A 72,089-nucleotide genomic window follows, 5' to 3' on the forward strand; every position below is an offset into this window, starting at 1 on the left:
AGACCCACCCCAGTATCCGATATAAGAAGTGTTTTTGGTCTAGCAGGCTATTACAGGCATTTTGTAGAGGGATTTTCCTCTATCTCGTCCCCTTTGACTAGACTGACTCAAAAGAAGGTCAACTTTCAGTGGTCAGATGCTTGCGAGAAAAGTTTTGAGGAGTTGAAGAAGAGGTTGACTTTAGCTCCAGTCTTGACTCTACCGGAAGGAACATAAGGGTTCATTGTTTTTTGTGATGCTTCAGGGTTTGGTCTTGGACGTGTGTTAATGCAATACGGTAAAGTCATGGCCTACGCATCAAGACAGCTCAGGGCTCACGAGAAGAATTATCCGACTCATGATCTTGAGTTAGGTGCGGTGGTATTTATGCTAAAGATCTGGCGCCATTATTTGTATGTAGTGCATGTTGATATTTTCATAGATCATAAAAATTGGCAGTACATCATCAAGCAAAGAGAATTGAGTCTTCGTCAAAGAACGTGGATCGAATTGCTCAAGGATTATGAAGTTGATATCCTCTATCATCCGAGGAAAGCAAATATTGTAGCTGATGCTCTCAGTCGGTGTTCTATAGGAAGGTTAGCTCATGTTGAAGCAGACAAGAGAACTATGACGAAGGAAGTTCACTGCTTAGCAAGTCTAGGAGTTCGTCTTTTGGACTCTGAAGATGGTGGCGTTGTTCTTCAGAACATGGCTGAATCCTCCTTAGTAGCCGAAGTGAAGGAAAAACAATTCAGTGATCCCTACTTATTGCAGCTGAAGGGGGGTATTCACAAATACAAGACTATGGCTTTTGAACAAGGGGGAGATTATGGTACTTTGAGGTACAGAGGCAGACTATGCGTTCCCCATGCAGATGGGCTCAGAGAGCGGATTATGTCAGAAGCCCACAATTCCAGCTATTCTATTTACCCAGGTTCCACAAAGATGTATCATGATCATAAGGAGATCTATTGGTGGAACGACATGAAAAAGAACATAGCAGATTTTGTGGCTAAGTGTTCAAATTTTTAGCAGGTGAAAGTCGAACACCAGAGGCCTGGTGGTTTGGCTCAAAGTATAGAAATTCCCGTTTAGAATTTGGAGATGATAAACATGGACTTCATAACATGTTTACCTTGCTCATTTCGGAAGCATAATTCTATTTGGGTGATTGTAGACCAACTTACCAAGTCAGCTCACTTCTTGCCAGTAAAGACTACAGATTCAGTAGAGGATTATGCCAAGTTGTATATCTAGGAAATTGTCCGATTGCATGGGACTCCTTTTTCCATCATCTCAGATCGTAGAGCTCAGTTCACAACGAACTTTTGGAAATCATTTTAGAAAGGATTGGGAACAAGGGTGAACCTCAGCACAACCTTTCATCCTCAGACAGATAGTCAGGCAGAGCGCACCATTCAGACTTCGAGGATATGTTGAGTGCGTCTGTTATCAATTTTAAAGGTAATAATGATCATATACCCCTGATTGAGATTGTTTATAATAATAGCTACCACTCTAGTATCAAGATGGAATCGTACGAAGCTCTGTATGGGTGAAGGTATAGATTACCAATTGATTGGTTTGAAGTTGGTGAAGCAGAGTTATTAGGACCCGATTTGGTCTATCAGGCTATGGAGAAAGTCAAGTTGATTCAAGAGCATTTGAAGACGTCTCAAAGTCACCAAAAGTCCTATTCGGACATGTGGCATAGAGACTTAGAGTTCCAAGTTGATGATTGGGTGTTTTTGAAAGTTTCGCCTATGAAAGGTGTTATGAAATTTGGGAAGAAGGGTAAGCTTAGTCCCCGCTATATTAGGCCATATAGAATCCTGCGAAGGATTGGGCACGTGGCTTATGAGTTACAATTTCTACAAGAATTAGTTGTTGTACACCACTGTTTCATGTGTCTATGTTGAAGAAATTCATTGGAGACCCTTCTCTTATGGTTCTTACAGAGATTATAGGGGTTAAAGATAGCTTGACTTACAAAGAAATTCCAGTGGCTATTCTTGATCGTCAAATCCACAAGCTCAGAACTAAGGAAATTGTTTCAATGAAAGTGCTTTAGAGGAATCAAAAGGTTGAAGAGGCTACGTGGGAAGCCAAAGAGGACATGAAGTCCAGATATCCACATCTCTTTAAAGAGCAAGTGGAAAATGTAGAAGGTAACTAACCTTCTCATTTATACCCCAATATTATAATCTTCGTGTCTTTCAGTATTCAGTCAGTTCAGTAGCCATTCAGTTTGAGTTTAGTATCTCAGCAGTTCAGTAATCGTGCATTCATTCAGTTTAATATACATGTGTTCATGACATTTCAGTGTTCACATATTTCTATCAGTCCTGTTTAAGGTCCACAGTTAGTCGTAGCTATAATCAGGACAATCATTCGAGGACGAATGATCCCAAGGGGGAGATAATGTAACACTTTGTAAATCCGGATTAGTTGTGGATGCTTTAAATGAGTATTAATGTGACCTTTTAGACATATGAAGTCCTATCGGGATGAGTATGAGTGGAAACAGTTATTTTGGAATCAAGACTGAGAGTGAGGTATAAAAAATTCAATAAAATCTACTAAGTTTATGGGAGGTCTGTCTTACACCCTTAGACGGTGCAAGGCCATGAAAATTCACAGCCTTAGATAGTGCGAGGCCAAGAAAACTCACAGCCATAGACAGTGCAAGGCACTGTCCAGGGAATTAACCTTAGTACCCCTAACAATGCAAGGCATTGTCCAAGGCATTAACCGAACCCGTGACAATGCAAGTCCATGTAGTTTTGGCGCCTGTGATGGCGCCTTGCACTGTTATTTTGGCGCCTCTGATGATGCCCCGCATCAACGATATTTATCCGAGCTACTTTTATTTTCTCCTCAATTTTGGGACGTGTACACTTACTTAAAAGCCCTACCTCGTCCCCCACACCCCCAAACACGAAAATTTACTCCAGAAATGGAAGCTCTCAAGAACCTAACTTCCCCGAGGTCCCTCCATCATCCAAGGTAAGTTCTAACAATGATTCTAAGTTAATTTCAATTCTTCAAACCCTTATTAACATGGTTAAATCCTTCAAATCATTAGATATTCGATCGAGACACCATTGTTGAGAAAAGAAACCCTAGAACTCGAATTCAAGAGGATTGAACTTCAAAAAGGTAATGCTTCTACTCCTTAATCATTTATAACTATGAATTAACGAGTTTTTGGGAGAATAGTATATGGGTTTGATAAAGGGAATCAAATAAACTATGCTAGGGTTTTGCATTGTTGACTTAAGATTGTTATAATCATTTGCGTGATGAGAAATAGTGTTAGTTACATCTATTTGGGATTGTAAAATCACTTAGAAGTAGTAGAATGAGAATTGAGTGAAGAAAATACCATTAATGAGGGCTATGAGACTTTAGGCCAAAAAAAGATGTTTGATAAAATTCCTAAGTTACCAAAACATGAGCCTTAGCGCTAATATTGGTTCCTCTTGATATACATTGCCATAGATTATCGTGAAAGAGATGACGAACATTGTGATACTCTTAAAAAGGGCCAGAGTTAAGGTATGTGAGGCTAACTCTCTACGTTAGGGAATGTTTCTGATTCTCTCTACGTCTCATTCTTTATGATAATTATGAATTTCCTCAGAAAGTAATTACGCCTCAGTTCCATGAATAGTTTTAGAATTTCTATTCTCTAGATGGCCTAGTTCTTAATTCATTCAATATCCTATAAGCCTCAGTTATGACAAATCAATTTATGATGAATACATATCCTAGTCTAGTTCTATTCTGCATTCCAGTATCATGTAACTTAATATGATTCAGTATTTTAGCATCATGTATTGTAGTATAATTCTCAGTTCTTGATTTTAAATCCATGAATATTGAACACCTGTATTTGGGTCTGAGACCGTAGTTTATGCTTTATGGATCTTTGGGCCTGAGGCCGCAATTTATGTTTTATGTATTTTTGGGCCTGAGGCCGCAATTATGTATACGTATACTTGTGCCCGAGATTACAATTTGTACATATATATATTGGGCCTGAGGCCGCAGTTTATTTATTCAGATAAACAGATGGTTCATCATTCAGAAGATGGAGTATTCATATCCTTACTTCCTTGTTCAGTTATCAGTTTATCAGTTATCAATTCTCAATTATCAGTTATCAGTTCAGTTTCAATTTCAGTATTTACAGTTCTTTCTTTCAGTTGTTTTACATACCAATGCAATTCAAATATACTAACGTCCCTTTTTGCCCAGGGCCTGCATCTCGCGATGCAGGTAACGATTTACAGGTTGACGATTCTGCTTGCTAGAACATCTCGTATCCGCTATTGGTGAGCCCTAGTCTTTTAGGGCATTATCCCTATTTTTTTTAGTCTTTATAGTATTTCAGTTAGTAAGGTATGTCGGGTACCTTGTCCCGGTAAGCAATTAGCATTTCAGTATTCTCAGAGGCTTCGCAGACTATAGTCCAGTCAGTCAGATATTAGCAGGCTTTTATGTGTTAGCCTTGTCGGCTACTCATTTACACTTGCAGACTTTTTAGTACTTTCCGCATTTATGATATTTCAGTCAAACTCTTTAGTAGATCAACATCTTACATGTTTATATTCAGCTTACAATTATACTACATGTTGATCCAGCCATCTAGTTGGTTCGCTCGATCACATGCAGTCAGGCACTGAATGTCGTGTTACTAAGGCCATGGTTCAGGGTGTGATAGAGAGGCATGGGAAGAGGGTGTGGCAGGCCCAAACAATCTCCTATTACTACTATAGGTATTTCTATAAGTTCGCGAATTCAAGCAAAGGTCAATAACATCGATCAAATTATACATACACTAGATGCAGATCTGGAATCTGATACCAGGGCTCAATGGAGGGACATGGGAGGTGCTTCTAACTCTAGAGTCTCAAAAAGCTAGATCTAACAACACATTCATCAATTGTAAACTGTCCCTAATCAGAGACTGCACCAAAGGAGCAGCCAAAGAATCGAACAGTAATGAATGGAATAGTAAAAACTGTTGAGGAACCTAGACTCCTAGAGAGATGAGGAATCCTGCACCTGCTCCGACAGATGCACCTCCTAAACCATGGTCTAACCTCTTCCAGAAGAATCGCTCTACATCAAATGGTATGCCTTTATTTTATATTCCTCCATAGATCATAAATGGCCAGAGTGCAATTGGACAAAAATGAGGTTGAATCTGAGACAAAGAAATGGAAGTGTACCCTAATTGTGTACATACTGGATGAGATATCAGGGTATAATAATATGAAGTGATATATCAATGTCAATTGGGCAAATGTTGCAGAACCAGATGTGTTTCTGCATGAGGAAGGGTACTACACTGTCAAACTCCAAACAGCTCCTGACATGCAAGAGATCTATTATTCTGGGCCTTATTCCATCAATAATAGGCCTATGATCTTGAATCCATGGACCTCAAATTTGATTTTAATGAGGAAGTTATCACTGAAATTCCCCTTTGGGTCAAATTTCTAAAGTTGCATATGAACTGTTGGGGTCTGATTTACTCAGTAGAATAGCCAATGCTATTGGTACACCTATATTTGTTGATGAATGTACGACTAAGAAAACTAGGGTATCTTTTGTTAGAATGTTAATTGAGATTACTGTGACTAAGTTATTACCTAATGAGATCTGTGTCATGGATCCAAATGGGAGACAGTTAATGCAATGAGTGTGTTATGATTAAAGACCCGATTTCTGTGACTAATGCCAAAAAGTTTATCACAAGTGTGCTCCTCATAAGGGACCAGATACACAAGAGGCTAAACAACGGACTAAGCAACATGTGAAGATAAGGGAGCCCAACAAAGTGACTATATAATGGAGAACTAAAGGGCCTGTACTGAAAGTTGATAGCCATCCTATGCAGTAGCAAAACCAACTTGCACCAATGACAACAACTGAGCAGCAGGTTTTGCATATTGCCTCCCCAAGTAGTATGCCAGAAACTAGCCAAAGGCAAAACAACAGATAATCTCCAAATGATGCTCATATGTCCAAAGAGTGTCATCGAGGGAAGCAAGTGGAAAGTAGCCCTAAGTTTAACTAGGCAAACTTTCCTATGCTTTATGCTGTTAAACTGAAGAATCCTTTTGAGGTATTACCCCATGGGACTGAAGATATACACATATTGCCCTTTGACAGGGGTCGAGGCCATCTTACATGTTGATCAACTGGCTATTTTGGAATGATCGGGGAGTCAATAAGATGTATAAACAAAAAGAGCTACATCACTACATATAAAATAAGAATATCAAATTAGTTGGCTTGATAGAGACAAGAGTAAAAGAACATAACTCACACAGAGTGAGCAAAGCTATTGTACCTGACTGGATATTTTTACTAAATATCAATAAACTCAGAATGGTAGAATTTGGATCCTTTGGGATTCAAGATGGTATACTGTAAATTTACTAAAAGCTGGTGAACAATTCATACATTGCCATCTAAGAGATAATTCTGGGAAATTGGATTTCTTAATGACTGTTGTTTATGGATACAATACTGTTGAGCAAAGGAAAGCATTATGGGATGACATTCAGGCTTTGGCTACAAACATAACATTAATTTGGATAGTATGTGGAGATTTCAATGTTGTGCTCTACCCTCAAGATAGATTGCTGAGTAATCCCCATAACGTGTGCATAAACTCAGAACTTCTCTGACTGTATTCAAGCATTGTAGCTCAGTGAATTACCATGTATGGAAGACTACTATACTTGGTCAAATAAGCAACATGGACCAGACAGAGTTAGTAGTAGAATTGACAGTCTTTGGAAATTTTGAATGGATGATGCAATGGGGGCCTGTGCAAACTGAATATGATCTGCCCCTAATGTCTGATCATTCACTTATGTTACTCTCAATCTGCATAGTTACTAGGTCTGAAAAAATTCCTTTCAGATTTCTAAATGTTTGGGCAGACCATGCTAACTTTCTACAGCTAGTGCAGGATGTATGGGCTTGGAATTTAGCAAAATGGAGAATGAAGAATATTTGGCTGAAACTTAAAGATTTAAAGCCTAGAATCAAGGCATTGAAAAATGAAGAATTCAAAATTATTACTGCTAAGATTGACCAGGCTAGAGGTGAACTTCAAGGTATTTAGAAGCCGATTGTATCGCAATGTACCGATTACCTACTAGACCAGGAGAATATACTTCATCAACTAGAAAATTGGTCCCTCATAGAGGAAAGTGTGCTGAAGCAAAAATCTAGAGCTAAGTGGATTAAACTTGGAGATTCAAATACCAAGTATTTTTCTGCTTTAATTAAGGAAAGGACTCAGAAGAAGCAGATCAAAGAAATTACATCTCTGGATGGACAGACACTAAATGATCCTGAGGGGATAAAATATGAAATTATTGAGTTCTACAAATCCTTGATAGGGACTGCTGCCCAAGCTCTTCCTTCTATCAACAGAGAGATCATGAAACAAAGACCTACCCTATCACAACAACAAAGACTTTAGCTATGTGCAGAAGTCACTGATCAAGAAATCTTTGAAGGTTTACAGGCTATTGGTGATGACAAGGCATAAGAGGTGGATGGTTACAAAGCTTATTTCTTCAAGAGAACCTGGCCAATTATTAAGGAGGAAGTTTTTGAAGCTGTAAAAGATTTTTTTACCGCCGGTAGAATGTACAAGGCCATAAATTATACCACCATAATATTAGTACCTATACTATATTGATAAATAGGAAAACTACTGTTTTATTTGATACTGCAAAAGAACTTAGACAAGGGGATCTTATCTCCCCTTTCCTATTTGCTATTGTCATGAAGTACCTCAGTAGAAGCCTAAATGGACTGAAAGGAAACAAAGACTTCAAATATCATCCAAAGTATGCTAAATCGGGCATCACACATTTAAGCTTTGTTGATGACTTACTGTTATTTGCAAGAGGAGACTTACCATTAGTTACTGCTATGCATAGATGTTTCAGCCATTTCTTACAATCATCAGGACTCCAAGCCAACTTGGGAAAAAGTTCTGTGTACTTTGTAGGGGTGTCTCCACCTGAGAGAAATAGAATTCTACAACATCTGGGATATGGACATAGAGAACTACCTTTCAAATACTTATGCATACCACTATCAACTAAGAAGATCTCAATGATCTAATGGCAACCTCTTATTCAAAAGATAGTGGAAAGAATATCCTTATGGACAACTAAGAAACTATACTATGCATGGAGGGTACAACTAGTGCAAAGTGTGATATTTGGCATCCAAGCCTACTGGGTTCAACTGCTGCCACTTCCTGTCAAGGTGCTAAAGCTTATTGATACTTATTGAAGGAGCTGCATCTGGTCTGCGGCCAATAATATTACTAAGAAGGCCCTGGTCTCATGGGAGAAGATCTGCTCTCCTAAGCCTAGTGGAGGCCTGAATCTAGTGAATATTCAATTGTGGAATAAAGCTCCTATTGCCAAAGTGTGTTGGGATGTGGAAGCTAAAAAAGACACATTGTGGATTAAATAGATCCACTCCTACTACATCAAATGATAGTGATTCCTACAAGTACCAGTGCATAAGCAAGCTTGATGGATGATCAGGCAGATTTTTAATGCTCGAGAAACTATGAACCAGTGCAAAGGAACTCTGGGGCTAGCTTGATCAGGCACATATACTTACAGTTGATGGGGGGAAGACCTAGTGCGAATTGGAAGTGTTTAGTGTTTCATAACACTGCAAGACCTAAAGCACATTTTACCATGTGGATGCTACTACATGGCAGGCTCCTCACTATAGATAGGTTGCGGCAATGGGGAATGGTTGTAGAGACACAATGTGTGCTATGTCATGATCATGATGAAAGCAGGGAGCATCTATTTGTCAACAATATGTTTATCAAGAGCTTATGGAGCAAGACCATGCAATGGATGCAGCATGAATACAGGATAACAAATATCTGGGAGCAACACCTTCAGTGGATACTAAAGGAAAATCCCAAAGAGCCAAACTATTTCGGATGGTATATGCAGAACTATCGCGTGCCATTTGGATTGAGAGGAATCTGAGGATTTTTGAAAGAAGGGCTAGAGATTGGAATGTCATTGCACGTGAAATAGCGTACACTTGCAACATTAGAGCTGCTACTGAAATGCATAGATTAGTTCGTAGTTTTATGCTTGTTTGATTTTGTAGGCTAGTGTTTACATTGGATGTTGGATTTGTAATGAGATAGCTAGTTGTGTAAGCGATACTATGGCTTTGTACAGTTATACCGGTGATTGATACAAAGTGATTAATTACCAAAAAAAAGTAAAAATACATATCATATAACCATGTTAAATGAATAATGTCTATATGAAAGACAACTAGACAAGTGTCACAACTCAAGCAGTTACTGATTTGATGTAAATACTTAATGCAAATTAAATAAGTTTTACCGTACAAATATCATTACCAAATACCATGTAACGAAACACATGTGCAGGTCACGAGATTGAATTAAGAAAAGCATTCCATAAGAAAAAGCTAAATATAATACTAGTCCAGCATTAAGTTGAAGATGTTTGTTCAACCGCACATTAGATTATTTAAATACTAACTGATGTGGACGAGCTGCGGTTGTGTTAAAATATGTTAGAGATTAGAAGAAGTAAAGCTGTTAGCATAATGCAATCCAACATCATCCTCCGTTTAGGCTTAAACATGGAGTTTAAATTCTCTGAACGCACTAAGACATAAAATCATAATTTGACATTTATTTAATTAATGCGATGTGTAAAATTCAAACACGACAATTTTCTTTATAATTTGTTCTTTTTTTTAATTTTTCTTTTACGTTTATTACATGCATTAGTTTGACAAAACTGTAACTTAACATAATTCTGGGTGACTGAGTCTAATTCTCTTTTTCTTTTTTGTTTCCTTAAATTACTTTAGATGAATTACATATTATGGATAAGTCAAAATAATTAATAATCTAAATATTTAAAAGACACATGAAAAAATTACAATAAAAAATTTATTTGAATCTCGAAATTCGAATATCGTCATATAAATTAAAACAGAGAAATGGTATATAGTAGTCATAATAATCCGCACATATTTATTTAGAATCATTAATATGCTTGAAAATACATCTGGAATAGCTTTTGTGTTTTTGCAAATTAAAGCCGATTTTTTTTAATTAATGACGTTTGCCGGAAAAAAAATCGAAAAATTACTTCAATTTTCAAAAACTAAAAGGAAGTTTGATATTTCTTGACCTGTTTCTGAAACAATCTAGTAGGTATTTGGAAACAAAATTTAAGAACTAAAATTTAAAGTTAAAGTTGAAAAAAGTTATTCAAAAGTAGAACATCAAATCTTATATGCTGGCAGTGGTTCTTTTTTTTTTAATTATCTTAAAAAATCCCAAGTCACATGTACTCCCTTTATCTCAATTTATGTGATTGATTTCGTAAGTTAAACAAATTTTTAATTGTAATTTTTATAGGGTTTTAAATATTTAAATTATTAATTAATATGGCTTATATAACTTTTACGTAATTTTCAAATTATGTAAATTTATTTCAAAAGACTTAAGAATTCTATGTCAAAACTCAAGATCAAAATTTAAAAAATTTAACTTTCGAAATTTGAGTTATGACACATAATTTGGACATTTGGACAGAGTGAGTATCTTTTAAAGAAATACTCCAGAGTTCTGATATGCTCTTATCAATGACTCAAATGATTATACAAGTAGGTATGAGGAGAAACATGTTATGTGCAGTGTCTTATAAGATTTTGTTATAGAATAAGTCCATATGATGAAATATAATTTCCCAATCTAACAAAACTGCTTTATATCTGGACCGAAAAAGGGGAAAAAGGGAAAAAGAGAAAGTCACTAGCTAGGTGTTATCCTATAATTTCAGTCTCGTGTCTTTTCTCTTTTAATATATAAACCAACAATGGAATTCCTGACCAAACTTTCGTACTATTTTACTACTTTGAATTAAATACGACGAAGCTGAAATTAATCTGATGTGGGGTATTAAGAAATTAGAAAGTTAATTTCGTTTTATTATTTATATAAAAAACAATGAAGACGCAAACTTCTCTTCTCAACAAATTTTCTGTCTCATTTTGCTTTATGAGTCTATTACATGCGTTAGTGATGTTGTTTTTGTAGATTCATGCTCACCTTTTCTTATCCTAATTAAAAAACATATAGTGGATAGACTTTATGATTTGAAAAAGTACTAGTGGGACGTACCCCTAGTCAAAATAAACCCGCCTAAAAAAAAATATAAAAATATACATCTCCACCTCCACGTGGCTCGAAGAGATTGATTTAAGATTCGAGTCACATTTAAAGTAAAACGAAAATGTTATTATTACTACTTGAGTTGAGTAAATTATTTTGCAAAAGGAGTCAATTATAATATGATTCATGGAGGAATATGCATAATTATTAATAAAGCTAAAGCAAATTTTCCCTTAACTCGCTATGTGACGTTTGTCATAAATATAATCAATGACATGTAACGTGCAATTTGTTTAAGAACAAATAGCTTTTCTTTTCTTTTGTTGTTGCTTCTTAGTATCACTTTGCTCCTTCTCAATCTAGGTGCTATAATATGTGTTTTAGAAAATATACATAGTTAGTTACCAAGTATTTGTTTCATGGCCAAGTTAACAATCAAAATATTACAATAAGTTCGATCTTTTTTTCCTGGATTGTTTTGTGAGCAAGCTATGCTCAAAATCATAATTCGATTCTAAAGTTCCGGTCAATCCCAAAATTAAAGTAATGGAAAATTTAGTAGTCTTCTTAATTCTTAATTATAGAGTGGTTGATAAGTATACGTATCAAGCTGTACACGTACCATAGTATTTGTTGTGCATATCAAGAATGGATTTATTAGATGTTGACTTTAGGTATAAACAATATTTGCCGCAAATTAAAACAGGCTAAAATTTGAATAAAGGGGAAAGAAATATATCTTGAAAATGACTTCGTTGAAGTAACAAGTGTAATGCCATCCTAGAATGAACTGGTCACAATCCATTTCTTGAAAAATAACCTGGAACATGGTTGTCATGACATAGCCTAGTTTTATTTATTAGGTTTTTGGTCATCGGACATTCCTACAACTAGTATAACTTAGCCAAGAACCATGTTATTTGACCAATTCTTTGTTCATTACACAATTTATCAAACGTTTGGTTTGCGATTCAGACAGCCGCAACGCATGTGATTGTGTTTGTTGTACCCCACGAAGATAATCTATATAAAAGAATTGAAAAGGATATAATTCCATGAGTCAAAGTTCAGCTTCTAAATCATTTGCAGCAAAATTGTGACTATCACTGCGAGGTTAAAGTGGTTAAGGGCGGATGGTTTTTAAGTGAAGATAAAATTAATGTTGACTAGAAAAGTGGTGATCAGATAACAGATGTGTATGAGATCGTCTGAACGTAGAGTAGTTTTTGTATGAAATTTTTATGTATTCTTTTTTTAATTTCGTGGGAGCGGGAAGTGGTGATAGACTAGTAGTGGTCTTCAAATGGTGTTTTTGAGATTCGAGAGATGAGGAATGGTAACTGAGAAAAATATTGATCAAATCTGAATTATTTCGCTAAGTTTAGGAGCAAATATGAACCATAAATACAATGTAAGATTAATCGTGTTCACTCATAAAGAGGGTCACGTGTTGAAAAACTTATCATTTTAGTCCCTAGGGACAAATTTAGCTTACTTTTATAGCGACAAAGATAAATCTAACCCAGCTATTAACTAAAGGTAAAGTTAGATCATTTTGCAAAAATTAAGAGGCAAATTAGACATTTTTCGTGTCTAACAAACATGAAACATAAAATATGATAGAGAGAGTATTTAATTTACTTTTCTGCGGGAACAACTGTACGCTTATTACATCACATTCAGTACAACTGTATGGTATACACGTAACGCCAACGATTTTTTATTTTACTAGTTTGGATTATTTAAAAACGTATATAGATAGAGAAATTAATAATTGCGGCAGAGTTTGAGTTTCATATAAATACCTCTTCCCTCCTCCTCCCCTTTTCTCCAAAAAGTTCACCCTCTGAATAAAATCTCTGTCTAAATCTCAGGCTCGTCTATCTATAGCCATAGATTAGACAATTTTCTCGTGAAATCAATATTTTCAATTCTTCAGGATATTTCTCTTTACTCCAAAGAACTTTCTAGATGTTCAATACAAGGACGATGATCGATATCAGTCAACGCATTTGATACATTACTAGGAAAATCGATTCCAGTTGCTGCAAAAACAGAGAAATATTTACTTTAAAGAACAGTGCGTGAGATCTGTGAATTTTGTAGTGCGGTTGAAGATGTCGATGATGAGGAGAGAAGTAGAGGAAGAGAGGAATATTAGTAGAAGAGATTCAGGCGCAGAGTATAAAATGGAGGATTTGACGAAATCGTCGAGAAGTAGTAGAAGATATGCGTTAATGGAGAAGGAGCTTGGACTGGACTCCAGTACTCACTCGAGGTTTAGCAGAGAAAACGTCATCAATGGCATCAAAGGCCTCTCTCAAGGTTCCGTTATTTATCCCGATGACCGGTACGCTCTCTCTCTCTCTTTAGTTTTTGAAAGAGACTGTAAATTTCTCTCTCTCTCTCTCTCTCTCTCTCTCTCTCTTTACTTGGTTGAAAAGAGGCTGTTAATTGGAAGAGAAACGTAAAAATTACTGTCTCAGTAGCTTTGCAGAAAAACAATGGCGACTTGTTATTTTTGAGTGTCAGAGAAGAATCATTTACGTGTGAGAAAAGCGTTATTCCCGGCGAGGATTTTGCGTATTAGGTGTGCGAGGGGACCTATGGACATTCGAGAAGATTCATTGGGTTTAGGGAGAACATTCACCATTAGTTTGACTCTATAAGACTATTGGTGCTACTCATATTAATTACTTCATCTTCAAATTTCCAGTTACATAAATACTGCTGTATATATTAGTAGTGCTTAGCATTCTTCTACAAGTAAAAATTTAATACAAGCATAGAAGTAACATTCTTTCTATATGTAACACACTTTCAAAAAATGTGTTACATAAATAATTAGTTTATTTCAAAAAAATTATATATTTTGCGGATCGAAGAAGAGACAGATCAAAATATGGTGCGAAAAATCCCAAATCGATATGAATGGAATATGTCTCTGGAACTCATTTTTTTGAAATTTGAAAATAAAATTTTTTTATTTACTCAATTTAATGAGAAGATTTTATAGTCACTCAAATAAAAGTACCCGCAAAAGCTTTTAAACTCTATGTGAGTTTCAAAGTCTTTTTTTCCTCAAATTTTGTGCCGAATCAAACTATGTCATATATAATTGAAATGGAGGGAGTGCTCGGTTTTGCGTAAAATTTACTCCCTCCATCCCCTTTGATAGTTCGGCTTTAACTTGATACTCCCCGTAAGAAATCATTTACTCCCTTTGTGACTTGATTCGGAATATGAGGGTCAAAGTTCTTAATTTTAACCATAAAATTAGACATAGATTTTTTTATTTTTTTTTGAAATAAAATTTACATATTTGAAAATTACATAGAAAGAATCATAACAACTTATATTTTAAAATACTTTTAAAATATTTAAGAAACTCATGGTCAAAAATAAATATTGTAGACTCCCCAAATAGTAACGTAGACACATAAAATGAAATAGAGGGAGTACCATATATACTCGTGTTGCGTGTTCAATGAAATTAAATTTCTACAAAATATTTAATGCACATAAATAAATTGCCAGAAAAATGTGTTTGAATAAATAAAAATAATAATTCCTCATTTTAATCTCAAAAGTTTGTTGTTGCATTACTTGTCATAATTATCAGATTATTTTTACTGCAGTAATATCATTATCAAGAAGGATATATTGATTTAATAGTGATGATTAAGGATTAGTCTAATAATGTTATGAGAATTAAAAAGTCTGTTAAGAATTTTACGATTTCTTTAATTTTTATTGAAAAAAATACATATATATGACCTAACTAAAGGAAGTTCGTCAGCTTAGCTTATAAAACGAAATGTGTCACTGTAAGAAACTACAAACAGAAGCCGAATAAATCTTCTGGCCATGAATTTGGTTCCCCCTCTATCAAGTTTTGCAGTTTGGACCTTTGGTCCTTTAAATGGTTACTCATATACCTTCGTTTTGGATTGCCTAATCCATTTCACCATCACAATACAGACTAATCTTTGCATATCATGTGATAATACATGATGCATTTAAGTAGGGTGTACAAATAGAATCGGAAAAATCGCATCAAATCGAAAAGTCAAACCAAACCGATTAAATAACCCGACTAGGTTTGGTTTGATTTGGTTTGATATTAAGTAAAAAAACTCGAATCAAACCGACATATAAATATATACTAATTTTATATATACTTTTAAGCTTTTATATAGAATTTTCTTTAAAAAATGTCTAGAAATATTTAGAATTTTCTTACGGGATATAATATTTTATAAAAATATGAAGTGCTCCATATTTATTAACCTTAAATAATGGGTTGTATGATTACTTTCTTATTAAGTGTTACTGAAATACGTCAATCTTTTTGTTCTTTCATATTCATATGTCAAGATCTATTAAATTTTTATATTATTTAGGTATCTCTTTATTCGAATTTGAAGTGGTTATTATTATTTAAGCATCATATTAATTTTTATGTTTAATCATTAAATTCGGTTAACGTTGAAAGTGTACATCAACGAAAAATTATTGTCAGACGACTAAAAACTATCATATGTTACTAAGTAAATTATCGCATAATAATATTTAATAGATAATATGTTTGTCAATTTTTTAAATTTTTACTAAATATATATTTACTTATCAAAAATTTAACAAAGTAAGATTGAAATAATATTTAAGTAACAAAAAACCCAAAAAATCGGTCAAAACCGAACCAATCCAAATCGATATAGTTGATTTGGTTTGGTTTTGAGAAAAACCGAACCAACCCGGTCTATATATACCCCTACATTTAAGGGCTTAATTGTTGTTAACACAATTTGTTTTTATAAAAAAAGCAAGGAGAAAAAGACCCGAAAAATCGGTCAAAACCGAACCAATCCAAACCGATATAGTTGGTTTGATTTGGTTTTGAGAAAAACCGAACCAACCCGATCTATATACACCCCTAGCTTAATTGTTGTTAACACAATTCTTTTTTGAAAAAAAGCAAGGAGAAAAAAGAAAAAGAAAAAGACTTTTATTGCAGATAAGCTACCTGCCTGCCTCTCCTCCTATCATGTTACAACTGCACCTGAAAGGCTGAAAGCAACATTTGAGAATTGTCATTTATCAGCCGTTCTTTTTTTGTTTCCTTTTTTCTTTTATATATATGTTTAATTGAATTTATTTTTCAATATTAATATTTATATTAATTCATTTGTTAGTGTCCACGTGTAATTTAACCTACCACTGATTTAAGATTAAATCACAAACAACCATTTCAAATTTAATTAAGGGGTCCACTCCAGTGGTCACCTTTCTTAGACTTCTCAAGTAGTAGCTTTTGTGAGTTTGGTTCGATTGGATCTAGACTAACGAAACTTGAAGACAAAAAAATAATCGGCGAGAGGCTCCACCTGCACTCTTATGTATACGTTGCTACATGTGAAAATGCTGGAGTTAGGTGGGATTGTACAAGTATGATGATTATTCAACAAATTGTTAATACAGATTGATTTTCATACATAACCATGCAAAGATTATTTGCACTAGTCAAGTTCAAGAGGTCAATTTTATAATAACTTCTATAGTACGTCTTGATTGGTAATTTGAAGGAAAAAAAATGGCAAGTTAGTTGCTAAAACAGATTATAGAATGCTAAGAGAATAAATTGTCCCTTTTGGTGATATGAGCGTATTGTTGTTTGTATTATTTCATCCATTCATATTTAACTTGTTTATAGTATTTCATAAATAAATAGTTGAAAAATATGTACGGTAATAATGTGGTATAATTCGATAAAGAATTGATTTTATTTGGACTAGTGGATCCGGAGTTTAAGTAGAGAGATTTGAGGAGGAGGAGGAGGGAGAAGAAAAAGGAGAAAAGTAGCAACAAGATAAATAAGAGAAATCAGAAAAAAGAAGCAGAAGATCACGAGATTTATGGGCTAGAAGAAAAGAAGAGCTGCTAGTGGGTTGACAGTGTGGAATACCGTGGATTGCATTGCTGCTTAGAGCTGAGACTCTAAATGTAACACCTCAAACGTTATACCTTAGTAACGCGTTTTAAACCCGTGAAGGCCCAGGTCCAGAGCGGATAATATCACTAGCGAGTTGTGTTTATATTGTCCGCTCTGGGCCTGAGCCCACTAGTGATATTGTCCGCTCTGAGCCCGTTAGTGATATTGTCCGCTCTGGGCCTGGGCCCTCACGAGTTTAAAACGCGTCACCAAGGTCTAACGCATGGTAACTTATATACTCAACATTCCTCTTGTGTTTTGCCAATGTGGGACTCTGTTTAAAGTTTGGGGTGTTACAGTAAAGTGTGACATGAAAGCATTGTGCGCAATCAATGGCGTTAAGTTTAATTATTAGTGACGTTACAAAAATTAAATTTACAAAGAAACATCATAGTAATAAAAGCTGAATTTAACTTATTTACCCTTAGAGGCGAGGTTCATAGGTCCCCGATAATTTCAAAAAAATACTATATGTATATATGTGTACATATCTTAAACGGAAAAGGGTCAGAAATGCCCTTAACGTATTAGAAATGACTCAAAAATGCCCTTCTTCCACCTATGAGTTCAAATTTGCCCTTAATGTTATTTTTAGGCTTAAAAATACCCCTCTCTTAACGGAAAGATGACATGGCATTGATGGACATTTTAACATTAAGGGCAAATTTGAACCCATAGGTGGAAGGAGGATATTTTTGAGCCAATTCTAATACGTTAAGGGTATTTCTGACCCTTTTCTGTTTTAATTAAATCTGTAGCATTTATTTAGTCTGGAAAAAAGTGATTTTTTTTTACTAAAAACTGAAAAAATAAAAATATTTTTTTTTCTAGTTTTTACAAAAAAAAACTACTTTAAAACAAGCTAAAAAATATTTTCTAAAATAATATTTTTGTAAAAACTGAAAAATAATTTTCTAAAGTAATATTTTTGTAAAAGCTGAAAAAAAATATTTCCTCTTCTTCTTCCTTATTTGTTTGTCCACATGCTTTCTGAGTTCATTTTTTATATATTTTAGTTCTTCTAATGAGTTAGTACATCAAAACTGAAATATTTTCGTTTTTTTTTCCAGTTTTTAGTAAAAACAAATTCACTTTTTTCCAGACTAAATAAATGATATATGTTTAATTAAAATATCATTTTTTCAGAACTCAAAAAGCCAAACTATTCCTAAATAAATGCTACATGTTTAACTAAATAAATGCTACATTTTTCGAGACTAATGAATTTTATTTTACTAAAAACTGAAAAAAAACGAAAATATTTCAGTTTTGATATACTGACTCATTAGAAGAACTAAAATATATAAAAATGAACTAAGAAAGCATATGGACAAATAAAGAGGGAAGAAGAAGAGGAAATATTTTTTTTCAGCTTTTACAAAAACATTACTTTAGAAAATTACTTTTCAGTTTTTTTTTTTTTTCAGTTTTTACAAAAATATTATTTTAGAAAATATTTTTCAGCTTTTTTTAAAGCAGGTTTTTTGTAAAAACTGAAAAAAAAATATTTTCATTTTTTTCAGTTTTTAGTAAAAAAAATTCACTTTTTTCAGACTAAATAAATGCTACATATTTAATTAAAATGCCTATCAATGCCATGTCATCTTTCCGTTAAGAGAGGGGTATTTTTAAGCCTAAAAATAACATTAAGGGTAAATTTGAACTCATAGGTGGAAGGAGGGCATTTTTGAGTCATTTCTAATACGTTAAGGGCATTTCTGACCCTTTTCCGTATCTTAAATAACATGTATATATATTTTGATTGGCACCATAACACTTAACTTTTAAACAATTGCATTGGTTGTTGGGAGTCACAACTTGACTTTAGTGCTTTTGCCGGAGTTTGATTCTTGCTCCGGCATTTTATTCGATAGTAGTGCTACCGCCACTTTCAAATCTTAGGTCCGCCGCAATATATACTCACACTGTAAATAAAAATTTGTGCTATTAGTACAGATTAACTTGTGGTGGTGGAGAACAAGTTTTATAATTCAGACACTAATTTTATTTTTTTAATGATTACATATTATTATCTTTTAGGTAGAAATGTATTAACTCATAAAATGAAATGTGTTAACTTGATAATTTTTTTTACAAATAACTCTCATTTTACTCTTTGTAATACATCATTCAATAATGGAAAGAAAATTATGAAAGTTTTTTATTTTCGTCAGTTGCTTTCTCTATTCTAGTAAATTATTTTCGCGCCAAAAGTGGTTTCATATCTCTTACCTCCTTTAAGCCTCAGGGAAAATTTCTTTGACATTTCAAACTGATAATCTAGAAAACTTGATGCAGGTGGTACAAGATATGGGAGAAGTTTATCCTGATTTGGGCGATTTATTCATCTTTTTTTACTCCAATGGAGTTTGCATTCTTCACGGGATTGCCCAGGAAACTTTTTCTCTTAGACATTTGTGGCCAAATAGCTTTTCTTGTCGACATAGTCGTGCAATTCTTTGTAGCTTACAGAGATAGTCAGACCTACAAGATGGTGCATAAACGAACCCCTATTGCTCTTCGGTCAGTCCCCTTTTTCCTCATACTTTACTATTTTGCACAAAGATAGTGACGAATTCTACCATCGTTTCGCAGGTTGGGCAGAACCTAGTGTTTCATGGCCGAATCTAGTATATACGTGTTAAAAACAAATATAGATAAAGTTATATAAACATTTCAGAATCCATCCTATAGTTTCAAAACTCTCTGCGTCTAAATTCTGAATCCACCACCTAGAGGGATGCAACAGAAGGTATGCCTTTTAAGTACTTTAGCTGATCTTCTCTCATTGCAGGTACTTGAAAACTCATTTTATCTTGGATTTTCTCAGTTGCATGCCGTGGGATAACATTTATAAGGTACACTTTTTAATTCCCTAGCACCATTTAATCAGTCAATCTTTTACTTAATTTTGGACATCCGCCAGATGTTCTAGAAAATGCAAAGCAAACCAGTATTTGGAAGTTATTAGAGAATATGATAATGATGAACAATAGGGAGGATTAAACTGCTGTTTGGTGACATTCATTTAAAAATTTGCTCATCTCTCCATAGCTTGTAAATGTAAGCATCCATTCTTGAGAGGCTCAGAGGCATAACTATACTTAAATAAATTGATAAGCTCACTTGTCTTAATATGCTCCTCTCTCCATTAACTTCCATGCAACCTAGTAAAGAGAAACGAAAGCTTTCTTGTCAGCAAGACAATGGAGTGGAAGCTCTTTTTTTCTACTTTATTTCCTATTAGTTATACTCTTGGCGAAGACCAAAATTTTAAATGAACTGATACCTGCATTTCATGTTAGATACTTGATTCAAGTAGTGCTTTTTAAACTAACGCTGCTCCATTTGAAATAATCAGGCTGCTGGCAAAAAAGAGGGATTGAGATACCTTTTATGGATTAGGTTATGCAGGGTGCGCCGAGTCAATGACTTTTTTCAGAAGATGGAGAAAGATATTCGGATCAATTTTCTCTTCACTAGGATATTAAAACTTATCGTTGTTGAACTCTATTGCACGCATACAGCAGCTTGCATCTTTTACTTTTTGGCTACCACTCTGCCTGAAGAGAAAGAAGGTTACACATGGATTGGGAGTTTGACCCTGGGAGACTACAGTTATTCACACTTTAGAGAGATTGATCTCTGGAGGCGATACATCACTTCTCTGTATTTTGCAATTGTCACTATGGCAACTGTGGGTATGTCTATTGCTTCCTTTCAAGTTTCACTGTCTTAAATATCTAAAAAGTATATTCCAGTTCTAAAACGGATGGTGCAGACATTTTGCCTGCAAAGATACTTCTTATTTTGTGTCATATGATATAAGTTGTGTCTCTAGATTTCATTTGACAATTATAAAGTTCTCACACCCCGAAGTTGAAGTTCAACATGTGGCAGTTTCCATCCAGGACTAGAACTGAAACCTTTGCCCTCCAATTTGTGTTCATTTTATCTTCTATGGACTAGATTAAGTTTAGGATTTTTTTTTTTTTGATAAGGTAAAGGTTTCATTAATAAGGTACGAAGATGGTACAACAAGTTACAAAAAACACCCCAAAACAACCATATCCTACAGAACTCCTAGTAGATCCAGAAACTCAAAAAACTGTTGTTATTCCACTGATACACTGCTTTTACACCAATAAAACAAGCTGTGAATACATTTGTTTCTAATTCTAAAAATGTGCTCCCTGTGTCCTTCAAAACAAGCCCGGTTCCTTTCCAGCCATAAAGTCCAGAAGATGCATAATAGGATGGTTCTCCATATTTGCTTCAGTCTTCTAGGTACTCTTTCATTATGCCACTCTTCCAACAAGCTCCTAACAATCTGTGGCATTACCCAAGAGATTCCACAGATGTTTAAGAATAAATCCCAGCATTGTCTAGCAATTCTACAATGAAGCAAAATATGATTCACTGATTCTAGATCTCCTTCACACAGATAGCATCTATTGCTAAGATTAAAACATCTTTTTTGCAAATTATCTTGCGTCAAACATGCTTCCCAGGTTGCTATCCAGCCAAAGCATGCCACCTTGACTGGAGCTTTTGTCTTCCATATCATCTTCCATGGCCAATTATTAACCCTGTGACTTGACTTCTTAATCAGCATATTATAACAGCTTCTGACTGAAAACTTTTTATCCTTATCCTCTGGCCAGATCAGTGCATCCACCTTACTATGATTAATTGAGACTGAGTCAAGCTGCTGAAGTAAGAAACAGTAGTCATCTACCTCCCAGTCGTTCAAGTTTCTTCTGAGCTCCACTTTCCATCCTGTCTCTGTGTAAGCAATCACAACCCTTATTAACAGAGTAATTGAATAGAGTAGGATACTTAGATTTCAAGCATTCCTCCCCTATCCATAAATCTGTCCAGAATTTAATTCTTTGCCCATTCCCAACTTCCAGCTTAGTAAATTTCAGAAATTCTTCCCAAAGTTTACTAATACACTTCCAAATGCCTCCTTTTGCGTTCAAGTGTAAAGAGGAAGGTCTCCAAGCAGTCTTGATTCCATAAATAGCATTGATCAGCTTCTTCCATACCTTATCCCCTTCATGAGTAAATCTCCATAACCATTTAAAAAGTAAGCTCTTTCAAATTCCTTATCCCCAAGCCACCCCCTTCTTTATCATTCAACACCACTTGCCATTTGACTAAATGCATTTTCTTTTTAGTAGCATTGCCATTCCATAGAAAATTATTCCTTATGGTGTTTATCTTTTTCTCCACTGCAACAGGCATAGCAAAGAGGGCCATCAGGTAGGTTGGCATTCCATCTAACACACTTTTTTATCAATGTCTCTACCTCCCATAGATAAATATTGTTTCTTCCCGGGAACCAGTTTATTTGCACATCTATCCAAGACCCCTTGCCACATGTTCTGATCATTTTTTCTAGCACCCAGAGGTATCCTCAACTGCAGGTCTGAATTGGTAACCTCATCCTATATCGGATGTCTGAATCATAGAAGTATCCTCAACTGCAGGTCTGAAATAGTACAAAGTAATATGGTTTGGCTGACAGTGGTAGTGCTTGTTATGGCTTTTCAATCTATTCTAATCCTCTAAAGGGAGCTCTAACCTTTATACCTTTAGATTTGCCTAAGTAATCATTCTTTTCCAATTAATCCACTATTTATGCATGTTTTGAGCGTATCAACGAAACTGAATGCGTGACACCCGGTGGATCTCAAAATATGCATGTTTCATTTCTGTTTCCGAGATGTCCTGTTATCTTTATTTACAAATAATCAATTTGGCAGCGTTGAACTGAGTAGTCATAAAAATTGAATGATTGTATGTGCACATCAAGTTATCACTAGTATCATGCATGAGATCTTATCTACATCCCCTTCCCTGCACCAAGAAAAAGATAAAAGAGGAAATAGGTAAACCAAAAAATAGGAAGATAGTACTGTTGAATATGGATAAATATAAATATTCATAAATTGGTACTACTAAGAGGAATAATTTAACCAGAAGAAATTATTTGAAGGCTATATAAAAAGAAGTCGTTTGTTTTGAAAAAAAATCATACATTTTGAAGGAAGATTTCTTTTCTTTCGTCATGCTAAGTATTAATTTGAACATTCTCTTCCTAATTCATGACATTCTTTATATACCTTTTCTGGATATGCAATCACATCCTACTAATAGTAGAAGGTGTATTTCGGTCCTACAGGCTATGGTGACATACATGCAGTCAATCTGAGGGAAATGATATTCGTAATGGTTTATGTCTCTTTTGACATGATTCTTGGTGCTTATTTGATCGGTAATATGACAGCACTGATTGTCAAGGGATCAAAAACTGTCCGATACAGGGATAAAATGACAGATCTTATGAACTATATGAACAGAAATAGACTCGGAAGAGAAATTCGTACTCAAATTAAAGATCACTTGCGATTACAATATGAAAGCGCTTACACTGATGCAGCTGTTCTTCAGGACCTTCCCATCTCAATCCGTGCCAAGGTAAATAAACAAAAGGAAAAATCTCCATGTAATTGATTGTTTGCATGGCCCTATATTCATTGAATTTCAAGTACTCTAGGACATTAGAATCAGCTAGTTTCAATTCTTTGAATTGCTGGGTTTCTTTTTTGTTTTCCTCACTTAAAGTGCTATATTTGGAACATACGAGTTAATTACGAGTTAGTTTTCCTTTGTTACAGGTGGAGAGATTAATAGGTATGTAAAAAAAAGTGGCGGATCTATAACTTAGATGTCGTGGGTTCTGAAATATAAATCTAATTCTGTCACACACAGACAAATAAATGTATATGTATGTGGTCGGGCAGTTGTTACAACATTGCAGGTCACTAATTATGCGAGAAGGAATTTCGCTACCGTAGGACGGTTTTCAGTTCCGCAAGTCTGTTGCGAGAGATCATTCATTGGTAACACAATTATCTGGTTATGCACCTAAGGTTGTGGCCTAGTGATCAATGAAGTGGCTTGAGAACCATGAGGTCTCATGTTCAAATCCCGAAGACAAAAAACACTAGGTGATTTCTTCCAATCTGTCCAAGCCTTGGTGGACAGAGTTACCTGGTACCTGTTGCTGGTAGGAGGTAGCAAGTATCCCGTGCAACTAGTCGAGGTTCGCACAAGCTGGCCTGGACACCACGGTTATAAAAAACAATTTTCTGGTTGTGCTATTTTGGGATTTGTTAATAGGGTTGGAGCAGAAAGCATTAGGTTTTCCACACCCACAGAGCCCCTCTGGAATTATCATAGGGTAGAAAAAACCACACATTGTGACTTTAAAAGAAGCAAGATACTATGCATGAATATTTTTTGGGTGGGGGGTTATTTACATCTAAAGTTTGTAATCTTTCTTGCCTTTTATTTTGACCTTTGCTTTTCACTGCCGATGCATATAGCATTCGCTCAGTAACACTATGACAAAAACTTCAACCTTTTTGCAGATATCCCAGACATTATATCAGTCTTGCATTGAAAATATTCCTCTTTTCAGGGGCTGCTCCTCAGAATTCATAAGTCAAATTGTAAGTTACTTTCTTGGTCAATCATTGTTATTTTAATCTCAAAACAGTGTTTCTATCCTCCTCTCTTTTCTGAAGAGGTCTTTTCATTTTCACACTAATTGAGATCCATGGTAGTATATGAGATACTTTGCCACACCTCTAGAAAAGGATGGCTTTTATATATAGATCCTCATCACTTGCTATACTGATCCCTGAAGCTGAAAAAGAATAGAAGGCCCACACCATATGTTCCATAGTGAGTCACTAATCTAACATCTGGTCTTTGCTTATGTTCTAAATTTTATAAACGGCTTAGATAATACGTCTTTAGTTCAAGTTCGCCTGCTTAATTAAATTGTATAGCAGGTCGTACTTCTTCAATGTGCTTAATGAGTTTTACCTGTTTTACTTTCCCCCAAGGAGAGGCAAGATTGGGATACTAGGTTGATAACATATTTGAAGAACTGGTCCTAGGTAACTTTATTGGGGTTTTTTTCTGCATGTAGACATATGCTTTTCTGCCTTTTCAACCTGCATTGTCACACTCCGCTAAACAATTTGACATGCATGCTTCTTCTCTCTACTCTTAATTAATGTATATCTTTGAATTCTTGCCTCCTCACACCTTTCTGTTTGATTATTATTGGGCCCAGTTAAAGAAGATAAATCTAGTGCTGATTGAGAGTTACTGATTTTTTGAAAACAATTCAGGTAACTCGAGTGCGTGAAGAATTTTTCCTTCCAGGAGAAGTGATCATGGAACAAGGGCATGTCATAGACCAACTTTATTTTGTCTGTCATGGTGTTCTGGTACATCGTTCTACTATTATTAGTGCTGCTCCATATTTCGAGAATCAATGTTATGGCTGCTCAGTATTTACTACCGTGCACCTTTTATGCTATAATAAGCTTATATTATTTTGTCGGCTTAGAAAATGTATTTTCTACCATGTGTTAGCTTAGGTTTTCAAACCTTTATCACTGGTTTCTGGATCTATTCATGGACTTGGTTCCCAAATTGTAGGTAGGAAATTGTTAGACTGTGATGGTGTGATCAGAAACTCTAGAAAAGGAGAGAAAATAGCTGCCTGTTTTCTAGTTTTCCATTGCTCCAACCTTTTCACAAATATTACAACTGCCGAATTGTCTAATCATGTTTGACGTCAAGTTGCAGCTAATAGTTTGAGACTTATTGTGGTTATCTTGGTCCAGGAGGAAATTGGTATAGGGAAAGATGGGTCAGAAGAGACAGTAGCACTTCTTGAGCCAAATAGCTCGTTTGGGGAAATATCCATTCTTTGCAACATTCCACAACCATATACTGTCCGTGTTTGTGAACTCTGCAGACTCATACAGATTGATAAGCAATTGTTTTCAAATATTTTGGAGATCTACTTTCATGACGGGAGAAGAATTTTGACTAACTTATTAGAGGTAATCTGTCTTAGGTGGCATACCGTTCTTGACCCTTACTAATTGTATTTCTCCTTTTGGAAATTAACTGCTTTTGCATTAGAACTACCTATGGACTCAAAAGGCCTAAAAGCAGTCTTAAACTGACAGGGAAAGGATTCTGATCTTCGTGTGAAGCAAGTGGAGTCAGATATTACATTCCATATTGGGAAACAAGAGGCTGAGCTTGCTTTGAAAGTGAATAGTGCAGCTTATCATGGTGATTTGCACCAGCTGAAGAGTCTGATCCGAGCTGGAGCTGATCCCAACAAGAAAGATTATGATGGAAGATCTCCTTTGGTATGGGTTTAGCCAATGGAAACATATATTATTTCTGTTCCATTACTTCTTCTCGATTTTCTGACGAGTTGTTTATTTTACAAAAAGTTTGTTATGAGTAGCTATTGTCAGTTCATGAGTGGGATTTTCTTTTTGTTCATAATCAGTTTTGTTTCCAAGCTCATGAATTTCTTTCTTGGGTGTGCAAATTAGTAAATCATAGAGCACGGTTTGGAAGGATTCTCCTTTAAGGAATATGGGTTATTAAGTTTCAGGTGCTGCTTATCAAAATACTGATTCTGTCTAAGAAAAATAAGCAAACCAAATGAGTCTAAAATAAGGCTGAAGATAGAGTGAAAAAATATTCCTAATCAAGGTTTTGTTATGAACAGCATCTTGCAGCGTCCAGAGGATATGAAGACATCTCTCTTTTCCTTATCCAAGAAGGTGTTGATCTCAATGCTTCAGGTAAGTTTTCCAAACTGAACTTCACCTGTGAACTTCCTTCTTCTCAAATATAATTGTAACTCATGCTCTTCTCCAAATAGACAATTTTGACAACACACCGCTGTTTGAAGCTATCAAGAATGGACACGATCGTGTTGCTTCATTACTTGTTAAGGAAGGTGCTTTCTTGAAGATCGAAAATGCTGGTAGCTTTTTGTGTGTGTTGGTTGCAAAAGGGGATTCAGATCTACTACGAAGGCTGTTGTCCAATGGTATTGATCCAGACTCTAAAGACTATGATCACCGAACACCACTCCATGTAGCGGCTTCTCAAGGATTATTCACGATGGCAAGATTGCTTCTGGGAGCTGGTGCTTCTGTTTTCTCAAAAGACAGGTACCAGCTAATTATTGCTACATTATTGTAGTCACTTCTTACGCTCAGTATGGAATCTTTAGTTTAGAGCAAGCTACCTTTTGTCATACACTTAAGGTAGACTTACGTGCCTAATTTGTTGGGAAACATGAAAATTACTTTATATTGTTGCTATCAGTATTTGAAAATTCTTATAAGAGAGTAATTTATTTCCTGTTGATTGTTGAATCTTGCATCCGGTTCCAAATGTAGTGAAATGGATAGTGCAAATTCATATAGCCAACCCCAACTAGCTTGGGAGTTGGGATTGAGGCATAATTATGTTCTTGAATCTTGCGTCCTTTAACCTATCAACTACGACTGAGAACTTTTACTCGTACTATTTTTTGAATTATAGCATAGTAATGCCCAATCAATTTGAGATTCATGCTTTTAAAATTAACTGCTTCAATTCCAGGCTTGTGAAAAGTGAGATTTTCTGTTCACTAATCAGTGAAATCGTAAGTTAGACAATTGCTTTTCGTATTTTTCCTGTCATCGACTTAACGAGATAGAGACGAATCAAGAATGTGAATGAATTCTCAAACATGAGGAAAGATCCCAACACAATTTTCTTGAGGTTAAACCTGTTATAAAAATATCTCTTTGATGACCTAGGAGAGCTTGTTGTTAAGTCCATCATGGTTCAAGCTCAAAATGCCTTGTATTGTACATGATCACTGGAGACATGGGGTAGTTTTATTTCTAGGTCGAGCTTATTAGATTCTTAGTCAATTCTTCTCCTGAGCTTGGTGTAGTTTTTTTCCTTCAAGTTTTAAGGCTAATCGAGGTGAATCATCGTGGTTGCTCTTTAGCTGAATTGTGCATATCTGTGCTAGTTAGCCGCTTAAAACTTTAAGGGAACTTGTTATGTTGCAGATGGGGGAATACTCCATTTGATGAAGCTAGACTAAGTGGAAACAATCAATTGACCAAGCTTATGGAAGAAGCAAAATCAACTCAGATATCGGAATTCCCTATTGCTCCACACGAGATCTCAGGTATTACAAATGAACACTTTCACCAAATGCAATGGAAAAATATTTCTGTTTAGGAGTTTATAATAATACCCTTTATGTGGTACCTATATTTGATCTGGGAAACTCCCTTGCTTCACTCGCTCCCCTTTATTACTCACATAAACCAAAGACCAAAAAGCAAGAAAAAGTGACTTGAAGAGGAACAAGACAAGGGTTAACTGAATGTTCATTATTACCTGTAGGTCATCAATCATTACTCTTCTCCCAAAAGCTGAATAGCTGGGCTATAACTTCTTTTATTAGCTACATTTTTCTATTAGCTAAACTTTTTCAAGCTCGCTAACCATATAATCTGTGTATAACAGAAAAAATGCACCCACGGAAGTGTACTGTGTTTCATTTCCACCCATGGGAGCCCAAGGATCTCAGGAAACATGGTGTTGTACTGTGGATACCTAAGAGTATGGAAGAGCTCGTTACTACAGCATCGGAACAACTCAACTTTCCATCTGGCTCTTGTATTTTATCAGAAGATGCAGGTAAAATACTTGATATAGGTTTGATTTCTGATGGTCAGAAGTTGTACTTGATCAGTGAAACAACTTGAGAGTACCTCGTCTATATATAGTTATATCCTGTGTAGCTTTGGGGTTTGTATATATTGCAACCAAGTTGAAGATGAAATAGAATCTCTTGTAGTTACTCATTGCTTTGAGTGATGATTTTTCAAATGAGATATAAATCCACTGTAGCAGTTTATGCTTCTCTAGTGTTATTTGTAGTTTTTTGGTACTTGTACCTTGCATTATCAATTTCTCTATTTGTAACATAAATCTACATTTTCCGGCTGAAGCCAGTCTTTGGGGCAGGATTCTGCCATTACTGCAATGTTTCCCTTTACTTGTCCAAAACACGAGCTTAATTAGATTCCATCTTCTGGCTGGCATTTTTCTGGCAGCCCGGTGCACAAAGCATCCCGCATTCACGTAGGGTCTGGAGAAAGGCCGTACCCCAAGGGTGTGACGTAGACAGCTTACCTTAATGCAAGCATTAGTAGCTGCTTCCACGGTTTGAACCCGTGATTTATAGGTCACACAGAGACAACTTTACAATTCCTCCAAGGTCCCCTTCCTTCTGGCATTTTTCTATTTACTCCAATTTAATTAGAATGAACCGAGTGGACAGTAAGAAAATTATCACAAGCTCCGAAAGAGATCTTATATTGACTCTATTGAGATTAACGTTGATTCAACATGACTGTCTTCTAAAATGATCTTATATTCACCCTGTTAACATTTATAGGTTGAATCAACATGATCTTGACTTGATCAAAACAAAAATATTTTAAACACATGGGTTGAAATTTGTGGCCAGACTTAGAAAGTGATGGTTAGATTACCAAAATGCAAAACCATGTGCTATTTCATATGCTATTGTCTTTCAGTTGTGCCCATTAAATGTCTTTTCAGTCTTTCAACACTATTCATCAACATTCAGGGTTTACCATTATTCTATATATGTAATGTATACACACACACATATATACACACAGTTAGAGGAGCTTTCTGCTAATTCAGCTCTCTGTAAAGGTCAAACCAATTCCAAGCTTTCATTTCTAAATTCTAAGTCCTTAGCGTTATCCTTCCTTTGGCAAAATATTACATAGATAAAACATGATCAATTAAGGCAACCTGTAAGTCAAACACCATAACTTGCAGAAAACATTAAAGGTCTACTGATAAGCTCCAGTTCATGTGAACTTCAGAAAGGCTATCCTATGAATTATCAGATGCTTTTGATGAAGCATATATCCATAAACTTTCTCATAGTTTCAGCATGGATGATACAAAGAAAACAATGATTGATATTAAGGTGCCTTTCGGAAGAATCACACAAGACTTAGAAATTACTATATTCAAACACATTCAAGTTATTGTAACAGAAGATCTATTAAGGATAACTTAACTCGTGCAGAACATTATTTCTCTGTTAAATGTTATCAGTGATGCTGTGCATATGGACCTTTTTTTTAACTATTGCTTGGAAATGGTTTTGTCAATTGTAATGACATATTAATCTTAATTTCAAACATTTTCAATCTGGTGCTTCACAAATGGATTTCGATACTTTAACAGTAAAACCTTCTGTTCTGAATAATGGAATCTGGTTTTCAGCAAATTCAAAAGCTAAATAAGGTTTAGCCCACCAACATTACAAAATCATACTCACGCTACCTCAAACTGTTAGTTTATGCCTGAAGATGTCATCTGAAATGAATCTATAATTTAAAAAAAAATAAAAAATAAAAAATAAAAACACCTCCTGTCTTCTCTTCTGTAACTATCAAAAGTAAGAAAGTAAAAGAAACATCTAATACTATCACCAAGAGTTCTTCAGTGGCTTCTCCAACAGTGCTGAAAGATACATTCTCATTCAGCTCGGGGCCTCTGTCCATCTTTCGCCCAACGACCCACTTGACCTTATTAAACCCAATGCTGTCAATAAGAGGAGCATAGACTTGCTCAAATTGCTCACCAACACAGAAAAAATGGTCAAGCCAGAACAGTCCACCAGGTCGAAGCACCCTATAGATGTCGAATAATAAGAAGTGCAGTAGTGTTGTTGGTATCCAATTACTCAAGACATGCATTGAGTGAACTATATCCAGTGTGTTGTCAAAGAAAGGAAGTCGTTGCGAAATGCTTATGTACAAAGGTACGACTCCTCTTGATGCTATAAATGTATTGAAAGGACCATTAAGATTCATTGAAGTTGTTAATATTGTTATGTTTCTTTCTCTCATTCTTACAGCAAATGTAGCCACACCTCCACCAATGTCAAGCCCTATTCTGATTGTACCAGCCTTCTTCACTGCTAGTACTTCATCAATAGAGAAGTCAAGGCCAGCTCCCTTTTTCGACGACCAACGAGTTTTCTCTCTCCCATTGAGATCAAAGCAGTCTTTGCAATCATCAAATGCTTTCTGATTTTTTTTCCTGTTGATTAGACATTCACAGCTTTTGCATGTATATGCTGTCCAAACTACAGATGAATCTGACGGAGTAGCCCACAAGCTCTCAGGAAGAGGATAAGGCTCAACATACTCCTGTTGAGCAGCAGGACGGCATCTGCGGCGAGGGAGAGGCTCACAACCTGTAAAGAAAATAGAAAGAAGAGATTTTGAGGAATGAATTGAGTAACCCCTATTCTTAAAATTGTAGCTCAGTGCATTAAGCTCCTGCTATGCGCGGGGTCCGGGAAAGAACCGGACCACAAGGGTCTATTGTATGCAGTCTTACTCTGCATTTTTGCAAGAGACTGTTTCCACGGCTCGAACCCGTGACCTCCTGATCACATGTCATCAACTTTACCAGTTACGCCAAGACTCCCCTTCGGAGTAACTCATGTTCTTATTTACACAATTATAGTGATTCTAAACCTTTCCTATATTTACATGGTAAAAATATTGGTTGACGTTGAGAAAAAAAGTAATTGAACTTGAAGTTGAAAAAGAGTACTTGGAAAGTTATTTTGTGTCTGGATATGAATTTCAAATGGAAAAATAATTGAAGAGTTGTGAGCGAAAACTGTTATTTCACCGAAATAGTCCTTAAACAAGTTTTTTCTTTATTTCTAACACTACCTTTGAGAAGCAGCTTCTGTGCCAGGAGCTCATCATCCGGGCAAGAACCATTGATTTTGTACGACATGTAACGACGAAGTAAATCTGGAAACATAGTACATGGACGGCCAACAGGAGGGATGAGTTTGTCAGAATTAAAGTTCGGGTTGACTCCAAATGGCAGTTGTTGTGGAGATGTGAAAGCAAGGAACTCAGATGGTAAGTCTAAATCAGCTGCTGGTTTATCAGATACATGAACAGCATCATCTCTAATTTCTGGCTCAACAACAAAAGGGATAGCAGTATTTAATGAAGTAGTGGCAATGGCTTTATATGTTTGCTGGTATAGAGAACAAGAAGAGTTCTTAAATGTGTTAGAAATGAAAAAAGTCAGGAGATTTGAGGACACAAGAAGGATGAAAAAGAACAGGTTAGGTGAAAAAGACCTTGGCTTATGAGGGGAGTCCATAAGTTTTTCCTTTGGACAATAAAGCTTTGTTCCCTTAGAGTTGAAGTGATGCAAAATTATGGTACTGGTATCTGTATGGTTATAGATATTCAGCAAGGGCAAGTGTTCTTTTCTTTATCTTTAACTAGTATTTTCATCCTTAATTATACCTCTACTGCCCTTACTAGGTGATGAAGTTTAATTATTTGCATGCAGAGGCGAATCTAAGATCTAGAGTCCGCGGATTGAAATCAATGTGATCTTATTTATGTATACATGTCTTACTTAAGATGTATGCATAAATATATTGTTTTACCTTTTTTTTTGGCATATGTATATATAGTTCGAGTACTGCTGTGTTTTTGCTTCATTGTGCCGAGGGTCTTCCGGAAATAGCCTATGTACCTTTACAAGGTAGGGGTAAAGTTTGCGTACATATTATCCTCCCCATACTCCACTTGTGGGAATACACTGTGTATGTTGTGTATATATAGTTCGAACCAAGAGCAATGAGTTCCATTGAATCTATAGAACCTACCCTAGATTCACCTCTTTCTGCATGCATGGATATTTTCGTCCTTTTGCATCATATATATTCACCTAAGAACTTAAATATAGGTCTTTATGATACTGTCGATGATAAATTAGTGTAGCATGCTGTAGGAGACCAACAAAATGTGAAGCTGAATGAAGGCCTTTTTCATAAACTATAAACTTTATTTCATCACCAAATTCCAAGATTTGTTGTTTATAGTTTCTTATATGAGAAGTTAGAGGGAAAAAGGGCAACTGGCTCATTTCCATGTTGAAAATACAGATCCAAGTTTGACTTGTGCATTTTCTGTGTTTTATAATCCAGTCTTGTTTCAAGTCTAGATGCAGTTAATTATTTAATCCCTGTTTGGTAATGTGACTATGAGTGTCTTTGAAGCAAATTGAGCTGCATATTTTGCGGAAGTAGCCACATGATAGTCTAAAACTGAATCTAGTAAGTTCTGGGAAGTCGTATTAAGTGGTTATTTTTTTCAACAAATTTGTTGAAGTTCAAGAAATGTGTACAACTTTCAGAGCTTTGTGCATTCAATTCCCATAAATTTTGGATCAGGAATAGACGACACACACACACACCCGCAAACACACACTTCTTCTACATTACATTCTTTTACCACTTCCATAACTTTTAATACCTCAAATTCATTAAACTATTCAATATTTTTCAAACTGCAACGCTTTATCTGTCAAATTTATGTTTTTCAATCATGACTAATATAACACCATATACGAGTCAAATTAACATATACTATTAAGCTTCTCTCTTCAGATGCCTTCATATAAAATAGCGCAAAAGAAGTAAAGTAATATTTTTGAAATGGTAAACTGGTAAGTTTTATATATATATATATGTTGTTTTAAATATCTCTATATGATAAGTCAATATTGCAAACAAAAAAAGAGGAGAGAGGAGAGCCTTAGGTTACACTCCAACATTTTTTAGGTTCTCGAAATTCTCAAGCTCTTTTTAATTGGGAGGAATAGTATGTCATGACTGTTTTCATGTGAGAGAATTATTCCTCTATAAATAGTGTAACAGAAAAAGAAGCTAAAATTGTTAGTCAAACTGTAATACTATACTCCCTCCGTTTCAATTTAGATGAGGTATTTGATTCGGCACAGAGTTTAAGAAAAGAAAAGAAGACTTTTGAAAGTTGTGATCTTAAAAACTTAGGGGGTAAAAGTTTTGTGGGGCAATATTATTTGTGTGGTTATAAAAGCTTCTCATTAAGGGTAAAATAGGTAAAATGAAGAGTTTAAAGTTGAATTATTTCCAAATTTAGAAATGTGTCATTTATTTTGGAACAGACTAAAAAGGAAAGTATCTCATCTAATTTGAAACAGAGGGAGTAAAATATTTGAAACAACAAGTTTTCTAAAACTAAAAAAACAGAAACAGAAAAACAGTAGTATGGCAGAAATTTAAATAATCAGAAACAAAATTTTAAAATATATTTCGGAATGAAATCGAGTCCACTGAATTCACAGTGTATCCTTAAGGAAATTATTACCTCATGTATCTGAGGTTTTGGAATATTATCCTCCCAGGATAGAACGACTTAACTCACCAGTGTATTGGTACCAAAGACTCTGATGAACTTCGAACCACTTAATGGTTGTAAAACTCATTGGAAAAATTCGTGAAGAAGATGAAGAAGAAGATCAGAAAATTTCGTAAGGAAAGATTCTGGGATCAAGGCATATTTATAGCCATTTTTTAGCACTGTTTCTGAAAAACAGCTGTGACTGTTAGAACAGGCGAGAACATGAATCATTTAAAATATTCGCGAGTCCTGGGTTATTCCGGGTTGACTTTTCGTTGATTAAATTAATTAATTAAATAATTGAAAGAAATTTTATCCAAAAAGATTAATGTCACGACCCAAAATCTAACCACAGGCGTCGTGATGACACTTAGTCTCTAAGACTAGGTAAGCCGATTACAGATACAATTCGAGCCATTTTTTTTTATTCAATACAAGTGTCAAAACCAACAACGGAAATAATTATAAAAACCTCCCAAGACTGGTAGTACTGAATCGCGAACTCTAACTGATTACATGCAATGATCTCAAAGATCGAGTATACAATATTATTCGAATAAGAGTGACAGTACAATAAAAATGGAAAGACTCCAAGGGACTGCGACAACCGAGCAACTCCACCTGGAATCCTTGCGATCAATACACTAACTCTGCCGAGTTCAATATCTCCAATATCTGGCTCTGCACAAAAATGTGCAGAAGTTTAATATGAGTACACCACAGTCGGTACCCAGTAAGTATCGAGACTAACCTCGGTGGAGCAGTGGCAAGGTACAGTCAAGACACACACTAGTCAAATAACATGTGCAATATAGCATATAAAGATAATAGAAAATAGATAGTTATGATAACAACAATAATCAACTGGTGATATAAACAGCAAAGCAGCAAGAATACCATAAATATTTCTCATACGAATAATAAATACAAGTACCACTAATTAAGCAAGCCCTTCAAAATATACATCTTATCTATAAGTTTTTTAAATAAAAATCTTTAGAATGTAAGCATTTCCAATTAAATATATCCCGAATATACTTCCTCCAAGTAAATACCTTACGACTACGAATCTTTCAAACAAATATCTCCCAATATAATCCTCTCAAAAAAATATTTTTAAATATAATCCTTTCAAATAAAACCCTTCGAATATAATTCTTTTAAATAGAAACCTTTCAAATGTAATTCTTTTAAATACAACAATTCAAATATAATTCTTTCAAATAAAGACCTTTCAAATATAGTTTCTTTCAAGTAAAACCATTGATTGACACCTCACCTAATAATCCTAAAAATCTCACGTCTCTGCCCACTTTTATATCTCACGGCACCTCGTGCCCATATTTCTATCACAACCGTATAGTCAATTCACAAGGCAGAAGACATAATAATTTAATGAAATGACTGAGAAGTGAACGACAAGAATTTACAGATAAGTAACAGCACAACAAATAGAGATAAACAACAGGAGTGCTCCCGAGGTAACGCCTCGTAAACCCAAGTGTAAATGCTCAACAGGGGGATCTCCCGAAGTACCACCTCGTAGTCCCAAAATAAATATGCAAGACAGGGGGATCTCCCGAGGTACCGCCTCGTAGTCCCAAAGTAAATATGCAAGACAAGGGGATCTCCCGAGGTGCCGTCTCGTAGTCCCAAAGTAAATATACAGTACAGGGGGATCTCCCGAGTAAACGCCTCGTAGTCCCAAAGTAAATATGCTGACAAACTGCACTACAAGTGTTCAAATATCACAACATATCACAAATTACACATCAAGTGCTCAAATATCACAACATCTCATAATTTGCACATCAAGTGTTCAAATATTGCAACATATCACAAATTGCACACCAAGTGTTCAAATATCCCAACTTGCCACAGAAATCGACAATAATATTATTTTCCACAATAAGGAGCACACGGCTCGATCAGAATGTGTACACCATCTTGACAAAATTTTCGCGAGTGAACAACTCAACCGAATAATATTTTACAATTTAGCACTTGCCTCAATATGATTCACGACCTTTATAATTCAATACCAAATTTTAACAACATAAACTGAAAAGTAATTCATCATGGAACAACACCTCTTTTAAATCACAACTTCAGGAAATAAATAGATTTATATATCTTATTAATTACATTTCCCATTTAAATTATCTGAAGATAAAATCAATAATAAAAGTATTTTCCATAAAAATGGCAACTCAAAAAAATACAGAGTTCACATAAAAGTTAAGTAGTAATCACACCAACTTATCAGATAAAAATAACCCCGACAAATAAGGAATGAGGCATGACAAATAAGAGATTTAATTAGTTCGAGCAATATTTCTAATTTAATACATAAGGGTGTCTACGAATATTAACCAACATAATTTGCACATATAAACCAAGTACGTTCTCGTCACCTAGCGTACATGGTTTTCAATCATACAATTTCCACATAAGACTCAATGCCTAAGGAAAAATACATGTAGACATGCGATTATAAACTAAACATGATCACTACATATGCTAAGGCAACTCAGTTACTGTATTTTAAAAGATGACAACTCGGTGAATGTATTTTAAAAGATGACAAATTAGCAAGAGCCGAATTTTTCATAATCAGCCTATGTACACACTCATTACCTCGCGTACACAGCACTCACATATCACAAATTGTTACAACAGTACCAAATCTTAATGGTATTTCCCCCACACAAGGTTAGACAAGTCACTTACCTCAAATGTCACTCAATCAATCGGTAAGAATATCTTTCCCTCGACTTTCTGGCTCCGTATGGCCCAAATCTAGTCAAAAGCAATTTCATAACATGAATACAATTACAAGAAACTAATTTAAATCATAAATCTATGACTTTAGCAAGGAATCAAAAAATCATCCCAAAAATTCGACCCGGCCCCACGTCTCGGAACCGGGTAAAAGTCATAAAATACGAACACTCATTCAACCACGAGTTCACCCATACTAAAATTATCAAAATCCGGAACCAAGTCGCCACTAAAATCCTCAAATTATACTCTCTAAATCCCTAGCCTCAAACTCCCACATTTCACCTTAAACATACATAATCTAGGTGGGAAAATCAACGAGGAAAAACGATTATTGATCAAAAATAAGCACAAGGGACTTACCTAAAGAAATCCCTCAAAATGCTCTCAAAAATCGCCAAACCCGAACTCAAATGCCCAACAAATGATAAAAATCCCGAGCCTTTGAATTAATAGAATCTACCCAGGCTTTCCGCTTTTTCGGACCAAATTTCGCGTCTGCGGTGAAGTCTCCGCATCTCGGGAATTCACTTAAATCCCCAAGTTCCGAACCTGCATGCAAATCTCCGCATATGTGGATGTGCTTCTGCGGTCCCTCGTCCGCTTCTGCGGAAGCCTCCCCAAGTACTCGCCCGCTTCTGCGATCGTTACCCCGCAGAAGCGACACCGCTTCTTTAGCCCTCTCACCACACATGCGACCACTGACCAATTCTCTTAGACCCGCACATACGCCCCATTGCTCTCACCTGCGGGCTTGCACCTGCGGTCAACCTTGCGCAGGTGCGATTACACCAGAACCAGCCCAACACTAGAAAATCTTCAAAGTCCAACATTGATCCGTTAACCATCCGAAACTCACTCGAGCCCCCCTCCCCCCTCCTGAGACATAAATCAAATATATCAACCAGTCCTAAAACATCACACGAATTTAGTCGAACCTTTAAATCACATCAAACAACACAAAAAACCCGAATTACACATCAATTCAAGCCTAATGAACTTCAAACAAACTTCTACATCCAACGCCGAAATCTATCAAATCAAGTCTGATTGACCTAAAATTTTGCACACAAGTCATAATTGACATTACAAACCTACTCTAACTTTTGGAATCTGAATCCGGCCTCAATATCAAAAAGTTCACTCCCAGTCAAACTTCTCAAAAATTATCTTTTTTTCAACTTTCTCCAATTAGCACTAAAATGACCTATGGACCTCCAATTTAACATCCGAACACGCTCCAAAGACCAAAATCACCCTACGGGGCTATAGGAACCGTCTAAACTCCATTCCGCAGTTATTTTCATACAATTCGAACTACGGTCAATTCCTATGACTCAAACCTCCATTTTAGGGACTATGTGTCCCATTTCACTCAGAAACCCAAACAAATCCTCCCAGCAAGTCACAATACCCAAAAATTAATTAGAGGGAATAATAAATAGGGGTTCGGGGATAACTTCCTAAAACGACCGACCGGGTCGTTACAATTGTCTTTTACCTTTTTAGTGTTTATTGTGATATATTAGAACAATATAAAAAGTTATTTAAGTTTTGCGGAATTTTTCCTATAAGATATTTTTCAACTTTAAAATATTTATCTTTTTTTAGGTTAGAACTTAAAGAAAAAATAAAATTATATTTTAAAAAATGATGGGTCGGCCGGTGGGGCTCGTGGCCCACATAGGGTTGGAATGGGCTGACCATTATAAGGCCCCTCAAAATGGTGGGCTAGCCCAGCCCGTCAATTGCTAAAGCCCACATGGGACAAGCTAGGCTAACCATCCCGGTCCATATTGACAACTCTAGATTTACTGAAGAATTAGATCTAACAGAGTAATGGGATTTGAAAACACACATGTCGCGTAACAAGAGGGTTAACGCGTTAAGCTCTTATTGCAAAATTTTATTAATCGTCATACAACTCGAACTCGACTTGGGTGTATGAGTGGAATCGTGGATTTTAATATTTGTTTGGTTTTAATTATTTTATGTAGTCTAAAAATATAATAAAATCTTTGTGGACTACCCCGTCAGCTTGTTCTATGGGGAAGATTAAGAAATTCGGTTGAGTGATCATTAAAGTGCAGTATGGATAGTTGAGTAACTTTTCTATTACAAATGAAAGAAAAATAATTTTACTCCACAATTTCCGATAGTTAATAATGAACTAAACTGTGATATTAAGTATTCAAAATAACCCCAAGCACATTTATTTGTAGTTCAAATCCATAATCTTTTAGCGCCTTTTAACACCATCGAATTGCATTGTAAATTTGTAGGTTATACTTTTTTACTTGACTTACTATTATGAAGTCCCTTAAAAAATGCTAAGTAACTATTTTTTGTTCTGTTGTTTCCTAGACTGTAATCCCGTAGAAATAGCAAGATCCAACTATCCGTATTTTGTGACGAATACATTAAGTGTTTGCACTAAATCAAACAATTTAATCTTAGTAGATTCAATTAAAACGAGAGTTTTTAAGTGATAAAAGTGTGTGTAAAAACATATGTCTTATATTTATTAGCTTGGATATATATATTCAAATATCATTGCTTGATAGAAACTACATTTCTTTTTCTTTTATTTTTTATTTCTTCTGCATTTATTAATGATGTTGAAGCAAATTTCACTTCAACACACTTTTGGCTTAAATCATTGCTTTCCAAGCCCCTTCCAGAGCAAGACTTATAAATCAATAAAGAGATTTTTGTTGGGATTAAAAGATTGGTGAATGGAAAATGGAGGGAAGAAAATGAAGGGAAAATGATTTCCCTTTTGCTTTGGAAAGAACAAGTGTCCTTCGTTGATGGTGGAAAGAAAAGTGAATGTGCTTATATTGAGAAAGTACTTCCCTTGGTGTTAAATGGATTGGAAAGAAAGTAATCCTCACATCGTCGTCGTCGCTTCTCACTCGGCTTCGGCTTTGGTCAAAGATCAGTTGATTAATTGTAACGATCCGACTTGTCGTTTTATAAATTAGCGTCTCGTTCAGTGACTTAAGGTCCCAAGCAGCTTTGTGATGTGTATTATGACTTGCGTGTGTGGTCGAGTTTGATTTTCAGATGATTCAGAATTAAATTGGAAGAACAATTCTTATTTAAGAAGTTTAAGAGAAAAGAATTGACCAGAGAGTTGACTTTTGAGCAAACGACTCCGAAATGGAATTTCGATGGCTCCAATAGTTTTGTATGGTGATTTCGCACTTAGGCGTATGTCCCGATTTGGATTTGAAAGTTCGTAGGACAATTTGACGTATTTTGGCGAAAATTAAAAAATGGAAGATTTTTAGAAAGTTTGACCGGGAGTTGAATTTATTGATATCGGGGTCGTTCGATTTTGGAAATTAGAACAGGTCCATTATGCCATTTATGACTCGTGTGCAAAATTTGAAGTCATTCCGGATTGATTTGATATGTTTCGGTACGAGTTTTGGAAGTTGGAAGATTTGAAAATTTATGAGTTAGATTTGTGGTGCGATTCATAGTTTAGACGTTGTTTGATATAGTTTGAGGACTCAAGCAGGACCGTGTTATATTTTAGGACTTGTTGGTATGTTTGGTTGATATCCCGAGTGGCTCGGGTGAGTTTTGAGCGAGTCCAGGCATTTTGGCGCTCTAATATTGTTTTAGAACTTTTGGAAGTGCGAGGGCACATTTTTGAGTGCTGAGGCAAAGGAAAAGTGCGGACCGCAGAGGAAAAAGTGCGGACCGTAGAGCAAAAGTGCGGACAGCACAATTCTTCTCGCGGCCGCACTTCAGGGGGTTCTGCAGGTTAGATGGTCCGATTTTGGAGGCTTATATCTTTTACTCTACAACGAATTTGGAGATGATTCAAAAACGAAAGTTGTAGCCCTTTAAATCTAGTTTCCAGAAGGTTATGGTCCATTTACTGAAGCCTGGTAGTGCAGAGTTGCTGAAGTGCGGCCGCACAATTTGGAGTGCGACCGCAATACCTGGGATGTGCGACCGCATAAGAAAATGTGCGGTCAGCACAATGGGGGTCAGATTTTGTACTATATGAACGAGGTTTCATCTCATTTTTCATTTTTAGACTTTAGGAGCTCGGTTTGTGGCGATTTTTCATGGGATTTTCAAATAATTCTTCGGGGTAAGTGATTCTAACTCAGATTTAGCTATAATACACGAATCCATTGTTATCTTCATCATTTAATCAGTGAATTGAGTTGGAAATTTGGAAAAATTGTAAAAGTTTTCAAAAAAGAAAAATATAGATTTGGAGGACGATTCTTTATCGGAATTTGATAAAATTGGTATGGTTGAACTCGTATCAGAATGCGTGTTTGGATTTCATGAAAATTATGTCGGGTTCAGAGAGGCGAGTCCCGCATTGACTTTTGTTGACTTTTTAATGTGAAATTTTAAGTCGATATTTTATTATCCGAAATTATTTCCGATGTATATTAATGAAGTTATATAGTTAATTTGGATAGATTTGAGCTTTCTGGAGGTCAATTCAAACAATAAGGCAATTTTGGAATATCGGCCTCACTCCGTAAAGGTAAGTACCTTGCCTAACCTTGTGTGGATAGTCCGGCCGAGGCAGCTTCACTCTCCTCGACTCAGTTCTCAGATATGTTCCTGAGGGAGTTTATTCCCTAGAGTCTCAGGGATGCTTGGCACGCGGAGTTTGAGTACTTGCACTAGGGTGCTATGACCGTGTCAGAGTATGCGGTCTGATTCAATGATTTGGCCAGGCATGCACCAGCCATGGTCGCTACTGTTCGAGAGCAGGTTGGTGGTTCATTGAGGGGCTCAACCCCAGTATCAGATTCAGCATGGCCTGCGAGTTGGAGATGGATATTGCGTACCGGTAGGTAGTGGGGATTGCTAGGAGGTTGTAGGGTATTCTCACTCGGGATAGAGAGGAGAGAGAGACCAAGATGTCTCGAGAGTCTGGCACTTACAGTGGTACTTGTGCTCCAACTACAGCTCGTCAGGGCAGAGGTTATATGGGTCACCCTGTTCATTCAGCACTTCCAGCCGCGAGCGGTGCTCCGGCCACTACTAGGCCCCAAGATCTTTATTATGCATCGCCAGTGTCTAGTCTGCCTCCTGTACGAGGTGCTTCCAGTGGTCAGTCCAGTCGATTAGGCCCGAGTCAGTCGCAACAGCCACGTCCTCCGAGAGCTTGTTTTGAGTGTGGCTACGCTCGTTATTTATTGAGGGATTGCCCCAGATTTAAGAGCAGTACTCCTCCACAGATTTCTCAGGCACCGCGTGCTCCACCAGGTCCTTAGGCTATGATTACAGCACCAGCTACTACCTTACCTAGACAGCCAGCTAGAGGTAGAGGTCGAATAGGTAGAGGTTGCCATAGAGGGGGAGGCCAGGTCAGATATTACGCCCTTCCTGCTAGGACAGAGGCAATTGCATCAGACTCTGTTATCACAGGTACTATTTCGGTCTGTCATAGAGATGCATCAGTCTTATTTGATCCAAGATCCACTTATTCATATGTGTCATATTATTTTTCGTCGTATTTGGGTGTATCATGTGATTCTCTAAGTTTACCTGTTTATATATCTACCCATGTGGGTGATTCCATTATTGTTGACCGTGTGTATTAGTCGTGTTTGATTATTCTTAGTGGTTTTGAGACCAGAACTGATTTATTATTGCTCAATATGTTGGCTTTCGATGTTATTTTGGGCATGGACTGGTTTTTGCCCTATCAAGCTATCGTTGATTGTCATTCCAAGACGGTGATATTGGTTGTGCTAGGTCTATCGCGAACAGAGTGGAGAGGTACCTTGGATCATGTTCCTAACAGGGTTGTTTCATTTCTTAAAGCTCAGTGAATGGTTGAGAAGGGGTGTGATGTGTGTTTGGCCTATGTGAGATATGTTAGTGTTGATACTCCTACCGTCGAGTTAGTTCCGGTAGTTAGGGATTTTGTAAATGTATTTCCGGCTGATCTTTCGGGCATGGCGCCCGACAAAGATATTGACTTTGACATTGATTTGTTACCGGGCACTCAACCCATTTCTAATCCACCTTATCGTATGGACCCATCAGAGGTGAATGAGTTAAAGGTACAGTTGCAAGAGTTACTCAATAAGGGCATCTTTCGGTCGAGTGTGTCGCCATGGGGTGCTCTTGTCTTGTTTGTGAATAAGAAGGACGGTTCTATGCTAATGTGTATTGATAATCACCAATTGAGCAAGGTTATATTGAAGAAAAGGTATTCATTGCCACATATTGATGACCTATTTAATCAACTTCAGGGTGCCAGAGTGTTCTCTAAGATCGACTTGCGCTGAGGCTATCATCATTTGAAGATTCGGGAGCCAGATATCTCGAAGACTACATTCAGGACTCGGTATGGTCATTTCAAGTTCCTTGTGATGTCTTTTGGGATGACCAACGCTCCCAATAACATTCATGCACTTGATGAAGAGTGTATTTCAGCCCTATCTTGACTCCTTCATCATTGTGTTTATTGACAACAATTTGGTGTACTCCCGGAGTCGGGAGGATCATGAGCAGCACCTGAGGTCTGCACTTCAGACCTTGAAGGAGAAGAAATTGTACGCAAAATTTTTGAAGTGTGAGTTCTGTTTAGATTCATTGGCATTTTTGGGTCATGTAGTATCGAGTGAGGGGATCAACGTAGACCCGAAGAATATTTAAGCGGTGCAAAGTTGTCCCAGACCGTCCTCAGCTACGAAGTTCCGGAGTTTTCTTGTCTTGGCGGGGTATTACCGTCGATTTGTAGAGGGTTTCTCGTCTATTGTATCACCTATGACCAGATTGACCCAGAAGGGTGCTCCATTCAGGTGGACCGAGAAGTGTGAGGAGAGCTATCAAAAGCTCAAGACTACTTTGACTACATCCCTAGTGTTAGTGTTTCTTACTAGATCTGGGTCTTATAAGATGTATTGTGATGCGTCACGCATTGGTCTCGGTACAGTGTTGATGCAGGATGGTAGAGTGATTACCTACGCGTCTAGACAGTTGAAGGTGCATGAGAAGGATTATCATGTCCACGACCTCGAGTTAGCAGCTATTGTTCATGCCTTGAAGATCTGGCGGCACTATTTGTATGGTGTTCCTTGTGAAGTTTTTACCGATCACCGGAGTCTACAACATCTGTTTGAACAGATGGATCTTAACTTGCGGCAGCGTAGATGGCTGGAGTTGCTTAACGATTATGACATCACCATTCTCTATCATCCTGGGAAGGCCAATGTGGTGGGTGATGCCTTGAGTCGTAAGGTGGAGAGTTTGGGCAGCTTAGCATACTTACGAGTAGCAGAAAGGCCTTTAGCCTTGGATGTTCAAGCCTTGGCCAACCAGTTTGTTAGATTAGATGTTTCCGAGCCGATCCGAGTTTTGGCTTATGTGGTTTGTCAGTATTCTCCTTATGATCGTATCAGGGAGCGTCAATATAATGACCCCCATCTACTTGTCCTTAAGGACACGGTTCAGCATGGTGATTCCAAGGAAGTCACTATTAGAGATGACAGTGTGTTACGAATGTAGGAGAGGCTATGTGTGCCTAATGTAGATGGTTTGCGTGAGTTGATTCTCCGGGAGGCTCACAATTTGTTGTATTCCATTCATCCATGTGCCGCGAAGATGCATCAGGATTTGAGGCAGCACTAATGGTGGAGGCGGATGAAGAAGGACATAGTGGAATATGCAGCTTGTTGCCTAAATTGTCAGCAGGTGAAGTATGAGCATTAGAGACTGGGTGGATTTCTTTAGAAGTTAGAGATTCCAGAGTGGTTATGGGAGCGAATCACTATGGATTTCGTTGTCGGGCTCCCATGGACTCAGAGCAAGTTCGATGCAGTTTGGGTGATTGTGGATAGATTGACCAAGTCAGCTCATTTCATTCTTGTAATTACTACTTACTCTTCGGAGCAATTGGTTCGGGTTTACATCCACGAGATTGACAAGATTCATGGCGTACCGGTATCTATCATCTCTGGCCAGGAAACGCAGTTTACATCACGGTTCTAGAGAGCCTTACAACGTGAGTTGGGTACTCGTATGGAGTTGAGTACAACATTTCACCCTCAGACAGACGGACAATCCGAGCGCACTATTCAGATATTGGAGGATATGCTTCGTGCATGTGTGATAGATTTTGGTGGTGCTAGGGATCAGTTCTTGCCACTTGCGGAGTTTGATTACAACATCAGTTATCAGTCTAGCATTTAGATGGCACCATATGAGGCTTTGTATGGTAGACGGTGCCGGTCCCCAGTGGGTTGGTTTGAGCTGGGTGAGGCTAGACTATTGGGCACAGAATTGGTTCAGGATGCCTTGGCGAAGATTAAATTGATTCAGGATCGACTTCGTACAGCCCAGTCCAGGAAGTAGAGTTATACGGATTGGAAGGTTCGCGACGTTGCATTCATGGTTGGGGAGTGGGTCTTGCTCCGGGTTTCGCCCATAATTCTACGTAATTCCAGGGAATCGACCAAATCACAATTCTACGGTGCACGCCCGCACGCTCGTCATCTAGCATGCACGTCACCTCAACATAAATCACATGGCACAAAATTTCGGGGTTTCAAACCCTCAGAGCCACGCTTAGAAGTGTTACTTACCTCAAACTGTGCGAAACTCTACTCCAACAAGCCCTTGCCTCGCGAAACGGCCTCCAAATGCCTCGAATCTAGTCACAAATATTTCGATATAATCAACACGAGTTAAAGGAATCAATTCAGATGAAATCACTAAGTTGTTCATTAAAAGGTCCATTCAAAAGCCGTCCCCCGGGCCCACATATTGGAACCCAGCAATAGTCACAAAATCCAGAAGCCCATTCAACCACGGGTCCAATGATACCATATTTACCAAAATCTAACACCAAATCGACACCCAAATACCCAATTTAAACTCTTCAAACCCCTAGCCTCAACTCCCAAAATTATACCTCAAAACCACGCAATCTAGGTGGGAAAATCAATGGGGAAACAAAATTATTGAGTAAAATTTTACCACAAGTGACTTACCTCAAGAATCCCTTCGAAATCCCTTTCAAAATAGTCTAATCCCGAGCTTGGATTGTTCAAAAATGAAGAAAACCCACATAACCCTCGATTTAATATTCTGCCTAATGCTTTCTCACCTGCGACTCAATTAGTCACACTTGCGGTCTCGCGCTTCTACGGTTTTTCCAAGGCTCCGCTGCATCCGCTTCTGTGATCCTCCACGCGCAGGTGCGAGTCTGCACCTGTGGAAATTCTTCTGCATCCACGCTCCACATCCCCTGATCCAAACTCCGCCTCTGCGCCCTAGTCGTCGCATCTGCGGCCACGCATGTGCGGCAATTCCCTCGCACCTACGACCCCTGCACGCCCAACTCCATATCGCATATGTGTTTCCCCTGCTCGCACCTGCGAGCTCGCACCTGCGATTACCACTCCGCAGGTGCGATTGCACCAGAACTGGTATGTTTCAACAGCCTCTCAACTTTTAATGTTGATCCGGTAACCATCTGAACTCCACCCGAGGCCCCCGAGACCTCAATCAAATATACCAAGAAGTCCTAAAACACGATACGAACATAGTCGAGCCTTCAAATCATATCAATCGAGCTACGATTCAAGCCTAATGAACTTTGAACTTCAAATTTCCACATTCGATACTGAAACCTATCAAATCACGTCCGATTGACCTTAAATTTTGCACACAAATCACAAATGACACTGCGGACCTACTCCAACTCTCGGAACCCCAATCCGAGCCTTGTAACCATAATGTCCACCCTCTGTCAAACTTTTAAATTTTCAACTTTTGCTATTTGAAACCTAATTCAACTACGGACCTCCAATTCACCATCCGGATACACTCCTAAGTCGAAAATCACCCAACGGAGCTAACGGAACCATCAAAACCCCATTTCGGAGTCGTCTACACATAAGTCAGCATCCAGTCAACCTTTTTAACTTAAGCTTCCCACCTTGAGACTAAGTGTCTTAGCTCATTCCGAGACCTTCCTGGAACCGAACCAACTACTCCAGCAAGTCATATAATAACAATTAAGTAGGAAAAGAGCAGTAAATGGGAAAATAGGGCTACAACTCTCAAAACTACTGACCGGGTCATTACACAAAATAACACTCTTTGCGACCATCCTTTGAAGTTGGCTCCAAAATATTTCCCCGATTTTTCGATCGGTGGTACAACAGTTCGAATTGACGAGGCTATCTTCGTTGCCACAATAGTCGCAGAAAAATTTCTATTATCAATTGCCATTTCTCACTGTCCAAAACAGAAGAGTTCAATTAATGGCAAAAAATATAACATTAAATAATATTGTAAATAATGATAAGCAGTACGTTAAATATACAAAAATCAAAGTTTTGTATATACTGTTTCACAATAAAACGATGAAGTTTTTATGTTCTTCAAATCGTTTCTGAATTTTAATACTCCCCTGAAGTTTTTATATCTTCAAATCAGAAATAGAAAAATTCAGACGGAGTGAAAAATCGCAAAGGTTTTAATCTCCAAAGCAGAATATAGAATACAATATATTAATAATTTCCTTAAGATAGTTAGTCAAACTGTAATACTATAAAATATATGAAACAACAAGTTTTCTAAAACAAAAAAAAACAGAAACAGAAAAATAGTAGTATAGTAGAAATTTAAATAATCAGAAACAGAATCTAAAAATATATTTTAGAATGAAATCGAGCCCACTGAATGCACAGTGTGCTCTTAAGAAAATTATTCCACTCAAGTACCTGAGTTTTAGAATATTATCCTCCCATGATATAACGACTTAACTCACCAGTGTATTAGTACCAAAAACTCTGATAAACTTCGAACCACTTAATGGTTGTAAAATACACTAGACAATTTCGTGTAGAAGAAGAAGGAAAAGATCGAAAAAATTTGTAAGGAAAGATTCTGGGATCAAGGCATATTTATAGTCATTTTCTGGTATTATTTCTGAAAAACAGCCATAGCTGTTAGAATAGGCGGGAACGAGAATCGTTTAAAATATTCGCGGGTCCTGGGTTATTCCTGGTGGACTTTTAGTTAATTAATTAAATAATTGAAAGACATTTTGTCCAAAAAGATTAATTAATTGATCTATGACCAAAGCCGTAGCCGAAGCCGAGTGAGAAGCGACGACGACGACGACGCGAGGCTTACATTCTTTCCAACCTATTTAACACCAAGGAAAGTGTTTTATCAATATAAGCACATTTACTTTTTTTTCCTCCACCAATGAGGGACATTTGTTCTTTCCAAAGCAAAAGGAAGATTATTTTCCCTTCACTTTCTTCCCTCCATTTTTCATTCACCAATCTTTTAATCCCAACAAAAATCTCTTATAAGTCTACCTCTGGAAGGGGCTTGGAAAGTAATGATTTAAGCCAAAAGTGCGTTGAAGTGAAATTTGCTTCAACATCATTAATAAATGCAGAAGAAATGAAAAACCAAAATGTAGTTTCTATCAAGCAATACTGTCTGAAATATATAACCAAGCTAATAAATATAAGATATGTGTTTTTACACACACTTTTATCACTTAAAATACTCTAGTTTTAATTTAATCAACTAAGATTAAATTGTTTGATTTGGTGCAAACAATTAATGTATTTGTCACAAAATACAGATAGTTGGATCTTGCTATTTCTATGGGATTCCAGTCTAGGAAACAACGGAACAGAAAATAGTTACTTAGTATTTTTAAAGGGACTCCATAATAGTAAGTCAAGTAAAAAACTATAACCTAGAAATCTACAATGCAATTCGATGGTATTAAATAGCGTTAAAAGGTTATGGATTTGAACTACAAATGAATGTGCTCGGGGTTATTTTGAATATTTAATATCACATTTGAGTTCATTATTAACTATCTGAAATTGTGGAGTAAAATTATTTTTCTTTCATTTGTAACAGAAAAGTCATTCAACTATCCATGCTGCACTTTAATGATCACTCAGTCGGATTTCTTAATCTTCCCCATAGAACAAGCTGATGTGGCAATCCACAAAGATTTTATTATATTTTTGGACTACATAAAATAATTAAAACCCAAAGAAATATTGAAATCCACGATTTCACTCATACACCCAAGTCAAGTTCGAGTTGTATGACGATTAATAAAATTTCGCAATAAGAGCATAACGTGTTAACCCTCTTGTTACGCGACATGTATGTTTTCAAATCCCATTACTCTGTTAGATCTAGTTCTTCAGTAAATCTAAAGTTGTCAATATGGGTCGAGATGGGTTAGCCCGGCCCATGTGGGCTTTAGCAATTGACGGGCTGGGCTGGGATAGCGCACCATTTTGATGGACCTTATAATGGTCAGCCCAACCCAGCCCTATGTGGGCCACGGGCCCCCACGGGACGACCCATCATTTTTAACATATAATTTTATATTTTTTCTTTAAGTTCTAACCTTAGAAAAGATAAATATTTAAAAGTTAAAAAGTATGTTATTGGAAAAATATCGCAAAACTTAATAACTTTTTATATTGTTCCAATATATTACCATAAACACTAAAAAAGTAAACGAAAATACTATATTTCATTCACTAAAAGTCAAAACTCAAAAAAACTATAAAAGAACGTCAATGATGCTTGTGGGATATCCAACACATCATCTTCATCAAACACATTTGAATCCGCTTGTGACAAGGTTGTCTTAACATCTTTACTTTCATCTACGTCTACAATTAATATGCAATATCAAGAATAATTAAATTTTATAAACTAATAATATTCAAATTCATATAAAAAACATATAACCAGTTTGAGTTTGGGATAAGTCGTGCAACCAATTGCTAGTAGTAACAAGTGTTTGGACATTATGATGATGGATGCAACTTCTATACTTTGTCAGAAAACGTCCATCAATGCTAAATGTTGATTATGATGCTACAATGGTAATAGGAGTGTGTAAGAGGGGGAGGATGTATTTGAGAGTTGTAGCCCTGTTTGCTGCTCATTTTGTACTTTATAGCTATTATGTGACTTGCCGGAGTGGTCGGTTTGGGTCCGGTGAGAATTTAGGATAAAATGAGATATTTAGTCTCACGGTTGAAAACTTAAGTTGAAATGATTGACCGGATATTGATCTTTAAGTAATTGACTCCGGAACGAAATTTTGATGGTTTCGTTAGCTCCGCTAGGTGATTTTGGATTTAGAAGCATTTCCGGATTGTGATTTGGAGATCCGTAGTGGAATTATGCTTGAAATAGCGAAAGTTAAATTTTGGAAATATTTGACCGGGAGTGGACTTTTTGATATCAGGGTCGGATTCCGATTTCGAAAGTTGAAATAGGTCTGTAATATCATTTGTGACTTGTGTGCAAATTTGGTGTCAATCAGGCGTATTTTGATAGGTTTCGGCGTCGTTTGTGGAAGTCGAATTTTCTTAGTTTCAACACGCTTAAATTGGGATGTGATTCGTGTTTTTGAAGTTGTTTGATGTGATTTGAGGGCTCGACTAAGTTTGTATGTTATTTCGGGACTTGATAGTATGCTTGGTTGAGGTTTCGGGGGCCTCAAGTTGATTTTGGATGGTTAATGGATCGAAAATGGGACTTAGTGCATTGCTAAAGCTGGAGCTCTTCTAGTGTGATCACACCTGTGAGGAATTTGCCGCAGGTGCGATGCCGTAGATGTGGGTGGTTTATACAGAAGCGGAGCTAGGCTGGGCTGTGCAGGGCACAAGTGTGAGGGGTTAACTGCATGTGCTAGCCCGTAGGTGCGAGCGAGGCTCCGCAGATGCAGAATGGAGGGAGAGGCATGTTTCCGTAGAAGCGGATGGAAGGCCGCAGAAGCGGCTCCGCAGGTGCAGAACATGGAGCGCAGATACGGGCATGGGGTATTTAAATGGTTTCTGCAGAAGCGGAGAATTTACCATAGAAGCGGTTTCGCAGGTGCGGATATAGGGCCGCAAGTGCGAAAAGCCTGGGTAGATTATTAAAACAAGGGTTCGCGATTTTAGCTTCATTTCATACATTTCAAGCACGATTTAGGCGATTTTTAAGAGGGTTTTCGAGAGGATTCTTGAGGTAAGTCCCTTGTGCTTATTTTTGATTAATAATACTGCTTCCCCATTGATTTTTCTACCTAGTTGGTATGTATTTAAGGTGGAGATTTGGAGTTTGAGGCTAGGGATTTGGAGAGTTTGATTTGGGAATTTGGGTGATGATTTAGTATCGGATTTTGATAAATTTGGTATGGTTGGACTCGTGGTTGGATGGACTTTCGGATTTTGTGACTTTTATTAAATTTTGAGACGTGGGCCCGAGGACAGGATTTGGAGCTGATTTTTGACTTTGATTAATAACTTAAAATTTTTCTTATGGAGTTGATTCCTTTTAGCCCGTATTGATTTTATCGCATTGTGTATGGCTAGATTCGAGGCATTCAGAGGCCGTTTCGGAAGGTAAGGGTGTGTTGGAGTAGAGATTTGCTCGTATCGAGGTAAGAAACAATTCTAAATTTGGTTCAGAGGGTACGAAACCCCATATTACATGTCATGTATTTGGTTTTGAGGTGACGCACATGCTAGATGACAGGCGTGTGGTCGTGCACCGTAGCAATTGCGACTTGGTCAAATTTTGTGGAACCGTGTAGTTGTATAATCTGTTGTTATCAGTACATTCTCCATGTATTAGAGAAATTAAACCACAAATCATGTTTAGACCACGTGTTGGCATTGTAGGGACCCAAAGAGGTCGTGTACAAGTTGAATTATCTATTAAATTATTGTTTTGTACTCAATCACTCTTTAATTGTATATTACATCTCAGTCTCTATTATTCATTTTTGATGCATCATATCATTGTTGTTTGGGCTGCTTATTAAGAGTTCTGAGAGTCTGAGAGACTGGAGAAGTTGATGACTGAGTGAGGGCGGGGGCCCTCCGGAGTCCGCACACACACCCAGTGAGCGCAGTTTCCTACTGAGTGCGAGTGCCGAGTACTGAATGAATGGGAAGGCTGAGTGACTGTGGCCCTGAGAGGATGCATTTGATTTCATTATTGTTGAACTTAGCTACCATGTATCATTGGCTTGAAATTTTTTATATATATTACACTTTGTTTCACTTGAACTTGTCATGGAATAACTTCTGACCTAATTTATCGAACTTTAGAGCATGCATACTTTCTTCTGTTGAATTCACTGTAATTGAACTATAACAGTGAAGCTTGTCACTACTTTCAGTTCTTTATTTAGTATTGTTACTTGCTGAATTGGTTATACTCATAATACACTATGTACTTCGTGTGCAGATCCAGGTGTTCCCGGTCACAGTGGGTGTTTATTTCCGCGCACGGTTGATCTTCTGGAGATTTTGAGGTAGATGTCGGTATTTCACAGACCTTGTCTCTCTTTCCCTATCTTTTCGCTTATTGTATATCGTTTCAGACTATATTAGACAGTGTTTTCCAGACTTGTGATGTATAGATGCTCATGTACTTAGTGGCACCCCAATGTTGAGAATTTCCGCGTTGTATTTTGAATTTTCTATCTTGTTTATGAAAAATTGTTATCATTTAAACTACTTTAAATCCGTTTTTCTGTTAAATGTTGGAGTTATTTCATAAATGTCGGCTTGCCTAGTACCATGATAGGCACCATCACGAAAGGTTAGAATTTTGGGTCGTGACAAGTTGGTATAATAGCCTAGGTTACATAGGTCTCACGGGTGATGAGCAGGATTAATAGAGTCTTGCGGATCGGTACGGAAACGTCTGTACCTATCTTCGAGAGGCTGCTAAACCCTAAGGAAATTTCACAATCTTGTATTCTTATCGTGCAGATTTTTTATTTCCGGTAACTAAATTTCTGCAATCTATTCTCTCACAGATGGTGAGGACACGTGCCACCGAACATGATGGAAAACTACCAGTACCACCAACTAGGGCCACGAGAGGCCGAGGTCGCAGTAGGGGTTGTGGTAGGTGTATAGGTGTAGCTCGTACATCATCTAGAGCAGCACATACATATCCACCAGTTGCTCCAGCTCAGGAGCAGGTTCCATATGTAGTTGAGCGAGTGGAGCCATCTTAGGCACTAGCTGTGCCCATTGTGATTCCAGACGTTCAGGGGGCGTTGGCCCAGATATTGATAATTTGCACTGGTCTTGCTCACATGGTTTCAGCTTAGGCTGCACCAGCCACTTATCAGGTCAGGGGAGGTGCACATACCCCCACTGCCCATACTCCAGATCAGGCGATGCAGGGACTTCAGACACCGGAGGTGCTACCAGCCCAGCTGGTTACAACTCCTTAGGCCCCGGTGGTCCCAGTTATGGCTGATGATGAGCAGAGGAGTCTTGAGAGATTTGGGAGGCTTCGAAATCTATCATTTGGTGGTGCTGAGTTGGAGGATGCCTAAGGCTTCTTGGATAAGTGCCAACGGATGCATCGAACAGCTGGTATTCAGGAGACTAGTGGGGTCTCATTCACTACTTTTCAGTTTCTGGTGCTGCCTTCAGATGGTAGGAGACTTATGAGAGGCGCAGGCCAGTTGGTGCAGTAGCACTTACAAGGCAGGAGTTCTCCGTTCTTTTCTTGGAGAAGTTCGTGATGCAGTCTCGCAGGTAGGAGCTGTGCAGACAGTTTTAGCAGCTTCGACATGATGTTATGTCTGTGACCCAATACAAGATGAGATTTTCTGAGTTAGCTCGTCACACAGTTTGGTAGGTTCCCACTGGTAGGGAGAGGATCATGAGTTTCAATGATGGACTTACGTATCAGCTGCGGTAGCTTATGACTAGGGAGAGGGTATCAAGTACTCCTTTTGACAAGGTGGTTGAAATTGCTCGGCAGATAGAGATGGTCCGTAGCTAGGAGCATGGTGAGAGGGAGGCCAAGAGGCCTCGAGGCTCGGGCGGTTTCGGCGGTGTACCTTCTGGGGAGTAGTCCTACCACCGCAAGGTTCGTCCTTATAGGCCAACTCAGATGACTCGTCCAGCTCATCGTGGTGCATCAGCTAGCCACGGTTCTTACAATGCTCATTCAGGACAGTTTTCGTTCAGTGCACTACTAATGCAGAGTTCTCACCATGCCTCGTCCACTTAGGCTTCTACAGGTAGTTCATCGGGTTATCCGGAGCAGCAGTTCTGTCATATGAGGGTTTGTTTCGAGTGCGGAGACTTTGGTTATATCAAGAGAGATTGCCCTAGGTTGTTGAGTATGGCTCCACAACAGAGTTCTTGGCTGATGGCACTAGCACCAGCAGTTATGCTACCCACTCAGCTAGCTCGGGGTGAGGCCCAGGCAGCTAGAGGTTGCCCTAGAGGGGGAGGCCGAGCAAGGGGCGATCAAGCGTGATTCTATGATATCCCTACCAAACTAGATACCGTTGCCTCCGATGCGATGATTACATGTGTTGTCTCAGTACTCCACAGGGATGCCTCTGCATTATTTGACCCTGGTCCCACTTATTCATATATATCATCGTATTTTGTTCATTATCTGGATATGCCATGTGAGTCCTTAGTTTTATCTGTTCATGTATCTATGCCAGTGGGCGATACTATTATTGTGGACCGTGTATATCGGTCGTGTGTACTGACTATTGGGGGATTGGAGATAAGAACTTATCTCTTATTGCTTAGTATGGTCGACTTCAATATGATCTTGGGCATGGATTGGTTGTCTCTATGTCATGCTATTCTGGATTGTCACGCTAAGACCGTGACGTTAGCGGTGCCGGGGTTGCCAAGGATCGAGAGAAGAGGTTCTTTAGACATTCCCAGCATACATATTTCATATTTGAAGGCCCAGTGGATGTTTGGGAAGGTTGTTTTATCTTATTTGGCCTTTGTAAGGTATGTTGGAGCTGATGCTCCTACTATTGATTCTATCTCACTGGTGCGAGATTTTTTGGATGTGTTTCTTGCAGACCTGTCGGGCATGCCGCATGACAGGAATATTGATTTTGGTATTGACTTGGCGTCGGGTACTCATTTCTGTTCCACCATATCATATGGCACCAGCTGAGTTGAACGAACTGAATGAGAAGCTTCAAGAACTCCTTGATAAGGGTTTTATTAGGCCTAGTGTGTCGCCATGGGGTGCTCCTGTCTTATTTGTAAAGAAGAAGGATGGTTCTATGCGAATCTGTATTGATTATCACCAATTGAACAAGGTTACAGTGAAGAATATGCATCCATTGCCACGTATTGATGACCTATTTGATCAGCTTCAGGGTGCCAGGGTGTTCTCTAAGATCGACTTGTATTCAGGCTATCATCAATTGAATACTCGGGAGCCAGATATCCCGGAGACTGCCTTCAGGACTCGGTATGCTCATTACGAGTTCCTTGTGATGTCTTTTGGGTTGACCAACGCCCCAACAACATACACTTGATGAACAGTCTGTTTCAACCGTATCTTGACTCCTTCATCATTGTGTTTATTGATGATATTTTGGTGTACTCTTGGAGCTGGGAGTATCATGAGAAGCACATGAGGACCGTGCTTCAGACCTTGAGAGAAGAGAAGTTGTATGCAAAATTCTCGAAGTGTGATTTCTAACTAGATTCAGTGGAATTTTTGAGCCATGTGGTATCGAGTGAGGGGATCAAGGTAGATCCGAAAAAGATTGAAGCAGTGCAGAGTTGGACCAGACCATCCTCAGCTACGGATATCTAGCATTTTCTTGTCTTGATGAGGCATTACCGTCGTTTTGTAAAGGGTTTCTCGTCCATTGCAGTACCTATGACCAGATTGACCCAGAAGGATGCTCCGTTTAGGTGGACCGAAGATTGTAAGGAGAGCTTTCAAAAGCTCAAGACTGCTTTGACTACAACCCCAGTGTTGGTGTTGCCTACTAGTTCGGGGTCTTATACGGTGTATTGTCATATGTCGCACATTGGTCTCGACGCAGTGTTGATGCAGGACGGTAGGGTGATTGCCTACGCGTCTAGACAGCTGAAGGTGCATGAGAAGAACTATCATGTCCACAACCTCGAGTTAGCAGCTATTTTTTATGCCTTGAAGATCTGGCGACATTATTTGTATGGTGTCCCTTGTGAGGTTTTCACCGATCATCAGAGTCTACAACATCTGTTTAAACAGAAGGATCTTAACTTGCGGCAGCGGAGATGGTTGGATCTGCTTAAGGATTATGACATCACCATCCTCTATCATCACGGAAAAGCCAATATGGTGGCCGATGCCTTGAGTCGCAAGGTGGATAGTATAGGGAGTTTAGCATATCTAGTAGTAGCATAGAGTCCTTTAGCCTTGGATGTTCAGGCATTGGCCAACTAGTTTGTTAGATTGGATCTTTTGGAGCCGAGCAGAGTTATGGCTTATGTGGTTTCTCGGTCTTCTTTATATGATCACATCAGAGAGCGCCAGTATGATAACCCTCATTTGCTTGTCCTCAAGGACACGGTTCAGCACAGTGATGCCAGAGATGTTACTATTGGGGATGATTGGGGTATTGAGGATGCAGGGTCGGATTTGTGTGTCTAATGTGGATGGGCTACAAGAGTTGATTCTTGAGGAGGCCCACAGTTCGCGATATTCCATTCATCCGGGTGCCGCGAAGATGTACGAGGATTTGAGGCATCATTACTGGTGGATAAGAATGAAGAAGGATATAGTGGGGTTTGTAGCTCGGTGCCTTAACTGTCAGCAGGTAAAGTATGAGCATCAAATACCAGGTGAATTGCTTCAAAGGTTAGAGATTCCAGAGTGGAAATGGCAGCTAATCACCAAGGATTTTATAGTTGGGCTCCCACAGACTTCGAGGAAGTTCGATGCTATTTGGGTGATTGTGGATCGGCTGACCAAGTCCGCGCACTTCATTCGAGTTGGGACTACTTATACTTCTAAGCGGTTGGCTGAGATTTACATCCAAGAGACTGTTCGCCTCCACGGTGTGCCAGTGTCCATCATTTCAGATCGGGGCACGCAGTTTTGGAGAGCCGTGCAGTGAGAGTTGGGTACCCAGGTTGAGTTGAGCACAACATTTCACCCTCAGACGGACGGACAGCCCGAGCGTACTATTTATATATTGGAGGATATGCTACGCACTTGTGTCATTGATTTTGGGGGTTCTTGGGATCAGTTTCTTCCACTCGCGGAGTTTGTCTACAACAACACCTACCAGTCAAGCATTCAGATGGCTCCGTATGAGGCTTTGTATGGGAGACAGTGTAGATCTCTCTTGGGTTGGTTTGAGCCTGGGGAGGCTAGGTTATTGGGTACTGACTTGGTCCAGGATGCTTTGGACAAGGTTAAGATGATTCAGGAGCGACTTCGCACGATGCAGTCTAGATAGAAAAGTTATGCCTACATGAAGGTCTGTGATATTGCTTACATGGTTGGAGAGAAGGTATTGCTCAAGGGTTCACCCACAAAAGATGTTATGAGGTTCGGGAAGAAGGGAAAGTTGATCCCTCGATATATTGGGCCATTTGAGGTAGTTCATAGGATTGGGGATGTGGCTTACAAGCTTGCCTTGCCACCTAGTTTGTCGAGTGTCCATCCATTATTTCATGTTTCTATGCTTCGGAAGTATGTCGGCGATCCGTATCTTATTTTGGATTTCAGCATAGTTCAGTTGGATGGTGATCTGACTTATGATGTGGAGCCGATGGCCATTTTGGATCGCCAGGTTCGAAAGTTGAGGTCAAAGGACATAGTTTCAGTAAAAGTGTAGTGGAGAGGTCAGCCGGTTGAGGAGCCACTTGGTAGACCGATCGGGAGATGCGGAGCAGATATTCACACCTATTTGAGACTCCAGGTATATTTCTATACTCATTCGAGGACGAATGTTTATTTAAGAGGGGAATGATGTAACATCCCGACCGGTTGTTTTGAGAGTTGTAGCCATGTACCCTCATTTGCTACTCATTTTGTACTTTATAGCTGTTATGTGACTTGCCGAGGTGGTCAGTTCGAGTCCGGTAAGATTTCAGGATGAAATGAGACACTTAGTCTCACGGTTGAAAGCTTAAGTTCAAATGATTGACCGGATATTGATCTTTGAGAAAATGATTCTGGAACATAGTTTGATGGTTCTGTTAGCTCCGTTAGGTGATTTTGGACTTAGGAATGTGTCCGGATTATGATTTGGAGATCCTTAGTGGAATTAGGCTTAAAATGGCAAAAGTTAAATTTTGGAAATGTTTGACCGTGAGTGGAATTTTTGATATCGGGGTCAGATTCCGATTTTTAAAGTTGGAATAGGTCCATAATGTCATTTGTGACTTGTGTGCAACATTTGGGGTCAATCGGACGTGTTTTGATAGGTTTCGACATCGTTTGTGGAAGTCCAATTTCCTTAGTTTCAATAAGCTTGAATTGGGATGCGATTCAAATTTTTGAAGTTGTTTGATGTGATTTGAGGGCTCGACTAAGTTCGTATGATGTTTCGAGACTTGATGGTATGTTTGGTTGAGGTCCTGGAGGCCTCGGGTTGATATCGGATGGTTAACAGATCGAAAATGGGACTTAGTGCATTGTTGAAACTGGAGCTCTTCTAGTGTGATCGCACCTACGAAGAATTTTTTGCATGTGCGATGCCGCAGATGCGGCTAGTTTTACGCAGAAGCAGAGCTGGGCTGGCTTGTGCAGGGCGCAGGTGCGAGGGGTTAACCGCATGTGTGAGCCCGCAGGTGCGAGCTAGGCTCCACAGATGCAGAATGGAGGAAGAGGCTTGTTTCCGCAGAAGCGGATGGAAGGCCGTAGAAGCGGCTCCGCAGGTGCGGAACATGGAGCGTATATGAGGGCCTGGTAGATTTAAGTGGTTTCCTCATAAGCAGAGAATTTACCGCAGAAGCGGTTCCGCATGTGCGGATATAGGGTCGCAAGTGCGAAAAGCATGAGCAGATTATTAAAATAAGGGTTCGCGATTTTGGCTTCATTTCAAATATTTCAAGCAAGGTTTAGGCGATTTTGGAGAGGGTTTTTGAGGGGATTCTTGAGGTAAGTCCCTTGTGCCTATTTTTTATCAATAATACTGCTTCCCCATTGATTTTCCCACCTAGTTGGTGTGTATTTAAGGTGTAGATTGGGAGTTTGAGGCTAGGGATTTGGAGAGTTTGATTTGGGTGATGATTTGGTGTCAGATTTTGATACATTTGGTATGGTTGGACTCGTGGTTAAGTGGAAGGTTTTATGACTTTAATCGAATTTCGAGACGTGGGGCCTAGGGCCATCTTTTGAGCCGAGTTTTGACTTTGATTAATAACTTAGCATTTTTCTTATGGAGTTGATTCCTTTAGCCCGTATTGATTTTATCGCAATGTTTATGGCTAGATTCGAGGAATTTAGAGGCCATTTCATGAGTCAAGGGTGTAATGGAGTAGAGATTTGCTCGTGTTGAGGTAAGTAACAGTTCTAAATTTGGTTATGAGTGTACGAAACCCTGTATTGTGTGTCATGTATTTGGTTTTGAGGTGACGCACATACTAGGTGACGGGCGTGTGGGCGTGTACCGTAGGAATTGGTACTTGGTCAAATTCTGTGGAACCGTGTAGTTTTATAATCTATTGTTATCTGTTCATTCTCCATGTATAAGGAAAATTGAACCACAAATCATGTTTAGACCATGTGTTGGCATCGTAGGGACCCATAGAGGTCGTGTACATGTTGAATTATCTCCTAAATTGCTATTTTGTACTCGGTCACGGTTTAATTGTATATTACATCTCAGTCTTTATTGGTCATTTTTTATGCATCATATCATTGTTGTTTGGGCTGCTTATTATGAGTTCTGAGAGTCCGAGAAGCTGGAGAGGTTAATGACTGAGTGAGGCCGAGGGCCTGATTATGAGGTATTATACTATAGCACGTAAGTTATCCGTGCAATACATAAGTTGTATGTGCATCGCATGAGTTGTTCGTGCGGATCTAGATATTATACTATAGCACGTGAGTTGCCTGTGCAACACGTGAGTTGTCCATGCGGTTTATAACACTTGGGATGAAGGATCCCCTCCGAAGTCTGCACACACACCCAGTGAGCGCAGGTACCTATTGAGTGCGAGTGTCGAGTGCTGAGTGAATGGGAAGGTTGAGTGACTGTGGCCCTGAGAGTATGTATTTGATTTCATTATTGTTGCACTTAGTTGCCATGTATCATTGTCTTGAAATTTTTGAAAGATATTACACTCTGTTTCACTTGAACTTGTCATGGAATAACTGGTGACCTAATTTATCGAACTTGAGAGCATGCCTACTTTACTGTAATTGAACTATAACTGTGAAGCTCGTCACTACTTTCAGTTCTTTATTTTGTATTGTTACTTGTTGAGTTGGTTGTACTCATACTACACCCTGCACTTCTTGTGCAGATCCAGGTATTTCCGATCACAGTGGGTGTTGATTTCTGCGAAGAGTTGATCTTCTAGAGATTTCGAGGTAGCTTCCGGCTTTCGCAGACGTTGTCTCTCCTCCCCTATTTTTCCGCTTATTGTATTTTATTTCAGACTATATTGGACAGTGTTTTCCAGACTTGTGTTGTATTATGTACTCAGTGACACTCCTATGTTGGGAATTTCCTCGTTATATTTTGGATTTTCTATCCTATTTATGAGAAGTTGTTATCATTTACACTGCTTTAAATCTGTTTTCTGTTAAGTGTTGGAGTTATTTCATAAATGTCGGTTGCCTAGTACCATGATAGGAGTCATCACGATAGGTTAGGAATTTGGGTCGTGACAATTAGGCCCATGGGCCGACTCAGCCCAACCTCAGTCAAGCCTCATGAGCCACGGGCTTACTCGGGCCAGGCTTAAAAGCCTTATTTTTAAGAAAAATTTTCAGAAACCACTATTGTTTAGTGACTATTAACTTCTTATAGCTATCATATACATAATTACTTCCTATAGCTACTATTTAGTTGTTACGTGATTGTATTCGTTGTATTCGCGCTACTGTATTCATCAATACAGTAGCTGAATTCGCCTAAAAAATAGGGGAATCCAGATACTTAATAACGGAAAGAGAATCAATTAGCGTGTATCACTCCTAATCTAACTCAACAAAATCAATTCTACATAAATTTCGCTGCTATTGTGTTGTATTCCATGTATTCGCGCGACTGTATTTATAAATACAGTGAGATAATCAAGAAATGGGGTGTACACCGTTATTTAATTATATATTCCATGTATTCGCGAGACTGTATTTATAAATACATTGAGGTAATCCGCCTAAAAAAGTGATTACGGGTATTTAATAACAGAAAGCGCAATATTGAATTGTATTCAATTTCACTAAATTGAATTCAGTTGTATTTAAACAATAATTTAATAACAAAAAGCGCAATATTAAATTGTATTCAATTTTACTATATTGAATTCAATTGTATTTAAACAACAAAAAGATAAGAAATAGGGTGTACGTTCTATTCAATTCAGTTGTATACATTGTATTCAATTCACAAATATTCATTATTCACTATTATATATTGTATTCAATTCACTGTATTCAATTCGACTATATTCAAACAATACAAAAGCACAAAATACAGTGATATTCGGTTGTATTCAAAAAATACAAACCATCGGGATACATAAATACATGTAAAACAATAATGTATTTATACAAAAATATAATGTATTTGAGTGTATTTGTACATATTAGAATGTATTTGTATCTTTGTGTGTGACTCAATAGCAAAGAAGAGAAGAAAGTTTTCCGGAGATGACGTTTTTCGGCCAAGTAAAATACATTGTATTAAAACTAAAAATAGAGACGAACAAAAACTCGACCCTCAAATCTTCTCCGATATGGATATCTTATATGCTGACTATGAACCTTTAGATGTGGATATCTTATATGGTGAGGGTGTTTCTTATTCCAATGGACTTTCATGTGTGGAATTCTTATTCCTAGATTCAGAAGATTATGCCTTTTGATGGGGAATCACTTTTGCCTCGTTGACTTACGACTCTTTCAATAATGTGGATTCACATGGGTGGTGCGTCAATCTCGGGTCCATGATAAGTATTAGATATGAGAAGAAAGATTGTCAATGATTCTGGAAAAGGGAGAGAGATTTGAGGGAGAAGAGAGATGGCTAAGAATCGTGCTAAGAGAGAGAGAGAGAGAGAGAGAGAGAGAGAGAGAGAGAGAGAGAGAGAGAGAGAGAGAGAGAGAGAGAGAGAGAGAGAGAGAGAGAGAGAGAGAGAGAGAGAACATAATTGGCGTAATTCACTCCTGAATGGTAGGGTATAAATAAATATATATTTTGCTATAAAATAGAAAAGGTAGCTATAAGTAATAATATTTTGAATAGTGGTGGCAAATAGGCGGATCGGGTCGAATATGAGCGGGTAAAAAATAGATAATTTAAAAAACGGATAAATTATCCGACCCGATATGTATTTGAGACGGATAAAAAATGGATTATCCGGTAGATAATATGGATATCTATATTATCCATGGCTTCTTGAATATGATTACTTTTGGGAGAATTCCTAGTCTCCCAAACTTGAGGAACCCCCAATTTGAGGCTTTACAAATGTAAAAGTTAAACACATTAGTTATACATTGTCTATCCATTTGGTTAACCATTTTCTAAATGGATAATATGATTTTTATCCATATTCGATCCGTTTTTAAAAAGTTCATTATCCAACCCATTTTTAACGGATAATATGGGTGGATTACTGTTTTGTTTAACCATTTTTTCACCTATAATTTTGAAATTATTTTGGTTTATAATAAATATAGTGTAATAGTTTGCTATAGGAGGTAAAATTTCCTGTTTTTAAATGGACTTCAAAAATTCTAGGCTAGCCCTACTAAATCATGGGATGGGCTGGCTCGACGGGCCAAGCCCGTATTGACGGGTCTAAGTAAATCTTACTTTCTTATCGGGTATTTACACCAAACTTTAATAACTTAGGATGGTCCCCATTGGAAAAACATATACAAAATGGACAGCAAACTGGCGGCTAAAGATAGAAATGATTTGCTTGGGGGTGTTAAGTTTGGTTGCTAGCCCATTTCTGAATTTTGAAATGGGCTTAATTAAACTAATTAATCAAGGAAATTTTACCTCATATAGAAAAGGTTTACACCATATTTATTATAAATAAAAACTCTTTTAAAATATTATTTTTTATAGCTATCTTTTATTTTTTTTATAGAAAAATATGTATTTATGGTATACACTATCGTTAGGGCATTAAATGCGATGTCTAATGTTTTTCTCTCTCATACTTTCAGTTATTCTCCCCCAAAATCACCGCACAGTATATCTAATTTTTGTCTCCCTGATCTCTCTCTCACAACAAGTTTGTCTTCCACATTGTTAAACCACGATTCTCCCCATTGTCTTTCCCAAGCTTTATAGTTCTCTCATAACGTCATTATCTCTCTCAATTTTTAATTTTTTTTCTCCAAAAATTTGTGTTAAGTGTTAAAGTTTTTAGGTTTTTTGCCGGTTAAAGATTCTTCTTTTTCTCTTCAACAGTTATTTTTTAAAATATTCACCATTGTTAGGTTTTCTGCAGAATACCCACTAAAGCACTCAATTTCGAAGGGCCATCTTTCGATTTGCAAATCACTCAAGAGAAACCTGTATTTGCAGGTTCATCAACAATCATTGAAGCCGAAAGGAGAACAAAAATACGCGATGACCCTAATTGTACATGTATTTATATGTATTCGAGTCTGCATACATTAATTTTTAGTTTGTATAATGGGTTTCTCTTCTTGTATTTAGATATATTTTATATGTATTCGATAAAGCATACACTAATTTTTATTTTGTACAGTAATTTTTGACTGTTGTATTTATATGTATTTGAGTTCTTACAACAATATTTTTAAATACATTGTTAGTTCTATCATTTTGATGTTATTCATCAATTAGTTATGCATTCAATCTAACTGTATTCATCTGTATTTTAAACGTAACTGTATCCATCTGTATTTAAGACAACAATACAGTAAAATACTCTCAATACAAATACAAAATCAATGAATAGAACCAACAAAATATAAGCACTAGGTTTATTATGAAATATGCAGGGAGTAGGTTACTATTACAGGTTGTATCTTGCATATATACATAATGTATTCATATACATAAAATCGAATTTCAAAATATTTCTATAGATACTTTTATCAAGAGCAGAACCTCGAACAATGTAAGGAGAAAAAAAAACTCGAACTGTATCAGAAAAAAAAAGAGGGACTGAAACTCTGAAGAATGCTCTGTTTTTTGGTGTTTAGCGTCTGATAAATCTTCTTATTAATTGGATTGATAATGTTATGTGGTATAATTGATTTAGATGAGTTATATTAGTGGTGTATCCCGTTAAATTAGTAGCTTTCCGTTATTACACAACTGGAGAGACCTATTATTATGTTGATTGACGTTACTGTATTCATGAATACATGACACGAATACAGGTGAATACAGCGGCTGGCAGCTGGACTGTCCTATGTTTTAGCCGATTTTTGCTACTGTATTCATGAATACAGTACTCGAATATATTACCATAACAACCGAAATGTAGCTAAGGAAAGTAATTATGTATATGGTAGCTATAGAAAGTTAATAGCCACTAATCAATAGTCATTTCTGAAAATTCCTCATTAATCAACGTAGGCTTTCAGGTCTCAGTACTTTAGTTCCTTGAATCAATGTCTTTTGGGTGGCTTGATTATTATTTAAAGGAGTCTATTACTTAGATTATCACTGAACTATCGAAAATTATGGATTAAAGTCATTTTTCTTTCATTTATAACAAGAAAGTTACTCAACTATCCTTATTGCACTCTCATGATCACTCAACTGGATTTCTTAATATTTTCGATGGAAAAAGCTGACTTGGCGATCCACATGAACTTTTTATATTTTTTGCCACGTAAATAATTATCATCCAAATAAAAATTAATGCAACCTGATCATTAAAGGTAATAACACCCTAAATAAACTTTTACTCCTAAACGCTTCCAAAAACTCTTGGACCCATTATTATTTTATATAACTCTTTTCTTCTTCACTTGAACCATCGGACTTTATAACATATCATACTAATAGAATCAGTTATTGTTTTTCTTTTTCTTTTTCTTATTTGTTTAATCTTACATTATAGTTTATTTATTGCATTCCCGTCCTATTTTTTAAAAGAAATTTAGTCTCACTCCTTTTATGTAGAAGCATCCATGTTGCTCTCCCTCGTACCCATTATTATTTTAAGGAGAAAAGAATAAGAGAATAAGAGACACAAGGGTGGAGCCAAAACAATGAGTCACGGAAAGTTGATAGTCTTACTTTCTGAATAGTATTAATTGGACTATGATATACCAGGTAACTAAATAACTGTTTTTATTAAGTAACTATTTTTGATGCTGAAAGGTTCAATGTTGGATTAGAGAAACCTTGAAAAGCTCATCTACTTGAGAAAAGAAGAGGAGAGTTTTATAAAATAGTAATGGGTACAAGGGTTTTTTGAAGAGAGATACGTTTAGGAGTAAGGTTTATTTCGGATGGATTTACCTTTAGTGGATCAGATTGGATTTATTTTTTGTTTGGGTGATAATTATTTTATGTGACCAAAAATATATAAAGTCCATGTGGACTGCCATGGCCTTTTTTCACTGAAAATATTAAGAAATTCGGTTGAGTGATATCAATCTGCAATATGAATAGTTGAGTGACTTTCTAGTTACAATTGAAAAAAAAAATGACTTTGCTCCATGATTTTCAACAGTTCAGTGATCATCTAAGTAATAGTAGATTCTTATTAAATCCCACTTCCAAAACTCTACGCTAGTAAATATGTTAACCATTTGACCAAATTAATGATATGACAAGAAAATTTCCTTCAAGCTTTAAAAGGTTGAAAATCACACTTGTATTTTTGGTCTTCGAATTGTCCCTGATTGGGACATATATTAGTACATCAGAAAGATTTAGTTATCTGAAAAAAAATTTATCTTTTAGATCGTTAGCTGAACTCGACATAAAGTTATTTTAAGTTGGTCTACTCTAGAGATATGAGGAAAATTGAACGCTAAGTCACTAGGTTTGACTGATCGAGAGGTTCTCCGTTTTAATTTATGTAAACTTATTTAATTGACACGAAGTTTAAAAACTAAATAAAAACTTTTGAAACTTATAATCCTAAACAAGTCATAATATTTGTGTGGCTATAAAAGTTTTTTAGTGAAGATAAAAATTAAAATTTAAATTAAATTATTTTCAAATTTAAGAAAGTCGTTCTTTCTAAACTAAACTAAAAAGAAAATAGATTTACATAACTAAAACGAATAATGACATATGAAAAACGCTTCCTCCTAATAACGCCTAATCTTTAGAGGCACCATTCCATGAAGTACAAAAAGCTAGACTTGAAGAGGTCTACTCGTATGAGTTTTTCAATACCTAAGTTGATTATTATCCCTGGTTTCTCTTTCACCCATTAAATGTTGATAATAAAAGGTAAATAAGATTGAAGTGGGTCTTTTCATACCACGGACTAAAGGGTCATTTGATATGATGTATAAGGAAAATAATTATGGTCTATAGTTTGGTATAATCTTATCCAATGTTTAGTTTGTAATTTGAATCAGGTATAACTTAATATACAAAATGAAGTTATTATTTTATACTCATCCGTTCACTAATAATATGGAAAAACTAATTTATGTATATCTTATATATGGATAAAGGACAAAAAGGACAAAACTATCATTGTCTTTTTCTAAGAAGCCAATAAATGTCAAATGTCTAAGGTATATACTTGTAAACTCATTGTTTTTTGGTTTAAGAAAAATATATAATATTTTAAATAATATCTTATATATCCAATTTTAATACAATTAATGAACCAAACACCCAATAAAAAATCTCTGTATCACTAATTTCTATTTAACTAATTCTTAAGTAACTAATTCCTACGTATAATTCCTACATAACTTATTTTTGAACAAAACGACTCCTAAAAGCTTGTACTTTGTCGTGTGATTGCACAGTAATTGCATCGTGCACTGTTTTACATATAGAAGAATAAAGGTGGAGAACTTGATATTTTGTCAAACTTTTAGAAAGAAAAAGAAATATTTTTAAGTAGAAGCAAAAAAAAAGTTTCTTTTCAAAAGTTCTTTTTAAAAATCACTTTCCAGAAAATACATTTAAAACACTTTTTAAAAGCTTGTTTTGCGGCTTAAAAGTAATTTTTAAATTAATTAGCAAAAAATAAATTATTTCTCATCAAAAGTCCTTTTTCACTTTTGAGAAAAATATTTTTGAGAATAAGCTGATTTTAAAAGTTTGGCCAAATATGTTATTATTCTCCTCCTGCTTAATTTCACTACCCTTACATCACTAAACATAAATATTTTACATGAAGTGTTAATCGAGTTGTTTAACTTAAGGAAATACAATGGTATTTAAACACAAGGGCAGCAGCCGACGGAATAAGACAATATATAGCTAATGTGGATCTAAATCGTAAAATGACCAAATCTCAATGTCCCAAAAAGCAAATCATGACATTATTCAATGCATTTTATTTAACTTAACTATAGCTTTCTGATTAATAGGTTTAATTAATGTTTGAAAACTTAACTTTGTATGACTGCTTATTAGTTAATGATATCTTGCTGTTATTCATTGATCAACAACTTGGATTACAGTTTGTACAAAAATAAAATAAAATAAAATTAAGTTTGTTTATCCCCGAAAGATTGGCCTCAATAAAAGTAAATCTGCGAAAAAACAAACAAGATCAATTTTTTTATTATTTAGATGTCAATGGAGATCTAAAATAGTAACCTTAGATTTTGCTTTCCGTTTTACTTTTCTTAATTTTCATTTGCTTTGCTCTCAGTTTAGATGTCAAGTATTTTTGTATTTTTCCTTTACATGAAGGAGTAGATTGCTTTTCTTTCAGTTTAGATGTCAAGTATTTTTGTCTTTTTCTTTTTCATGAAGGAGTAGATTGCTTATACGTTTCTGTTTTCTATGATATATATCCAAAATGGCACTTTCTGTCAATTTCAAACATGTTGTTACTGGCTAAAAGAACCGAAAAAAATACTCAAATCCTCTATCACGGATTCGAGCCGTAAAAATAACTACTAATACTTACATTAAAGTAAATAATTTACATCATTATTTTTCATCAGTTTTTATCTTTTGTTTTTAGTTTAAATGTGACGATCCGACCCATCGTCTGCCCTATATTTTATTCCGTTCCCTTCTTGTAATAAATTTTTCGAAGGTAAGGTTGGAACTATTTGCAAAAGGAAAAAAATACTATATATATATATATATAACTATAATGTACTTAGTCTTCATCATTAATGTTAAAGAGGTACTTATGCTTTTAAATGGGGTCCTTGGGGACCATTTTTTTTTTTGCGTCCTTTTCTGCACCTATATATGGTACAATACTTCAACTTGTAATTAGATTCATCCTCTCTAAAGCCACTTGCACCTATATGATAGCTAATTATAATAATGTAAGACATAGGGTAATGGGAAATGCTATGCAATAATACATATAACCCTAGACTGGTCTTTACAAATATCTCTATTTCAGAAAAGAAATTTTTAAAATTTTGGAGAATATTATAGTGGGCGTTTGGACATAAGAATTGTAAAATTCCAAAAAAAAAAAAGTGAAATTTTTTTGAAGTGAAAATGGTAATTGAAAAAATTATAGTTATTTCTGGACATGAATATAATTTTGGGTTGTTTTTGAAGGTTTGTGAGTGATACGAGAGAATTTTGAAAAATAGCCTTTTGGAGTTTTTCAAATTTTGGAAAAATTTCAAAATTCATCTTTAAGTGAAATTAAAAATTTTATGGCCAAACATTGATTTCGAAAAAAAAAAGAAAATTTTTCTAAAAAAAATAAAAAAATTCTTATGTCCAAAAAGAATTTTTATTTATTGTTAAGCTAACGTTATAAAAGTTTAAAATTTACCAATTCCGCCTTGATATGCATATCTCAAAGCACTAAAGAAATATTTCGTGTGAAGTTATCAAAAGAATGCGATTCCACCAATATGTATAAAATCAATCAGATAACATCTTTAATTTCTAAGACTTAACTAATATTACTAACAATGTAAGAATACAATATAAATTATAGTTTAATAATTATAGCAAGTTATTTACTATGTTGTTTTAAGCTACCAATATAGATATGATTGTGTAAATATTTTTTACATCGTCCTTGCATAGACATTAAAATCAGTAGTATTTTTTGGAGGATAAAAAAAAATATGCAAATAGCAAATTGAACTTGATTAGGAAATGCTTTGATCATTTCGTTCCCAATTTAAGCTCTTTCCCCCCCTTCTTTCTGACCAACCACATGTTCAAGAGGTCATGACAATCCACGCATGAAAAAGGAAAGGAAAATAAGAGAGATCTGAAGTTTGAACAAGAAAATGAACGAAATTTATATACTCTGCTTGTTTCACTTTAAACGACGTAGTTCAGAGTATGAGATCAAGCTGACCATTTCTTATGTGAATTCGAATATAGAATATTCAAAATTTTGAAGTAAAAATCACCTATTTAAAACTATAGAAAAAATAATATAAGTTACGATAATTAGTAATTCAATATATTTATAAAGTATTTGCAAGGGGGTAAAAAGAGATATGAAAGAAGGGGATAGTCATCGATCGTACAACAACTTGAAGCTTTTGACACTACTTCTCAAGGTCTCTCATGCATGTATCTCTAGAAACCTTATCTTGTTTGACAAAATGCAACGTCATAATTTTTAAATTTAGATATCTTAATTATTCTTGATCATATGTAGAAACAACAAAATATTATTAATCAGAGACACATTTAAACTTTAAACTTTATGAGATCAATGTTTTCTACCTATTTAGTAAACATTTAACACAAATATAAAGTTAGAAGTTACACTCTAGAGCCGTCCCTAGATCTAATGAGTATGTTCATTCTTAATTGAGAAATTGGTGGAGATAAGGCTTACGTTCTCATTCATGTATTTACTTATAACTTTTAAGAGATTCAATTACTTCTATCCACTAGCAACATAAAATAATTTTGACACAATCAAAATCACCGAAAATGTAATTATAACTAATCGATTTTAATAAGTAAAATTAATAATCTGAAGTAAAAAACAAATGATCAACCTGCTACAACAAATGTTTTTTTTAAACTATCAATATATAAAGTTAAACTCATTTTTTAATATACCGACATGGGTCTAACTAATTAACCTCGTCATGCTAAGAGCAATTTTGTTTTAAAGAAAAATTGGCTCTAGTTTAAGCAACAATGTAAAGCTCTTCATGAAAAAGAAACCTATCCAAATATTTTTGTTATATTATATTGAATTGTTTTTAATAAAATCTTTAAAAGCAAAAGGAAAAATAGCTTTGTGCAAAAAGGTTGGTAGGCATATTTTGGTCAAGCGGGCATCTAATTTAGACCACGCAAATTTCATCTGTATGTAAATGATTATGAATATATGATACAATTTAGACTTTAGGCAGCCACATCATAATTTAATAAATATATAATCCTAGAAGGGCATTATCATGCCTCATGAGAAAAACCTAGTAAAATGATCCCACTTGACTATATATATCCAATTACTTTCTAAAGGATTTTTAATCCTGATTAATTATCATGGTAGTATTTACTGTTCTTTAAATAATATTTTTCCTTAAAAGTACTGTTTCTAGTTAATTAAGTAGGTCCAGGTCTAAAAAGACTGTGACGTCCAAAAAATTCTTAGATTAGGTAGTGTAGCAATAACGTTCTTAAGCACGATATTCACTTTATCTCAGAGATATTGACTTTTTGAAATTTTGATACATTTCTTTATATTTTGTAGTACTAAAGGGTATCATGTAGGGCATAATATAATTAAGGTGTATTTAAAATTTTAATTTTATGAGTTCAGCATTTATGATTTTTAGTATTGAACTGATTATATTTTTAAAGTTATGAGTTCAAATTTATTATATGTTGTAATTTTAATAAATTTTTACACTAAATTTATACTCATGTCGAAAGTACTAGGTTAGATGAACCCCGTACTATAATACAACATATGCCTCAGAATATAGTATGGCAGCTAATTAGTCCTAGATTAAGTGTGAAATGAACATGGTCATTGCCATACGAATTACGATTAATATGTATGCCCTACGGGCTACGATTGTGCTACATCAATGTAAAGAGTTTAACTTATATATGTTATCGTGTAAATATATTTTTATGTTATCGATTTTTGAAAAGATATCTACAAGTGACCTTTTAAAAAATTATAATTTTCAAGAATAAAACATATTACCTATTAGCAGGTAAAGATAGCCTAATAAAATAAAAATTATTTACATCGTCAGTAGATATTAATTAAGCTTCTATGTAAATGCAAATTTAGGATTCCTTTTAGTAGCAACATTTACACCCTCTTAGAAGTTTGTAAAGATTTTCCATTTTACACCGTCAATGTAATTTAACGTGATAGTAGGTTCGTTATTTTATTTTTACCATATTAGGAAATCATATTATTTATAAAATAATTAGAGGTAAATTGCATGACAATTATAATTTGATTACCTAATAACCACAGTAATCAATTTGTTATGGCATATACAAAAAACTACTAGTGTAAAATATCTTTATATAATATAAGTATATATAGCTTAAATTCTAATTCAAACTAATAATTATCACAAAATTTTACTTTTAATCACCTTTTAAATAATTCAAATATACAAAATATTTTGTATACCACTAGTACCTACACCTCAAAAAATTTCTTTGGTCAAACTAAAGGCTGCACACCGTTTTTTCGCTTATTTTGCAATCTCGGCGTTCAACAATCTTGCGTATAAAATTTTGAGACAATTGATTTGACACTTCTTAAAATTGGATCGAAGGGAACGT

At 36.4% G+C, this 72,089-nt stretch overlaps 1 protein-coding gene and 1 pseudogene across 2 annotated transcripts; one reads left to right on the plus strand and one right to left on the minus strand.

The window, feature by feature from the left end:
* Positions 1-13,003: 13,003 nt before the first annotated feature.
* LOC107832281 (potassium channel SKOR-like) lies at positions 13,004-29,057 on the plus strand. 2 transcript variants are annotated; one of them, XM_075227643.1, is made up of 13 exons: positions 13,004-13,577; positions 19,518-19,742; positions 19,815-20,077; positions 20,581-20,920; positions 23,407-23,702; positions 24,659-24,739; positions 25,430-25,528; positions 25,931-26,152; positions 26,282-26,470; positions 26,842-26,917; positions 26,998-27,292; positions 28,190-28,311; positions 28,656-29,057. In XM_075227643.1, the coding sequence occupies exons 3-13, from the start codon at positions 20,054-20,056 to the stop codon at positions 28,895-28,897; spliced, it is 1,986 nt and encodes a 661-aa protein (XP_075083744.1). In that variant the 5' UTR covers positions 13,004-13,577; positions 19,518-19,742; positions 19,815-20,053; the 3' UTR covers positions 28,898-29,057.
* Positions 29,058-30,541: 1,484 nt separating this feature from the next.
* On the minus strand, positions 30,542-32,527 carry LOC107832282 (putative methyltransferase At1g29790; annotated as a pseudogene).
* Between the last annotated feature and the right edge of the window lie 39,562 nt (positions 32,528-72,089).

The sequence above is a fragment of the Nicotiana tabacum genome, chromosome 13, assembly GCF_000715075.1.
Source record: "Nicotiana tabacum cultivar K326 chromosome 13, ASM71507v2, whole genome shotgun sequence".
Taxonomy (NCBI): Eukaryota; Viridiplantae; Streptophyta; class Magnoliopsida; order Solanales; family Solanaceae; genus Nicotiana; species Nicotiana tabacum.

Excerpts from the sequence above, each read along its gene's own strand:
- LOC107832281 (XM_075227643.1), top strand. The coding sequence starts at position 20,054 with ATGCCGTGGGATAACATTTATAAG. Across the intron at positions 20,921-23,406 it reads TGTCACTATGGCAACTGTGG|GCTATGGTGACATACATGCA; the intron begins GTATGTCTATTG and ends TCGGTCCTACAG. Across the intron at positions 28,312-28,655 it reads TGCTCCACACGAGATCTCAG|AAAAAATGCACCCACGGAAG; the intron begins GTATTACAAATG and ends TGTGTATAACAG.